At 43.8% G+C, this 72,089-nt stretch overlaps 1 protein-coding gene across 1 annotated transcript; it reads left to right on the forward strand.

Moving 5' to 3' along the window:
* The first annotated feature begins 20,447 nt into the window (after positions 1-20,447).
* On the forward strand, positions 20,448-28,255 carry LOC142659324 (phosphatidylethanolamine-binding protein 1-like). The gene is made up of 4 exons (XM_075835348.1): positions 20,448-20,621; positions 23,761-23,870; positions 26,312-26,412; positions 27,747-28,255. Exons 1-4 carry the CDS (start codon positions 20,487-20,489, stop codon positions 27,959-27,961), a joined length of 561 nt encoding a protein of 186 aa, XP_075691463.1. The 5' UTR covers positions 20,448-20,486; the 3' UTR covers positions 27,962-28,255.
* The last annotated feature ends 43,834 nt before the right edge of the window (positions 28,256-72,089 follow it).

Below are 72,089 nucleotides of genomic sequence, written 5' to 3' on the forward strand. Positions count from 1 at the left end.
GGGCGTGTTTTTACTTTTTACCAACTGGGCGTGTTATTATCTGGTAATAACTTGGGAATGCTTTTACCTATCCAAGCGATTCTGAGGTTGTTTTCTCATGACATATTGCACTTTATGTTAGTGAAAAAATTTGGTCGATAAATTCAGTATTTATTTCTGAAAAACACCAAAATTTTGAGAAAATTTGCAAAAATTAGAATTTTTCTAAATTTAAACGTATCTGCTTGTAAAACAGATAGTTATACCACACAAAATACTTACTAGTTAACATTTCCCATATGTCTACTATGTTTGCATCATTTTTTGAACGTCTTTTTATTTTTCTAGGACGTTACAAGGCTTAGAACTTTAGCAGCAATTTCTCATATTTTAAAGAAAATTTAAAAAGGCTATTTTTGAAACTGCACCCCTCAAAGTATTCGAATCAGCATTCATAAAGTGTTTTAACCCTTTAGGAGTTTCACAGGAATTAAAGCAAGTAGAGGTGAAATGTCCAAATTTTACTTTTTTTGACGAAATTCATTTGTAATAAAATTTATTTTTTTTGCCTAGATTCTGCAGTTTTTAGAAATATCCCACATGTGGCACTAGTCTGGTAATGAACTGAAACACCGGCCTCAGAAGCAAAGGAGCACCTAGTGGAGTTTGGGCCTCCTTTTTTTTTTTAGAAAATATTTTAGCCACCTTGTCAGGTTTGAAGAGGTCTTGTGGTGCCAAAACAGTGGAAACACCCCAAAAGTTATAATTTTGGAAACTACACCCCTTAAGGAATTTATCTAGTCGTGTAGTTAGCATTTAGACCAAACAGGTTTTTTGCTAAATATATTGGAATTAGTCTGTAAAAATATTTTTTTTATTTTTTTCTGAAAAAACTGAAATTTTTAATATTTACAAGGAATAAAGAAGAAAATGCACCCCAACATTTGTAAAGCAATGTCTCCCGATTACGGCAATACCCCATATGTGGTAATAAACTGCTGATTGAACCCACAGCAGGGCTCAGACAGGAAGGAGCGCCATTTGGATTTTGGAAACACCCCAAAAGTTACCCCATTTTGGAAACTACACCCCTCAAGGAATTTGTCTAGGGGTATAGTTAGCATTTAGACCCCACAGGTCTTTTGCAGAATTTAATAGAAAATTAATATCAAAATTCTTTCCACTAAAATGTTGAATTTTCTCATTTTTACAAGGGATAAAGGAGAAAAAACACCCCAACATTTGTAAAGCAATTTCTCCTGAGTACGGAAATACCCCATATGTGGTCATGCATCTTTTTAATTAGAAATCAATTAACCCTTTCAGGACTGATCCATTTTTTGCTTTCTTATTTTCGTTTTTTCTTCCCGCATTCCAAGAGCCATAACTTTTTATTTGTATTTTTCAGTCAGTAGAGTGTTTTCAGGGCTTATTTATTGTGGGAGGAGTTGTAGTTTCTATTAACACTATTTAAGTACCATAAAATGTACTGTGAAACGGAAAAAAAATTCTTTGCGGGCTGAAATTGGAAAAAACTTTGATTCCTCCATTTTTTGGGGGAATAAACGTTACTTTATTCTGCGGCTCAATACAATTGCGGTGATACCAAATTTATATCTTTTTTTTATATTTTACTACTTTTACAAGGAAAAATCTATTTGTTAAAATAAAAAATTGTTTTGTTTGACCACATTCTGAGAGCCGTAACTTTTTTTTTATTTTGGTCGATTGGGCGGTGTGAGGGCTTATTTTTGGCGGGATGAGATGTAGCTTTTATTGGTACCATATTGTAATAGTTCGTACTTTTACAGACGTAGCGATACCAATTTTGTTAATTTTTTTACATTACTTTAGAGGAAAAATAGGAAAAGGGGTGTTTTGAACTTTGAAAGAAAAAAAATTCTTACTACTAATAACATTAATTCTTTTACAAATTTTATTGGTCCCCTTAGGGGACTTGAACCAGCGATCATTGGATCGCTGGTACAATACACGGCAATACTAATGTATTGCAGTATATTGTGAATTTTAAAGGCTTCTATAACTGCACGATCGCTGTTCCTGTCCGTTAGTCCTGGGTGTCAGCTGTAATACACAGCTGAGACCCGCAGCGTATGGAGCAGGCTCAGCACGTGAGCCGGCTCCATACATCAACCCCCGCACCATGACGTGCTATTAAGTCATAGTGCGCAAAAGGGTTAATGCACAGCGGATGGTTCAGAGTGAAAATTGCAATTTTCCACTCATATGCCATTTTAGTGCATAATATGTTGTGCCCAGTTTGTGCCACTGAAGACAAATACCTCATAAAACGTTAAACGGGTTCTCCCGGGTACGGCGATGCCATATAGGTGGGCGCAAACTGATGTTTAGGCACGCTGCAGGGCTCAGAAGGGAGGGAGCGGCATTTTGCTTTTGGAGCGCAGATTTTTATTTTTTTTATCACTTTTTATTCTATTTTTTTGCAAGCCAGTATAAAAAACCAGCAATTCTGACAATGTTTTTTAGTTTATGTTTTTGCGCTATAAATGACAATTTTACTTTATTCTGCGGGTCGGTACGATTATGGCGATACCAGATGTATATAGTTTTTTTATGTTTTTCAGCGTTTGCACAATAACATTACTTTTTTTTATAAAATTATTTATTTTCTGTCACCATATTCTGAGAGCCATAACTTTTTTATTTTTCAGTCAAAAAAGCGGTGTAAGGGTTTGTTTTTTGCGGGACAGGTTGTAATTTTTATTGGTACTATTTTCGTGTACATGCGACTTTTTGATCACTTTTTATTCTCTATTTTGTGAGGGGTGGTGACCAAAAAATTGTGATTCTAGCATTTTTTTTTCCGATGTTCATCATGCGAGAAAAATAACATTATAGTTTTATAATTTGGGTCGTTATGAACGCAGTAATACCAAATATGTGTACTTTTTTTTAACGTTTTCATTTTTTTCCTATTATAAAAGACTTATTATAGGAAAAATAGCAGTTCTTGTTTTTTTTAACATAACTTTTATTTTTATACGTTTATTTTTACACTTTTATTAACTTTTTTTTAAATTTTTTTCTTTGTCCCACTAGTAGCCTTGAGGAATTGCCGCTCTGATTGCTGCTATAATACATTACACTACCCAGGTACTGTAATGTATTCTAACTGTCATTGTGACGTTGACAGCCACACTGACAGGAAGCCTAAGAGGAGCAGCCAGAGGCAGCTCCCAATAGGCTTCCGTACATGGCAACCCGGAGGCCATTGTCTAACCTCCGTTTGCCATGACAAGCATTGGCAGCCCCCACAATCACTTAGTGGGGGCTGCCGATATGCTTCAAACCCCTTAAATGCAGCGATCGCAATCGGTCGCCGTATTTAAGGGGTTAATTGCCTAAATCAGCGGCGATGGTCCACTGACCGGTAAGACTGGAGTTAGGACAGTGTGAGCCGGGAACCGGTTCGCAACTGTATGTCCTGGTGCGGGAAGTAAGGCCTCTCCAGGACGTACAGTTGCGGCAAAGCGCGGGAAGAGGTTAAGGGGAAAGAAAATCATACGATAATTCTAGAAATAAGAACAAAGGACAGAAAAATTGTAAATAAGGGGAAGAGATAAAAAAGGAATTCTATACATATATTAAAAATGTATATACCTCGGAAATACATATAGAACAAAAAACAATTAAAGGATATTTGGGGGAAATTATATTACCCTCTTTAGCAGTAGAACAAAAAGGAACACTGGAAAAGGAGATAACCCTAGAAAAAGTACTGGAAGTGGTTGGGAATTCCCCAAAATCTAAAGCAGCAGGACTGCATGGTTTACCATTTGAAATATATCAGAAATATAGACATATAACTGCCCCATTGTTGGTGGGATTTTTAATGAGATATTGGAGGGCCCAGGTTTGCCTACTTCTATGAAGGAGGCCTTAATAACATTGATTCCGAAAGACGATAAAGATGTTTTGGATCCTGGATTTTACCGCCCGATTTCATTATTGAATACGAATGTGAAAAAGGGCTGATATAATAGCGGGTTTCACCTACTTGTGTCACCCACCATTACTACCTCCTCTATATTCAGGGTCACTAGGGTTATGCTTAGTTCCCCTACCTTTTCCTTATACTAATGTTAATCTACTTGCTTTGCTGCTACTCAAGGGAACAAGACCGTACAATAAATACAATTGCATAGTAAATAAAGGGTAATATTTATTACTAACAATAATCACACTTACATATAAAATAAACCAAACACAGAACACAGTAACCGATCACCGTATAGTATCAGTATACCCCAATACATATAATAAGTTAATATATACTGAGTATACTCACACTATACGTAGTACAGTATAACCACGGTATCACAAACCTACGTTATACCTCCACCCACTTACCTGAACATACATATGAATACAGTTACGTTACAACACAATACACATGCTCACTGTTTCTGTCCCACTCCCACCTAGCAATAACTATCCCTGTACACTAAGGGTTAATCAGGTAACAGGGACAGCAAGGGTTAACTTAGGAACTCAGGAGGAAAAGGGATAATAAGGGGAATGGGTTACTGTATCAGGTACTGCAGGTCTAGCAAGTTACTGCAGGGGTTACTTAGGGATAACTATGGTTACTGCAGGGGTTACTTAGGGCCGCAAGGGGTAGTAGGGGAACTCAGGACTGCAAGGGTTAACAGGGTATGGGAATGTGCAGGTGAGGAGCTGGAGAGAAAGGGTTACTTAGGGTGTATAGGGGAGAAGCTAATTAGCGGTTCATGTGGTACAAAGTTGGTGTGGTCTCTCAGGAAGGGCCATGAGGCAAGAGCAGACCAGGAGGAAAGGGGCTTCCATTGGGAGCAGGAAATAAGAGAGAGAACTTTGGAACCGTTTATCCTTTTAAACCCCCCCGTGCACATCTGTGTGCCATCACATGCTCATGCACGTGCAAGGGGGTGGAGGGCATGGGCCTCATGGCTACCTCATGGAATACCATTACCTGTTGAGGGGGATGGAAGCAGTTGAAACTTCCTGCTTCCTCCACAGAATCTCAAGGGGGAAGGGAGGTAAGTTAACCAGTGGGGATGTCCTGTGGTACATGAGTGTATCACAAGATACAGCCCCAATTACCTCTCTGGCCCCCTGCAGAGTAAGGAGACAGGCTTCTTTTGCATCTTACTCTCTGCTAACCCTACGACCAAGTCTGTGATTCTACAGACCTGGCTCCTGGGACATCTTATACATATTATATATACACACACATATATATATATATATATATTTACATACATACACTACACCCCCCCCCCCTCCATCTCCATTGAAAGGGAACACTTCCCTTTACAGGATGTTAAGATCATAATCAATAAATGTACTCCAGTAGCATTAGTACTGTGGGCTAGGTACGTTTCAAAGAAAGAAAGGTCCCCCCATAAATTATCGAATAGGCAACTCCAAAATATATATCAACAACGCAAAAGAAAGAGTTTGTAGCCAAACGTATATATAAAAATGAAATATTTTATTGACCTATATTAACAAACAATTCACATTTTCTTCTTCACATCCCTTTATTCATGGTAGTATATACTTTGGGAGATTAGGTATTTTTCTCCCTTTTTATATTCACATTTTCAGCACTGTATTTACATACACACTTAGATCCTTCTTTTTGTGTCCTTGTTATGTTAGTGGGGCACTGCTTCGGTATACATATACAATTAACTACACACACGCTCCTACTCACATATTCGAAGTCCTCCTATGCGATGAGTGCGCATGCCTGTGTCAGCTGCTGGTGTGACGCTGTCTCCGCTCCGTCTCCTTTGGTGCACTGCGCATGTCCGGAACTCCCATTACGCGTCGGGAATCCGGATGTGCGCTCCAGCGCCTGGAGGCGGAAGTGGGGCAGTCCTCACTTCCGGTCGCGTCACAGCGCATGCGCCGAAAATCATTGCCACTTATCCGTAGATACATCACAATATAAAAGGGCAGCTAGACACGGTACAGGCATATGCACATCTCCCCCTGAGGAAGCAATTTAACAACGAAACGCGCGTTGGGGCTAATGTGTTGGAGCGAACACTGATCTTTACTATCTTCACTATGGGTAAGCTGCTGTCATCTGTCTCTGTTAACTAACTGCACTAGCACTTTATTAAGAATTTTCTCCTGATTACTTCAATGTTAAACTTATATTTGGTAATTTCTCTATCAAATTGACCTGTTTATACTTTAAAGGGGAATTTTTGTATTGAAAGTCATTATGGGATCAGATTTGTGGATAGCATTGCTATTACTCATTTTCTACTGGAAATATTAGTAATTGTTCCTAACCTTTTTACTAGGGTCTTGTCCTTTCATTAATTCCTTTTTAATTGTTTGTTAATATATGTCAATAAAATATTTATTTTTTATATATACGTTTGGCTACAAACTCTTTCTTTTGCGTTGTTGATATGTTAAGATCATAGAAAAAATTTTGTTGCTACGTTTGGTGTGGCCTTTTTCATCATTAATTAGGGAGGATCAGTGTGGCTTTATGCCAGGAGAGTTGACGGCCACTAATATCCGCCGATTGTTTGGGAATATAGAGTTGGGGATAAAGGGAGGGGAGGAGGCCGCTCCATACTGTCATTGGACACAGTAAAAGCGTTTGACAGGGTGGAGTGGCCCTTCTTATGGGAAGTAATGAGAAAATATGGCTTCAGAAGTAGATTTATTGGTTGGTTGAAAGCCGTACATGAGAGAATAGTAGCCAGGGTTTTGGTAAATGGGGTTCCAACTGAGGATTTTTCTTTGTCCCGAGGTATGAGGCAGGGATGTCCCATCTAACCACTTATTTTTGCACTGGTTGTGTAATGTCGGGGTAGGGAGACAGACAGGTGAGCCCTAATCTACCCGCCACTCAGTCCCTGCCTACTTGCACGGCCCGTCCTAGGCGACGGCGTACAATTTGGCGACGGTCCCTACGCTCAATAAGTGCACGACAGACGATGGTACACAGAAGCTAAGGGAAATGGGGCAGTTGCCCACGGCAACACCGTGAGCAACAAGAGCAGTGAACGAGCCGAGTCAAACCAGGAGTGTACGAGGTACCAAACGCAGAGCAGGAGTGTAGTCAGTAAAGCCAGGGTCAAATTGAAGCAGAGGTCAATAGTACAAGCAGGAACAGCAGAGCCAGGAAACAGGACAGAATAACAGGCAAAGGAAAAGCAGGAAATGAAGGCATAAATAAACCGAGGGCGGGAGCTAGCTCCGTCTGGCCAGGCTGTGATAGCTTCTCCCACTCCTCAGCCCACCAGCCTGATTGGTAGCAGATCGAGTCACTCTATCAGACCTAGGAGCAGATGCAGACTGATTAATCACGGGCGTTGACACAGAAGCTGTGTGTGGTAAATCCTTTACAGTACCCCCCCCCCTTATGAGGGGCCACTGGACCCTTCCTAGGTGGACCTGGCCTATTGGGGAACCGAAGATGGAACCTCCTGAGCAATACCTCAGCGTGAACATCCTGGGCGGGTACCCAAGTCCTCTCCTCAGGCCCGTATCTTCTCCAATGGACCAGGTACTGGAGGGAGCCTTGGACCATCCTGCTATCCACAATCTTGGCCACCTCGAATTCTACCCCTTCAGGGGTGAGAACAGGGACCGGAGGTTTCCTCGAGGTAGCCATGGACGGGGAGCAGCGTTTGAAGAGGGAGGTATGAAACAAGTCGTGTATTTGAAAAGACGGGGGTAACTCCAGCCGGAAGGAGACAGGGTTAAGGACCTCAATGACCTTGTACGGCCCTATATACCGGGGAGCAAATTTTTTTGACAGAACTTTCAGCCGCAAATTTTTTGAAGATAGCCACACCAGATCTCCGACCACAAACAAGGGGTTGGCAGAACGTCTTCTATCTGCCTGAGTCTTTTGTATGCTCTGGGACGCCCCTAGGTTCTTCTGAACCTGGGCCCAGACTGTGCACAGTTCTCGATGAACTACATCTACCTCGGGTTTGTTGGAACCACCAGGTGAAACGGAGGAGAACCGTGGATTAAACCCAAAATTACAGAAAAAGGGGGAGACCCCTGACGAGTTACTGACCCGATTATTAAGGGAAAATTCGGCGAGTGGAATGAAGGAGACCCAATCATATTGACAGTCGTAGATAAAACACCTTAAATATTGTTCTAGAGACTGATTTGTCCTCTCAGTTTGGCCATTAGTTTCAGGATGGAAGGGTGAGGAGAAGGACAGATCAATCTCCAACTTTTTACAGAAAGCTCTCCAAAACAATGAAACAAATTGTACCCCTCTGTCAGAAACAATATGGACATGAACCCCATGGAGATGCAGGATGTGTTTGACAAACAAGGTAGCTAACGTCTTGGCATTGGGTAGTTTCTTCAGGGGCACAAAGTGGCACATCTTACTGAAGCGGTCTACTACAACCCACACGACCGACTTGCCTTGAGATGGAGGCAGATCGGTGATAAAATCCATGGAGATATGGGTCCAAGGTCTCTGGGGAATGGGCAAAGAACATAGTAAGCCCGCTGGTCGAGACCTGGCAGTCTTGGACCTAGCACAAATTTCACAAGCGGCGACGTAGGCCTTAACGTCTTTAGGCAACCTAGGCCACCAATAGTTTCTAGCAATGAGGCGCTTGGTACCCAGGATGCCTGGGTGGCCAGATAGTGCAGAGTCATGATTTTCCCTGAGTACCCTCAGCCGCAATTTCGGAGACTGAGTCAGAATCAACAAAGGATATGATTATACCTGGGGGCAAAACACAAGCAGGATCTTCCTCCGAAGGAGGGCTGGCCATGAAGCTACGCGGCAGTGCATCAGCTTTAATATTTTTAGACCCAGCCCTATAGGTGACCACAAGGTTGAATCTAGTAAAAAACAACGCCCATCGAGCTTGTCTCGGGTTTAGCCTCCGGGCAGATTCTAGGAAAACCAGATTCTTGTGGTCAGTAAGGACAGTTACCTGGTGCCTAGCCCCCTCCAAGAAGTGGCGCCACTCTTCAAATGCCGATTTGATGGCCAAGAGTTCGCGGTTGCACACGTCATAGTTACTCTCAGTGGGCGAGAACTTCCTGGAGAAGTAGGCACAGGGACGGAGATGGGTGAGGGACCTGGTACCCTGGGACAAGACAGCACCAACTCCCACCTCGGAGGCGTCAACCTCCATGATGAATGGCTCCATTTGGTTAGGCTGAATCAGCACTGGGGCAGAGATAAAGCACTTCTTAAGGACCTCAAAAGCCTGGACCGCCTCCGGAGGCCAGTGGAGGAGATCAGCACCCTTGCGAGTAAGATCCGTAAGAGGCTTAGCGATGACAGAGAAGTTAGCAATAAATCTCCTGTAATAATTAGCAAACCCCAGGAAGCACTGTAACGCCTTCAGGGAGGCAGGTTGGGCCCATTCAGCCACAGCCTGAACCTTGGAGGGTCCATGCAGAATTCATTAGGAGTGAGGATTTGACCCAAAAATGGTATCTCCTGCACCCCAAACACACATTTTTCGGATTTAGCAAAGAGTTTGTTTTCCCGAAGGGCCTGGAGCACCTTCCTGACATGCTCAATGTGGGAGGACCAGTCCTTGGAAAACACAAGTATGTCATCAAGGTACACTACAAGAAATACCCCCCATGTAGTCTCTTAAAATCTCATTTATGAAATTCTGGAAGACCGCGGGAGCATTACACAACCCAAAGGGCATGACGAGGTATTCGAAATGACCTTCAGGCTTGTTAAACGCAGTCTTCCACTCATCCCCTTCTCTAATTCGGATGAGGTTATAAGCCCCCCGAAGATCAAACTTAGAGAACCATTGGGCCCCCTGAACCTGATTGAAGAGATCAGGAATCAAAGGAAGGGGATACTGGTTCCTTACAGTGACCTTATTCAAGTTTCGGTAATCGATGCACGGCCTAAGACCACCATCCATCTTCCCTACGAAGAAGAAGCCAGCACCTACCGGAGAACTAGAGGGGCGAATGTAACCCTTGGCCAGGCTTTCCTGGATATATTCTCTCATGGCCTCACGTTCGGGACAAGAGAGATTAAAAATCCTACCCTTAGGGAGCTTAGCTCCTGGTACCAAATCGATTGCGCACTCGTATTCTCTATGAGGAGGTAACACTTCGGTGTTCACCTCCTCAGGGAGAGAAATAAAATTAACAGAAAAACAGGACATCATGCATTCATTACCCCATTTGGTAAGATCCCCAGTATCCCAGTTAAACGTGGGATTATGCATCTGCAACCAGGGAAGGCCTAAAACCAAATCGGACGATAATCCCTGCATCACCGGTACAGAGCACTGCTCCAAATGAATGGAGCCAATAATGAGTTAAAAAACAGGAGTATGCTGTGTAAAATAAACATTAGCAAGTGGAGTGGAGTCGATACCCACTACCGGGACAGGTTTAGGCAAATCAATCAATGGCATAGCTAGAGACATAGCAAATTCCACAGACATAATATTAGCAGAAGACCCTGAATCCACGAAGGCACTGTCGGTGGCAGACCTACCCTCAAAAGAGACCTGAAAGGGAAGCAAGATCTTATTAGGTTTCATATTTACGGGAAATACCTGTGCGCCCAAGCAACCTCCCCGATGGTCACTTAGGCGCGGAAGTTCTTCCGGCTGGAGTATTCTTACGCCTAGGACAGTCGTTTACTTGATGCTTGTCATCCCCACAGTAGAAGCAGAGACCATTCTTCCTGTGGAGCTCTCTACGTTGTTGGGGAGACACAGAGGCCCCGAGTTGCATTGGTTCATCCGAGTTTTTCGTGGAAGAACGAAGCAACGGAACCTCAGGAGCCATCATAGGGGAGCCAGAGGAGAAGGCACAAAAATGTTCAAGTCGTCGTTCCCTGAGACGTCGGTCCAGACGTACCGCTAAAGTCATAACCTGATCTAGAGAATCAGAAGAGGGATAGCTAACTAACAGGTCTTTCTGGGCTTTCGACATACCCAATCTAAACTGGCACCTCAAGGCAGGGTCATTCCACCGAGAAGCTACACACCACTTCCTAAAGTCAGAACAGTACTCCTTAACGGGTCTCTTACCCTGACGTAAGGTCACCAGCTGACTCTCGGCAAAGGCAGTCTTGTCAGTCTCGTTATAGATGAGCCCGAGAGCAGAAAAAAAAAGGTCAACAGAGGAAAGTTCAGGGGCGTCAGGAGCCAAGGAGAAGGCCCATTCTTGGGGGGTGTCCTGGAGCCGGGACATAATTATACCCACTCGCTGGCTCTCAGCACCTGAGGAGTGGGGCCTTAGACGGAAATAGAGCCTACAACTGTCCTGAAAGGAGAAAAAAGTCTTCCGGTCCCCTGAGAACCGGTCAGGCAACTTGAGGTGGGGTTCAAGAGGTGAGGTGGGGGGGCAATACCTGGGTAGCATCACGCTGGTTGCACCTCTGAGCCAGGTGTTGGACCTGTAGGGAGAGACCCTGCATTTGCTGAGCCAGGGCCTCAAGGGGGTCCATAGTGTGTCAGGGACCAGGGTAGAAAAGGTATATGGGCCTGTGATTATGTAATGACGGGGTAGGGAGACAGACAGGCGAGCCCTAATCTACCCGCCACTCAGTCCCTGCCTACTTGCACGGCCCATCCTAGGCGACGGCGTACAACTGGGAGACGGTCCCTACGCTCAATAAGTGCACGACAGACAAACAGACGAGGGTACACAGAAGCTAAGGGAAATGGGGCAGTTGCCCACGGCAACACCGTGAGCAACAAGAGTAGTGAACGAGCCGAGTCAAACCAGGAGTGTACGAGGTACCAAACGCAGAGCAGGAGAGTAGTCAGTAAAGCCAGGGTCAAATTGAAGCAGAGGTCAATAGTAGAAGCAGGAACAGCAGAGCAAAGGAAGAGCAGGAAATGAAGGCATAAATAGACCGAGGGCGGGAGCTAGCTCCGTCTGGCCAGGCTGTGATAAGTTCTCCAACTCCTCAGCCCACCAGCCTGATTGGTAGCAGATCGAGTCACTCTATCAGACCTAGGAGCAGATGCAGACTGATTAATCACGGGCGTCGACACAGAAGCTGTGTCTGGCAAATCCTTTACAGATTGTTGAAATTTTGGCTTGTAAGAGGTGAGAGGTGTAGGGGTTCACTAAATTTCACTCCTTTATTTAATAATGAGAAGCTGGAGGAGGTAAATAAAATGGAGGATCAAGAATTTTGGCACAGGAAAGGTTTATACTATGTAAATACATTTTTTCACGAAGGGAATTTACAAGAGTTAAATATGATATGGGGAGAAGAGAAGGTACCAAGAGGTGCATTATTTAGATATTTAGATATTGGCAATTGCAACACGCAGTAAGAGGTTCACATGATAGTAAAGGGTTCCACATAGAGAAATGTCTAATTTTGGAATATGTATATAAGAGCAAAGGGGAAAAAGGGTTTATTTCTAAAGGTTACGAAACACTAAGAGCATACAATGACACTATAGATAGAAAGATTAATAGAAACAAATGGAAGAGAAATTTATGGAAAATAAAAAATGAAGAATGGTTAGAGATAGGAAGAAGATCTCTGAAAGTTTCTATTAACAATAATCACAGAATAACACAATTTTTCATATTAAATAGATTATACTTTACCCCTAAGTAAATTTAATAGGGATAGGAATTGTAATTATCCACGATGTGGTAGGGAAGAAGCAGGATTTTTGCACTTGATTTATTGGTGTCCAGGAGTTTACAGGTTTTGGATAGAGGTGATTTTTAATATAGAACTGGTACTGGAGATTGATATCCCAAAAGCTCTGGCCATTTTGTTACTGGGTATATGTAATAGGATCCCTAATATTCTGTCTGGTAAAGAGTTAGTGGTGAAATAATTGTTCTTGGCCCGCCTGATAATTGCAAGGAAATGTATGGCAATAGAAAGTCCTGAGATTAGTGATTGGAAAAATACTATACTGAAGACTATAAAATATGAAATAAGCAATAGCCTGGAGGTTAAGAACAGGTATTAGGCTGGTTTCACACGAGCATGTTCAGTCCGTAATGGACGGAATGTATTTCGGCCGCAAGTCCCGGACTGGACACACTGCAGGGAGCTGGACTCCTAGCATCATAGTTATGTACAACGCTAGGAGTCCCTGCCTCGCTGTGGGACAACTGTCCCGTACTGTAATCATGTTTTCAGTATGGGACAGCACGGAGAGGCAGGGACTCCTAGCGTCGTACATAACTATGATGCTAGGAGCCCGGCTCCCTGCAGTGTGTTCGGTCCGGGACTTGCGGTCGAAATATGTTCCGTCCATTACGGACCGAACATGCTCGTGTGAATCCAGCCTAAGTGTAAAAAGATGAGGGAACCATGGACTAGGAAACTCTCGTATAGGGGAAAAAAAAGTGGTGCTTAATGGAGAAGAGTAGGGTTTTTAACATAACTGTAAAATAATGGGGTTGCTCCTGGGGTGAGAGGGGGGGGGGTGGTAGGGTTTTATATGTTACATTTTTAAGAAATTATTCTATAAAATTATATGATGAATTTTTGTTTTCTCAATAAAAGAAAATGTATAAAATAAAACAAAAACCTAAACAGTATATTTTTTTGTACTTGCAAACTACGCAGGAAAGAAAAAGGAATTTCTACTGTATTAAACAAGACCTCATATTGCCTTTCAGCAGCCATAACTTTTTTATTTTTTAACCCCTATCCGCACGAGGACGTAACTGTACGTCGTTGCGGGAGGTTACTTCCCGCACGATGACGTACAGTTACTGAGTTTTTCCCAGTGCACAGTGTGCACCGGGAACCGCGAGGTCAGCTGTCGCCGACAGCTGACACTCCACTCTTGCCGACCAGCGGTCCTTTGCCGCTGATTTCGGCGAATTAACCCCTTAAATTCGACGATCGGTTGCAATCGCCGAATTTTGGGGGTTTTTAACATATTGGCAGACCCCGGTCCGAAATCGCGGAGTTTGCCAATAGTTAGTATGGCAAACGGAAGCCAAACAATGGCTTCCGTGTCTGCCATGGACGGAAGCCCATCAGGACCAACCTTCGGCTGGTCCTGATAGGCTTCCTGTCAGAGTGACAAGAAGTCACTGTGTCGTTCCCGTTGCACACTATCGGCGACAAGGTGTGCATCGGGAACTTGGAGATCAGCTGTCCCCGACAGATGACACTCCAGTGTTGCCGATCAGTGGCTCATCGCAGCTGATTTCGGCAATTAACCGTTACATGCGGGACTCGATTGCGATCTCCGCATGTAGGGGGTTTGTAGCACATCAGCAGCCCCCATGCAATCGTGGGGGCTGCTGATGCTTGTGATGGCATCCGGAGGCCAGGCAACGGACTCCGGGTCTGCCATGTATGGAAGCCTATGAGGATCAGCCTCTGCTGATCCTCGTAGACAACTGTCAGAGTGACTGTGACGTCACACTGACAGTTGGAATACGTTACACTACCTAGGTAGTGTAATGTATTCTAGCAGCGATCAGAGCTGCAGGTCAAAAAAATAAAGTGTAAACAGTAAAAGAAAAGTTAATAAACAAAAAAATAAAGTGTAAATAGTAAAAACAAAAGTTAATAAAAATGTTTTATAAAAGTGTAAAAATAGTTTTTGTTTTCCTATAATAAGTCATTTATTCTAGGTAAAAAATGAAAACGTTAAAAAAAAAAAGTACATATTTGCTATCAGCGTGTTCGTAACGACCCAAACTATGAAACTATAATGTTACATTTTCCGCACGGTGAACGCCGCAAAGAAAATAAACGGAAAACTATGTCAGCATCGCTATTTTTTGGTCATCACCCCTCCCAAGATATAGAATAAAAAGTGATCAAAAAGTCGCATTTACCCCAAAATAGTACCAATAAAAACTACAACCTGTACCGCAAAAAACAAGACCTCCCACAGCTTTTTTGACGAAAAAAATAAAAAATTTACGGCTCAGAATAGCGTGTCTCAGAAAATATATTATTTTATAGAAACATAATTTTATTGTGCAAATGCTGCAAAACGTTAAAAAAAACTATACACATATGGTATCGGCGTAATCGAACCGACCCGCAGAATAAAGTAAAACATAATTTATTGCGCACGGTGAACGGTGAATTTAAAGCGCCAAAATCTTTGTTTTTTGGTCACCTTAGCTCTAAAAAAGATCATGTGGGGTCAAAATGCTCACTATACCCCTAGAAAAATTCCTTGAGGGGTGTAGTTTCCAAAATAGGGTCACTTTTGGGGGGTTTCCACTGTTTTGGTCCCTCCGGGTCGTTGCAAACCCGGCACGGCACTGAAAACCAATCCAGCAAAATCTGCGCTCCAAAATCCAAAAGGCGCTCCTTCCCTCCTGAGCCCTGCTGTGGGTCCAAACATCAGTTTACGACCACATATGGGGCATTGCCGTAATCGGGAGAAATTGCTTTACAAATGTTGGGGTGCTTTTTCTCCTTTATTCCTTGAAAAAATTCTATGTTTCCACAGAAAAATAGGTGATTTTCATCTTCACAGACGAATTCCACTAAATTCTGCAAAAAAACGTGGGGTTTCGACTGTTTAGGTACCACAAGACCTCCTCAAACCTGACATGGTGCCTAAAATATATTCCTAAAAAAAGGAGGCCCCAAAATCCACTGGGTGCTCCTTTGCTTCTGAGACCTGTGCTTCAGTCCATTAGGACATTAGGGCCACATGTTGGATATTTCTAAAATCTGCAGAATCTGGGCAATAAATATTGAGTTGCATTTCTCTGGTAAAACCTTCTGTGTTACAGATTTTTTTTTATTACAAATGAATTTCGGCAAAAAAAATGAAATTTGTAAATTTCACCTCTACTTTGCCTTAATTCCTGTGCAACGCCTAAAGGGTTAAAATACTTTCTGAATGTGGTTTTGAATACCTTGAGCGGTGCAGTTTTCAAAATGGGATATCCACAGGATATGCCATAAATGTTCGATAGATGCGAGTCCCACCTATCAGTAGAATGGGGCCCGCTGAACCCCGTCTTACCTTCTGCCACTGGGCTCCGGCCACAAGTTGCTGAGGTGGCCGAGTTTCCCCGTCTTACCTTCTGCCGCTGGGCTCCGCCACTAGTTGCTGAGGTGGCCGAGTTTCCCCGTCTTACCTTCTGCCGCTGGGCTACGCCACTAGTTGCTGAGGTGGCCGAGTTTGAGGAATGAATGATTTCCCTGAGAAATTAATCTAAACCTTTCATTAGGTGGGGGTAAGTACTTCTCTAAGGAGCCTCTCACACGAGCGTGTTTGGTCCCTGATATACGGTCCGTACGTCTGCCGCATTTCCCGGACGGAACACACTACAGGGAGCCGGGCTCCTAGCATCATAGTTATCAATAGCGCTAGGTGTCCCTGCCTCTCCGTGGAATTACTGTCCCGTACTGAAAACATGATTACAGTACAGGACAGTAGATCCGCGGGGAGGCAATGACACCTAGCGTCATAGATAATTATGCTAGGAGCCCGGCTCCCTGCAGTGTGTTCGTTCCGGAAAATGCGGTCGACATACGGACCGTATATCACGGACCAAAAACGCTGGTGTGTGAGGCTCCTGAGGCCATATTTAACGTCCAAGTTGCACCCGTGCGGGACCCGTTTTTACGGATCCTTCATAGACTTGTGTCTATCGAGGGATTCGTGAAAACTGAAGAAAATAGGACATATTCTATTTTTCAATGGACCCTTGACACGGTCCGTTGAAGCAACGGCCCCACTGAAATACATGCGCCCGTGTGATGGCCGTTGTTTTAACGGCCATCACACAGATGTATACTATAGTGTTGTGTCGTCATCTGAATTCGGCCGAATTAGCATTAGGGGGAATATGCAGGAATTAATGCATAGCGAAATTTGTGGCTTCTCCGCAGGAGCAGAGAGTGGTGAGAGATGGCGCTATGAGAGCACAAGAAAGCTGGTATTGCCCTTTTCAGCCACATAAGGGTAAGACCGCGAAAAGAGTTCATCAATGGTTGAAGCCAGTGATTCCCATATTGAAATCTTCACACCTAATGTCGCAGAATATCTTCACACCTGATGTCGCAGAATATCTTCACACCTGTAGAGCAATTGTGCAAGTTGGGCCGTTAAATAATACTTCTATAAATTAGAAACAGACAATCCCCCAAGTTACGCTCTTATGATAAAAAGTAAGGGATGCTTTAGTACGGCGTGTGTTCAATGGCTCATATGAACTGGGAAATTTGCTTTTTGAAGAGACTCATTGGGGGGAGATCTATCAAGACTGCTGCAAAGAAAAATTGGAGTAGTTGCCTATGGCAACCAATCAGGTTGCTGCTTACATTTTCAAAAGGGACTATGAAAAATAAGAGGTGGAATCTGATTCAGTGGCATAACTACCACCGTAGCAGCAGTAGCGGCTGCTACGGGGCCCGCGGCATGAGGGGGCCCGTGTCGCCCGCCGGCACGTCCCCCACCATGGCCGCAGGCTCCGCTAGCAGCCGCTATGGCTGCTACAGCGGGACGCTACTGAACAGTACGGCAGAGCAGGAAGGAATCTCCCGCTCTGCCATTAAACAAAAGACATGTATCCCCTATGCACAGGATAGGGGATACATATGTGATCGACTGCAGCGATAGGGAGAACGGGGGACTGAAAGTCCCCTGAAGTTCTCCATCACAAACCTCGGACTTCCGGGGTCTGTGTCGGCAGCTCCGGAGAAATGAATGGAGCGCCGGTCCCGCTTGTGCGCATGCGTGACCAGCGCTCCTTTCATTTTTAGTGAGCTGCCGACACAGACGCCGGAAGTCAGAGGTTAGTCATGGAGAACTTGGGGGACTTTCAGTCCCCCGTTCTCCCTATCGCTGCAAGCGATCACACATGTATCCCCTATCCTGTGGATTGGGGATACATGTCTTTTATTAGAACACACTGTAGGTCGCATTTTTTTGGGAGGGGGGACGCTGTATGGCGTTCCCTACAGGGGGGGGACGCTGTATGGCGTTCCCTACAGGGGGGGACGCTGTATGGCGTTCCCTACAGGGGGGGACGCTGTATGGCGTTCCCTACGGGGACGACGACGCTGTATGGCATTCCCTACAGGGGGGATGGCGTTCCCTACAGGGGGGGACGCTGTATGGCGTTCCCTACAGGGGGGGACGCTGTATGGCGTTCCCTACAGGGGGGGGACGCTGTATGGCGTTCCCTACAGGGGGGGGACGCTGTATGGCGTTCCCTACAGGGGGGGACGCTGTATGGCGTTCCCTACGGGGGGGACGCTGTATGGCGTTCCCTACGGGGGGGACGCTGTATGGCGTTCCCTACAGGGGGGACGACGCTGTATGGCATTCCCTACAGGGGGGACGACGCTGTATGGCGTTCCCTACAGGGGGGGACGCTGTATGGCGTTCCCTACAGGGGGGACGACGCTGTATGGCGTTCCCTACAGGGGGGACGACGCTGTATGGCGTTCCCTACAGGGGGGACGACGCTGTATGGCGTTCCCTACAGGGGGGGACGCTGTATGGCGTTCCCTACAGGGGGGGGGCTGTATGGCGTTCCCTACAGGGGGGGCTGTATGGCGTTCCCTACAGGGGGGGACTGTATGGCACTATCTACAGGGGGGCTGTATGGCGCTATCTACAGGGGGGCTGTATGGCGTTATCTACAGGGGGACTGTATGGCGCTATCTACAGGGGGGGCTGTATGGCGTTATCTACATAGGGGACAGTATGGCGTTATCTCGAGGGGGTACTGTATGGCGTTATCTACAGGGGGCTGTATGGCGTTCCCTACAGGGGGTCTGTATGGCGTTCCCTACAGACCCCCCTGTAGATAACGCTAGACAGCCCCCTCTGTAGGGAACGCCATACAGCCCCCCTGTAGATAACGCCATACAGTACCCCCTCTAGATAACGCCATACTGTCCCCTATGTAGATAACGCCATACAGCCCCCCTGTAGATAGCGCCATACAGCCCCCCTGTAGATAGTGCCATACAGTCCCCCCTGTAGGGAACCCCATATAGTCGTCCCCCATGTAGGGAACGCCATACAGTCCCCCCCGTAGATAACGCCATACAGCCCCCCGTAGATAACGCCATACAGCCCCCCCGTAGATAACGCCATACAGCCCCCCCCCCGTAGATAACGCCATACAGCCCCCTCTGTAGATAACGTCATACAGCCCCCTCTGTAGATAACGCCATACAGCCCCCTCTGTAGATAACGCCATACAGCCCCCTCTGTAGATAGCGCCATACAGCCCCCTCTGTAGATAGCGCCATACAGCCCCCTCTGTAGATATCTACAAAGGGGGCTGCATGGCGTTATCTACAGGGGGCTGTATGGCGTTATCAAAAGGGGGGGTTTGTAAAAAAGGCACTATCTACAAGGGGGGGGGGGTTGTGTGACACCCAGGGTAGGGGGGGCCCCAGTCAAAAGTTTGCTATGGGGCCCAGTCTTTCCTAGTTACGCCCCTGATCTGATTGGTTGCTGTTGGCAACTACTTCACTCTTCCTTTGCACCAATTTTGCTATATCTTCCCAAATGTCCTTCCTGAAAAGTTAGTTTTTGTGTGAAACACGTGCAGATTTTCCATACATTTTACAATGACATTCCATATAAAACAGCTGTCGTTCCACATGTTTAGTATGCCGATATCGTTTTTCAGTAAGTGAAAATATGAGTTCAAGGTGTTGGATTTTCTTGAATATACACAAAATTGCAAAGTTATACCATTGTTTTCAATTGAGATTCCTTTTACCAGACTGGAGCTGACACTTTTGTCCCAATTGAAAAGGAAAGCATCTGCTGGAGTTTCGTTGCAGTGTCAGAATATGGAGGCAGCTGCCACAGATTTGTGAAAGTTGTGTAGAGGTAACCTTAGACAGAGCCCGCACATGGCTGGTCCAGGCTGCGGTACACGAGCGTCATTTCTGATGCACATAAACCAGAGTAATAGGATGATACGGCAGATGCAACATTGCAACCAGTCGGCCACAAACCTCTGAATTATTGTGGATGTTAATATTTTGGGGAGGGGATAAAGGCGCTGATAAATATTTCTAGCACTAATATTTAGTCAAATTGTGTTTTTGTTTTTTTTATTGTAATATGACTGATACATGAGCCTCGAATAATGAAATGATTGGATATTATAGGACTACAGCACAGGTCCTGGCGGGAAAAACGGATCAACTTCTCCATAAAGGAATATCTGAGGACAAAAAACAAGAGAGGGAGGATCCATGCAGCTGTGAATAGCGCACATTACTGTCTCGTCTCTCTGTATTACACACGCCTGCCCCAGCATCCGAGTGTTAGCACAAGCACTGGAGCGGCTTCTGCAGCGTCTAGCACTGCTGACCATACACCGCGCTGCAGCTGTCACTCTGTGTATGCAGCCCGTGCGCTGACTGGCCCATTCACACGGGTGATTCCCATCAGCCAATAACATGGAAGCACCAATCTCCACCCCTTGTTCTATTGGCTGGAACTGACGTTGGGGCGGAGCTTTCAAAGCCGTACTGTTTTTGATAGCTCAGTGGCGCAGTCTTGTGTGAGAGAGTGATGCCGGTGGACGTGTCTCAGTGGAGCGGGGCTCTGGCCCTGGACGAGGTAGCGGAAAAGCCCGCGCTCCCTCTCAGTGTGAACTACGGTCCTGTGGCGATAGAGGAACTGGGCCAAGTGCTGACCCCCACCCAGGTAGTGATTGTGTAGGTATAATTCACACTGATAGCTCGCTGCTGGGGGTGTAATGTACGCCTTCCATTACTGGTGGTATACTGTACACAAGGCATTACTTATGCAGTACTTACGATGGCCAATAGGAACCATGGGGGTTTAGAGACTAGGGGGCTTTGCCCTCAGTTACTCTGTCTGAAAGTGCCGTATTGTGGGCACCTTGTCACCCAGCACGGCGCACACTTGTTGAATGTGGAGCACGATAGTGAGCGATGCCAGGTTTTACCCTGTGGTGGTTACCGCCATCTTTTACTGCAGACGTCCTTGACCTGATCCTCTTCGACATATAATAACATATAACTAGGTGAGATTTCCATCTGACAGAAGATAAAGCTGCAGTGTTGACTGGATCCATCACATCCTTTATGTGCCACCCGCAAAAAAAACTTTTTTTTTTTTTACTGTTTACAATAATTCGGCTCTCAATGTTGTTCAGCTGTTAAAAAGCAGCAGATACCTGATCATCGCCTTTGTAAGGCTGTGTTCACACAGGTGTTCGGCATTCTGCTCTGTCAGGAGTAGAACAAAGGAAAAAATTGAAGCGCTGGTTCCGTTGCGCCATGGACATCACTGGCAGCTGATGGAACCTATTGACTAATGGCTTCTGTCTGGTTTTCATCATAGTGTGTAGTTTTACTGTAAGAAATAGCTTAGCATGCTGTGCTATTGTTTCCCGTGTTCTTGGCCGGATCGCCCCTAGTGGCGCCTCCAGTGTGGATGTGAAGGGAGTTTTCTTGGGAAAATCGTAGCTAGCCATATATTTCTCCTGCAGTGTACACAGCAGAGGTCATGTCATGATACATGGTGGCCATTCGTACAGCCAGAGCAGGGGCCACTGGTACTCTGGCACCACGCTTTATTTCATAGAAGGGGGTCCCGAGCAGGGGATCACGCATAAGTTACAGGGACTAAGGCCTTGTGCACACTTCCATCACCGTTTTCACGGCTGTTTTTGACGGATCCGTGTGCCCGTTTTAGCGGCCGTGTGATTTCCGTGTTTCCGAGCATGGTGCTGTCCAGGGTGCTGAAAGAGCATGGTTCTTCAGCACTAGTCACTGTACAGGGTGCTGAAAGAGTTAATGGGCTGCACTGATCGGCGGTAACTCTTTCAGCACCCTGGACAGTACATGCTCGGCACTCGGGAAAATACAATTTTAATTAAATAAAAATAAGTTCATACTTTCCTCCTGTCAGGCCTCCAGGGATGACGATTCATCCCATGTCACCGCTGCAGCCAATCACAGGCTGTAGTGGCGGTCACGCACGTCAGGATGACGTCAGAAGGCCGGCCTCCAGGAATGACGCTTCATCCCACGTGACCGCCTCTGCAGCCAATCACAGGTTGCAGCGGCATTTGCAGCCAATCACAGGCTGCTACGTCATACAGGAAGGTCGGACTGGAGGAAGAAGATGGACTCGTCACCAAGACAACGACCGGGTACGTATGAACTGCTTTTTATTTTATTTTTAATCAGCAGCCTCTTTTCTCTATCAGTGATTGATAGGGAGAAGAGACTGCTGATTAGTGTACTTCTGCCCGCCCGGCTGTTGCTAGGCAACGGCTCCGTCACACACGTACGGCACACTGATGCCTTCCGTGTGCCTTCAGTTTTTTTGGACGGCCCCATTGACTTGCATGGGCCTCACTGTCACGGAATCTCGGACCAAAGTAGGACATTCTCTACTTTGGATCGGAACGGAGCAACGGGACCGTCAACAAAACTGAAGTGCATGGCCCCATTGAAATGAATGGGTCAGGGTGCTAGCTGTCAGAAAAATGGCTAGCACCCTGAAGGAAAAGACTGAAGTGGGCATGAGGCCTTATGCCATCTTTTATGTTTATATGAACAAGGTTGCAGGTCCTAAGCCTAATGCTACCCATGGAGATGACTGCTGGCCAGACGTTGTTCCGCCTCCTGATTCTTCCACCGTTAACATCTTGCTTGAACAAATGTGAGTGTTGTGCTACATTCACACAAGCGTGACAGATTTACCTGTGTAAAAAGCGTGCCTAAATCTGGTCCGTGTGCGTAGCGTTATTGTATCTGCTTTGCGAGTGCCATGTGTTTTTCACTCTCGCAAAGCATGTTTTTTTTTGTTTTTTTTAAAGTGGAACAAATGCGCAACTCACGCACCCATTGACTTGAATGGGAGTGTAGGTGCATGAAAACGCACCAATGTAGGACATGCAGCAGTCAGACGCTGCGTGAAAACTCCTGTGTGTGTGTAAAAGGCCCCATTGGAATAAACAGGTCAGTGTGCAGTGTGGGATTTCCATGCACCACATACGGACGAGTTTTACGCTAGTCTGAATGAGTCCTTAATTTGTTTAAAAGAGTAAGTGGGAGGTTATCCGGTGGTGATAAATCTGTTTTAAAAAAACAAAACAAAACCCCAAGACTGCATTCTAATATATTTTAGGCTAGATTCACATATGTGGTAAAAAGTGCCAGACACCATGATGGAAACCCGAAGGAGCTTATTTAAATCAATAGGTTTTGTTGGGTGCCAATGGTGTCCCTCATGTGACGGAGCAGAACCATGGAAAAGCAGAAGGCTCCGACCACTGTATAGGGCCGTCCGGCAGTTCTGTTCCTATTCTCTTGAGGAGCCGCAGTACTGCCCTATACAATGACCGGAGCCTTCTGCTTCCGGCACCAACCACTGAATAACCTCTGGCTGCCTCCTTGCACAGGAACAGCTGATGGGTGCGGGGACAGGGTGTTGGACCCCCCACGATCGTATACTGATGACATCCATGTTTGGACCAATCATTGTAAAATCTAAATAACCATGCAGTTTATACTCTAGCAATAAGTTACCGTTTCACAAGTCTATAATGTGAACATGATCACTCGGGCACATATATTCTGCTCTTTCCACCCATGTCCTTTTGAGCATTATGGCCGCTGGTTAGGTCCATCACGTTTTCTATGTAACGGGTGCAGAATAGTCTTATAAAATGGTTTTATATTCAGGTGTTATAAAATTTTGGAACACCAACATATTGATTGTTAGTGTTCAAAAGCAAAAGCTCCGCTGGTTCCGTATGCCAGTGAGTCGCTTTCTATTTTAAATTTTTATTTATTTTTTTAAATAGGTCCAGAACCGTCCAACCAGCATTTCATGGGAGGGAATGGATAGCAACAAGCTGTATACTCTTGTACTTACAGACCCTGATGCACCAAGCCGGAAAAATCCAAAATTCAGGTTAGATCAATGTCACTACAGGAGGTTTAGCCACTCCCTGGCGAAGGCGGTAAGGCCTCGTATTTACGCATCCTGTAACAAAAATATTCAACTAAGTACAATGCACGTGAAGAGGCTTTTTATACAACCCAATTTACAAGCCGTAGAAAGCCCAGCATGGATTTAAAGAGGCTCTGTCACCAGATTTTGCAACCCCTATCTGCTATTGCAGCAGATAGGCGCTGCAATGTAGATTACAGTAACGTTTTTATTTTTAAAAAACGAGCATTTTTGGCCAAGTTATGACCATTTTTGTAGTTATGCAAATGAGGCTTGCAAAAGTCCAAGTGGGTGTGTTTAAAAGTAAAAGTCCAAGTGGGCGTGTATTATGTGCGTACATCGGGGCGTTTTTAATACTTTTACTAGCTGGGCGCTCTGATGAGAAGTAACATCCACTTCTCTTAAGAACGCCCAGCTTCTGACAGTGCAGATCTGTGACGTCCCTCACAGGTCCTGCATCGTGTCGGCCACATCGGCGCCAGAGGCTACAGTTGATTCTGCAGCAGCATCAGCGTTTGCAGGTAAGATCGACTTACCAGGCGTCACAAATAGGCTTCTACCTGGCTATACACGTTGTGCCTCATGACGTACACACTATCCCTCCATGTTTCACTCACTTGCACCCCATTATCCATTTATTTCTATTGAGGCACTTCATTTATTACTGCCCCCTATATTTCACTTATAGTATTACACTTGCACACACACTATTCATTTATTATTTCTTACTACACATCCCATGCACCACACACCACTCCCCTCAAGACTAGTGGGAGTGGCTATTATTATTTAAAGCACCTGCTCGCCCTTTCATCAGCATTTCTGGCCTGGCTGTGTCCATTTGTAAGTATGGCCTTTTTCGGTGTTTTTCAATAGCAGATAGGGGTTGCAAAATCTGGTGACAGAGCCTCTTTAAGGGCATGCTGCAGATCCATAGCTTCCTCCAGATTTGCTGCTAATCTCATGTGAAAGGTAAAATCTGCGGTATTTAAAGTGCCCCAGGGTTTGTGCGGCCCTCCCCATTACATTCTGCACTCAGCTGCACATGTATGGGGAGGTGAAAGGTTCTCTGTAAGGCCACGTTACGTCTTTAAACCGCAGCAAGTCATTTTTCAATAGAAGTCAATGGTTATGGACAGTCTTCTGTTATTACATTGTGTTTTTTGTGCGATTGACTGCATCTTCATAATGTCCGACCGCATTGTGATTAATGACTGCGTTGGCAATGTTGTTGCTGAACTGTTGTGTTTTTGCTAACTGTTGTGCAGTGTAATGAACTATACAGGAAGCACCGAACAAACTCCAACACCAGTGAAAACTATGTCCATAAATTGTTTCAAAAAAAATTCAACCAAACTGTCGTGTGAATAAGGGCTTACACTTAGTGTTGCAAAGCAGAAATCATTGGTATCAAAATATAATATCCATTGTCATCTACGTTTGCATTTTCCACCTGGATACTCTCTAAGCCATGTATGGACAGGAGTCACAAGTAGGACTTTGGACAACACTGGTCTCATGTTTGGTATAAACCAATACATAATTCCCATATAAAATTTCCAATAAATATAGCATTCCTGTATAATTTCTGCGGCTAACGCTTTGATTTCTGTCATTGGTTTGCAGTTTCATCTGGCGCAGATCTGCATCAAGAAGTGACGTCTGTCTTTTTGGGGTTTTTTTTTTCCCGCAAAGTGGATTTTAAAGGCAGTTTATACGGCGTTGATTTCACTTTGAAATCACTGGGACGCAGATTTTGGTTCGGAATACGCGCAAGTGATAAATCTTGTGTGAACATGGCCTTAGGTGTTTTCCTAAATTTGCCAATACCTGGTGTTTTGTTTTTTTTCATCCACTTTGAAAGGGGGTTTCCATTCCCTAAACTGCTGGGCCATCAATGGCTAATAGGTTGGGGTCAGACCCCTAGGACCCCCACCGATCAGCTGTTTTTTGAAGGGGATATGAGCTCTGCTTTCCCTTCATTTCTACTTGCTCATTGTGAATCTTCGACACACATTCAGCGGCGATTCACAGTATTGCAGCATTTTCCCCCATTCACTTCAATAGGAGAAGGCTGCAATACTGGGAATCGCTGCTACGTCTGTGTCGACAATTTACAGTGAGCAAGTAGAAATGAAGGGGAAGCAGAGTTTGTACGAGCGCTGCACCCCCTTCAAAACAGCTGATCTGTGTGGGTCCCGGGATTCAGACCCAGACTATCAGCTATTGATGGCCTATCCTGAGGATGGGTCATCAGTTTTTAGGGACTGAAACCCCTTTTAAATGTTTGAAAATCAGAAACCATAAATTGTGACAAATACCAGCATTATGAATGTTTTATCACGAACAACAAAATTCTAGAAAGAGATAACGATGGGTTGTACAATTTTTATGTATTTTAGGGAATGGCATCACTTCCTTGTTATAAATATGAAAGGAAATGACATTAACAGTGGGAGTGTCCTGTCCGATTACATTGGTGCAGGTCCACCCAAAGGAACTGGTGAGTGACCATACGGCCCTGGTGTCCTGTAGATAACTTGTGGACGTGGTTCAACTATGCCAAGATTTAAGAAACCATCCAGGCAAAACGTAACTTTTATGCCTAGTGTACGGCCTGAGGAGGCGGCGCTTAACAAGGAAATTTAAAGAACATCAAGGAGTTGTCATGCGGACCTCATCCCTCTTACCTTTAGACCCTGAACTAGCCTTAAAGGCTATGAAAACCTATTGAAGGCTTCTTTTTTTTTTTTTATGTAATGTTTTTTTTTTGTTCTCATACTGAATATTTTTCTAATAGTTTTATCAAAAATATTTCTTTTTTGCGTTGCAGCGTCCACTATACATAGAAGCTGCATAACCCTGCTGTGAGCCAAATCAGTCAGCCGGACTGACCGACTCCTGTGCGCCTCTTAGGCTGGGTTCACACACCGTTTTTTGCAGGAGCAAAATCTGCCTCAAAATTCCATTCGGAATTTTGAGGCAGATTTTCCTCTGCCTGCATGCTGTTTTTCGCCCGCGGCCATTGAGTGCCACGGGCATAAAACGCAGCGAATTACGTTTTTTCTGCCTCATTGATGTTAGAGGTGTAAACGCCCGAAGATAAGGGCATGTCCCTTTTTCCCACGTGCCAGTTTTTCTGCTCGCGGGGAAAAAAACCTCCTCCGCATCCCATTGAAATCAATGGGAGGCATTTTTGGACGTTTTTTGGCGCGGTTTCCGCATCGAAACGTGTAAAACTCTGTGCGAACTGGCCCTTACACACAATCTAACCCTAAGGCCGGCTTCCCACGGGTCGGATACTCTGCATAAAATGCAGGGTATCTGACCTGGAACCCGCAGCAGATTCCGTCTGAAAAACCGCACCACGTTATGGTGCAGTTTTTCAGGTGGAATTTCTGCTGTGGAAAGCAGCGGTAGGGGGAAAGCAAAATAATTCCTACCTACCCAGCTGTTGTCATGGTGACGTGTCCCTCCTTTGACATCCTGTTCGGCCTTCCTGGATGAAGCTGCAGCCCATGTGACTGCTGCAGCCTGTAATTGGCTGCAGCTCTCACATGGGATGAATGGACTCCTCTCAGGACTCTGGTAATTTACATATAGCGCACGCTGTATTATAACTACTTTCTTGACCTAATGCTAAAATGGACATTTTTGAGAGCGCCACATTTAGGATGTTGTTTCCCAGCTGTATAATTGGTGGTTGTGTCCTAAAATCTAGTGACCGGTTCCCTTTAATGTGTAGTCGATTAACTTTGGTAGTTGTCCCTTATCTCTGATGTAAATATGTTCTGGAAGCGTAAGTAATGTAAGTTGTTCTGCGATGTTATTTTGCAGGTCTTCATCGTTATGTCTGGTTGGTCTATGAACAGAAAGGAGAGTTAAAATGTGGTGAGCGGCTTCTGACCAACTGCTCCGGAGAGCACCGAGGGTTGTTCAAGATCCTTTCGTTCTGCAAGAATTATGGCCTAGGAAGCCCGATTGCAGGAAGTTGTTTCCAAGCAGAGTGGGATGATTATGTCCCCAAGCTGTATGAACAGCTGGGACCCTAAAATGAAGAATTTGCCCCCTCACTGCACTCTAGAAGTCAATGCACTTAAAATGAAAACTGCCACTACAAATATAGAAAGATTACTTTTTTGCTGCTCAAGAACCCTGCACATTATAGTCATTACCTCCCAGTATTAAATATCCATTGCCAATTGTAGCTGCGTTATAATTGTGTGGACAAGCACAATACTCTGGATAAATTGTGCACTAACATATACTACAATGTACGCTGGAGAAATTTTCTAATCTAGAATTTTGCATGAAAATTAAAGTAAAACGTAACTTATGTCTATAAATTGCTTCAGTGTCTTATTTGCTGCATGGTGCCCTAACAGCATTTTTCACTGGATCTGCGATGGAGGCCCCTAAGGGAGTATACGACGTAGATATAAGACCACGACGAGGAAATACCTCTGACTAGCGAGAATCTGACTATTGTGATAAACCTCCAAAAATACATGTACCAATTTCAAAAGTTCCTTGTAGACCTTCACTTCCTTTTGATGCAGGTTTTTGTAGGGAAAACACAAGTTTATTGCCTCTTCCTTAAGACATTAATATAGCAGCAGCACAATGATAGTCTGGTTAGAACCAGAGTGACTTTTTTTTAAGAAAAAACGTAACGAGATTTATGGCAGACTCACTGGCTGAGGGCATAATGCTGGGACTAGACCTAGGCTTTATTTGTAGTGAGCGATTTAATCGCTGGCCATAGGCATGAATTAGGTTAGGGATATCTCACGTAAAAAAAAATCGTTCTGATAAATCGCTGTCCGTAGGAATGCATTGTGTAGCTTGAAAATCTCTTTAAAATCGCTCCTGACAAGTGTGTAGCTCTGAAATCCCAGCAAGTAGCAAATAAAGATAAGTTTCGTGACTCGAGCGATTTTTGAAGAGCTTTTTAACCCCTTAAGGATGCAGCCTTGTTTTGGCCTTAAGGCTCAGAGCCCATTTTTCAAATCTGACATATTTCAGTTTATGTGGTAATAACGTCGGAATGCTTAAACCTATCCAAGCGATTCTGAGATTGTTTTCTCGTGACATATTGGGCTTCATGTTCGTGGTAAAATTTGGTCGATATATTCAGTGTTTATTGGTGACAAATTGCAAAATTTAGAGAGAATTGTGAAAAAATAGCAGTTTTCAGAATTTGAATGCATGTGCTTGTAAAACAGACGGTTATACCACCCAAAATAGTTACTAGTTCACATTTCATTTTGAGCATTCTTTTATTTTTCTTGGACGTTACAAGGCTTAGAACATAAACAGCAATTTCTCATATTTTTAAGAAAATTTCAAAAGCTTTTTTTTTTTAAGGTACCTGTTCAGTTCTGAAGTGGCTTTGAGGGGCCTATGTATTAGAAACCCCTGTAAAACACCCCATTTTAAAAACTAGACGCCTCAAAGTATTCAAAACCGCATTGAGAGTTTTTTAACCCTTCAGGCATTTCACAAGAATTAAAGCAAAGTAGAGGTGAAATTTGCAAATGTCATTTTTCTAGTAGAGAAACACTACTAAATCTGTATTGTCCAGATGCTGCAGTTTTTAGAAATGTCCCACATGTGGCCCTACTGCGCTCGGACTAAAACACAAGCCCTAGAAGCAAAGAAGCACCTAGTGCATTTTGAGTCCTCTTTTTTTATTAGAATATATTTTAGGCAGCATGCCAGGTTTGAAGAGGTGTTGAGGTGCCAAAACAGTAGGAATCCCCCAATAGTGACTGCACCTCTCAAGGAATTCATTTATGGTGGTTGTTACCATTTTGGCCGCACAGGTTTTTCACAGCACCTATTTGAATTGGGCTGTGAAATGAAAAAAATGTAATTTTTTTTCCTATAAGATATCATTTTTTTTTTTAAATCAAAATTTCTTATTTTCACGGAACAAAATACCCCATTTTGTTACCCAATGTCTCCTGAGTGCAGCAATACCCCATTTGTGGTGATAAACTGAAGTTTGGGCCCATGGGAGGGCTCAGAACGAAAGGACCACCATTTGGCCTACTGGGGATTTTCTGGTGCGAAGTCATGTATGCAGAAGCCCCTGAGGTACCAGTACAGATGAAACCCGCAAGAAGTGACCCCGTTTTAAAAACTACACCCTTAAGGCATTCATCTAGAGGTGTAGTGAGCATTTTTACCGGAGACATACACACCATAAACTGTAATGTTGGTTCTCACGGGTACGGCAATACCCTCAATGTGGCTGTTATCAGCTGCCTGGGCACACAGAAGGGAAAGATGAGGGGCATAAGCTGTGCAGAGTGCATCAGGGTAAGTAAAATTGGGGTAAATTATAAACCAAGGGATGTATAATAAATTTTAGAACACTTTCATACAGAGCTCTGGTTTTTCGGGACACGCGTCACATTGATATATTGTGTCCTTCCCCTATCCCCCCCCCCCTTATAGCAGACTTTGCACCTCTTGACTTTTTCCCTTGCCAGTTTGGGGAACTTCTCCTGGAAAGTGTTGCCCTGGTACGATGTGTGTGGCCTCGCTTCCAGAAGTACTGGGTGCCCCCCCTTCTTGGTCCCTAAAGATTAGGTTCTTGATAATCACCTCTTGAAATTCCAGGAAAGTTCCCCTCTGGCCTGTACATCGATGTAGCACGTACACATTGTACAATGCCATCTGTATGATGATGTGCACGGCCAGCTTTTTATACCACACCGCATGGCGCTGTAGGGCTTCAGGACTTGAGCTGACAAGTCCACCCCTCCCATGTACCTATTGTAGTCCAGGATGCAGGCTGGTTTGGGGGTCTCTGTACTGGTACCTCGTACAGGTACATGGGTACTGGTGTGGCATCTCTCTTGTCTTGTACTTGACACACAATATGTTGCTGCTGGATTGAGCCCTGCTCTCACCCCTTGTTTGCCCAAGCAGAGTCTTAGGGAGGCCTCTCAGATTTCTTCTAGCGGTGCCGCATGCCGCAGTACTCCTGGAAGCGAGGCAGTTGAAGAGTGGGATGCTGGTATAAAAATTATCCAGGTAGAGGTGGTAACCCTGGTCCAGCAGTGGGTGCACCAAACCCCACACAATTATTGCATTAACTCCCAGTAAGGGGGGGGGGGGGCATTATGGGGGTTGACTACTGGTGTCCTTCCCTTTTATATATCCTAAATTTGTAGGTATACCCTGATGCACTCTCGCACAGCTTATACATCTTCACGCCATACCTTGCCCTCTTACCCGGCAGGTACTCGTGGAATTGAACCCTCCCTTTAAAATCTACCAAGGACTCATCAATAGAAATACACTTCTCGGACCGAGTAGCTAAGTAGCGGCTCACAGCGACAGATCGCCTTGAAAAGAAGTGGAATCACGAGGGTTCCACTCCTTAAACTTCCTAGCACCGGGGAGCAACATGACTAAGAGGAGCGGAGCAAAGGTAGAGCTGAAAAAGCTCCCGGACTACTTCCCAGCGATGGACCGCATCCAAGATGGCGCCGGCTCGCCTCATGAGAGGGAGGACACGCGTCCTTGTGCCTCAACAACGGCTAACCCAGGTCAGTCAGCAGAAAGGGACATATCTCACCAGGGGAGCTCAGAGGATGTGGGCAACCCGGCCAAACGGGGGGTGACTCGTTCAGCACCCTCCCCGCCTAACAGCATGAACCCGGGGCAGGAGAAAGCACAGTCCCCTTCTCCATTAACGGCCTGCGTGGGCGGCCTTACAGCAACCAATGTTCCTGAAATGGCGGCCATCCCAGACGATGCACCCCTTACTACTGCTATCATGAAGGGGTTAATACAGTCGTTGCAAAGCTCAATATCGGAGACATTACATAAAATGATGTCACAGATTCAAACGTCGGTGGATGACCTGGGGTGCCGCACCGACCACATTGAACACAAAATGGGTGATTATGCTGCAGCCCATAATACGCTTATAGATGCTCACTCTGCCCTTAAAGACGAAGTGGTATGGCTGAAGTCCAAACTAATGGATCAGGAAGATAGATCCAGACGTAATAATTTGAAGGTACGGGGGGTCCCAGAGACCGTCTCCCCTGGGGACTTGCAGAATTATCTACAGGACATGTTTAAAGCTTTGTCTCCTACGATAGCTCCTCTAGACCTGACTCTAGATAGAACGCACAGGATCCCTAAATCCCGCTCAGCTCCTATTGATTCTCCAAGAGATGTATTAACAAGAGTACATTTTTATCAAACTAAAGACCGCATCCTTCAAGAGTCCAGAAGATTGGGAAAACTTCCTGAACCCTACACCCAAGTCTCGATTTTTCCGGATTTATCTGCTTCTACGCTGATGCTTCGCAAGCAATTCCAACCAATTACAGTCATTCTCAGGGAGCACAATTTCAAGTATAAATGGGGATTCCCGGTCAAGTTGATCGTCAATAAGAATGGTTCTACTCATGTGATATCGTCCCCTTCGGACGGAGTATCGCTGCTGCGACAATGGAATATCCCGACCACTAACTTGGCGGCCGTCCCTTCAAGAGCATCTCCACGCCGTATTCCCCCCGAGTGGGAAACAAATTAAGGACACCCTACGGATGGACTCTCAAAGGTGACTGATCATAAACGCGCGATATATGCTGCCTGGATGCCTTTTTCTCTCCCCCATGGAGGTTCTTTCGGCGCAGTGTAGGCGCCATGTGTTTCTCATTTATGTTTTAATGCTTTTGGTTTTTATGTTTAACGTTGCCAGGTTTTGTCCATCCAGATGTCTTGCTTGGATCACCCGCAGCCAGCGGGCGACAACCAGGTATTTAGCTCTCACTAACGCACCTTCAGATTTAACACTATGCCGGTTACAATATCCTCCTTGAATGTTAAAGGGCTTAACAGCCCTTTCAAGCGCCAAATGATGTGGAAAGAGGCGCTACACTTGAAATGTGAGGTTTTTTTTTGCACAAGAAACTCATTTCTCGCAACTCAACCCCCCTAAATGCACACACTCTAAATTTGCGCATGTTTATCAGGCTAATAGCTCCAAGAAAACCAAAGGAGTCCTTACGGCAATTAAGGAATCGGTGGTTTTTAAAGAGCACGAGGTGATCTTAGATCCCCAGGGCAGATTTTTGATCCTCATTTGTGATATTAATCATATTACGTATACTTTGGTTAATCTATATCTCCCGAACTCTCATCAACTCAGGGCCTTCCATAAAATCCTCCGGAAAGTTCGGAAAGTGGAAAAGGGCTTACTAATTATTGGCAGCGATTTTAATGAGGTAATGCACCCTATAATTGACTCCTCGAACGCACTTAGGCCACGCTCCCAATTACACCACACGATACATGGGGAGGAGCTGTATGACATTTGGCGATGTCAGCATGGAAATGAACGTGACTTTACGTATTTCTCAGCACCCCACAGGGTGTATTCTAGAATTGACATGTTCCTGGTATGTAAAAGAAGCCTGCGATATATGTCTACATCGTTGATAGGAGATATATCGTGGTCTGACCATGCCCCGATTACTGTGGTGGTTTCGGATACGTCCCCCTCCCCTCCCTTTTCTTCCTGGAAATTGAACGATCTGGTCCTAGATCACCCAATGACTGAGGATCTTATGAATAACCACCTCAATTTATACTTTGAGGTGAATTCTCCCTCCTCCGAGAATAGTTTCTCCCTATGGAACGCGCATAAGGCGTATATGAGGGGAATGGGGATTCAGGCCGCGTCTAGATTAAAAAAGCATCGGGAAAAAACGACTGCTGACATTCTCTCCCAATTACATAGTTTAGAATCCCTCAATAAAAAACAGGTAACTCCGGACACTTCCCTCCGCATCAAAGCTCTTAGAGGGCAACTCCAGAGTGTGCTTACGTCAAGATATTTGACATTGTCAAAGTCTATGCAGCTGGGGTTTTACATTCAAGGGAATAGACCGGGAGCCTTACTAGCCAAAATGATCAAAAAGCGCAATGCTAAACAAAGAACTGCGCACCTATTAGATCGACAGGGGGGTCACATCACTCACCCTCAGGAGATAAGTGAACAATTCAGGAACTATTATTATAGTCTGTATAATCTGAAAGAGGATCAATCGACGCACCAGCCTTCCACGGAGGATATAAATAACTTCTTGGGCGGCCTGAATCTCCCTTCCCTCTCAGAAACCAATGGTACGGCCCTGAAAGCGCCTTTTACAGAAATGGAGCTCTCCCGAGCCATTAAAAGTTTGCCGCAGCACAAGGCACCGGGCCCTGATGGGTTCACTAATTATTATTATAAAAAATTTACGAAGGTGTTGTCCCCACATCTGGTGGGGGTGTTCAACAAGGCGGCGGCAGTCAGCTCCTTCCCAGAGGAGATGCTGTCCGCTACTATAGTCACACTCCCAAAACCTGGGAAGTCCCCGGCAAACTTCCGTCCCATTTCACTTTTGAATGTGGACATTAAACTTTATGCCAAAGTAATATCTAATAGATTGATTAATCTGCTCCCTACCATTATACATGAAGACCAGGTGGGATTTGTTGCAGGTAGGCAGGCACCTGATGGCACAAGGCGATATGTTAATCTGATAGACTGGGCTGTAAAACGGCGAGTGCCTTCTGTGCTCCTTGCTCTGGACGCGGAGAAGGCATTCGACAGGGTTCACTGGGGATACTTGGAAGCGATCCTTTTCAAATTCGGATTTACAGTATGGATTAAATCTGCGATCCTAGCGTTATATTCTAACCCTTCCGCCCGAGTCTTGGCATCAGGCTTCTTTTCCACGCCATTTCCCATCACTAATGGTACTCGACAGGGATGCCCACTCTCCCCCCTGATATTTGCTTTAGTAATGGAGCCATTAGCGGCGGCAATCCGGCAAAACACTGATATTCAGGGAATTCAAGTTGGTCACACCCTGCATAAAATAGGGCTATATGCGGACGATGTGATTCTCTCCTTAACAAATCCGCTAGCTTCTCTGACAGAAGCTCAAAAGACGCTAGACAAATTTGGGGAGGTGTCATACTATAAGGTTAACTGCAACAAGTCCCACTTGCTGAACGTAGGTCTCCCTTTACAGGTCCAAGCCTCCATACGAAGTGCATTTCCCTTTCAATGGAATACCCTTAAAATTTCGTATCTCTGCATTTCTCTTACCAAGTCCACTAATCTCCTTTTTAAGCACAACTTTAGCCCACTATTGCAAACCATTCCTCAACAATTGGCATCATACTCCCATGTCAGCACGTCCTGGGCGGGCAGAATCGCGGTCATTAAAATGATGATCATTCCCATAATCTTGTATCAATTTCGTACGGTGATAATACCCCTTCCTAACTCGTATTTGAGAGAACTCCAGAGATTGCTGAATAATTTTATATGGGCGCACAAAAAACCACGAATCAGGATGCACACGATGTATAGACACTGGAGGAGGGGGGGATGGGGGTGCCGGATGTCCAGAGATACTACCGGGCGGTTATTCTTGATCAGCTAAAATTTTGGTGTACGTCTACGCCCTCAAAACAATGGGCCCAGATAGAGCAGACCATAATAGAGCAACCTCTTTTATCACTCCTGAGGGTAAACCCCAAGGTAAACATTAAGCCTTCTGGGGTAATGTCCCCGCCTATCTCAGCTTCACTTAAAGGGAATGTGTTGCCCGAAAAACATGTTTTTTTTTAAAAAATTAAACATTTAGTGTGTGGGTGATTAAACATTGTTCAAATTTTTTTTATTTTTTTGCACGAGTCCAGGAAATATTATAAATTATTTCTAATTTATAATACTACCCATTTTTGGTCACTAGATGGAGCTGTTCCCAAAATTGCAACGTTGGGTTAAAAGCCCTCGCTCTAGTGAGCTCTCAGCATTCCCCCCTCCTTTATCCCGGCTAGTGCCGGGATAAACGAGGGGTTTGAAAGGTTTAACCTCCTACACTGTGTGTCGCCATTTTTTGAGGTAACCCACAGTGTAGTAGGTTTACATACAGTAGTAAACACACACAAACACTAACATACATTGAAATCTCTTACCTGCTCCTGCCGCCGCGGCTCCCTCCGGCCCGTCCGCTCCCTTTGCTGCCGCTGTTCCATGTGCACAAGTCCGGAAGCCGCGACCGGAAGTAGTAATATTACTGTCCGGCCGCGACTTCCGGTCCACAGGAAAATGGCGCCGGACGGCGCCAATTTCGAATAGGACTGTGTGGGAGCGGCGCATGCGCAGTTCCCACACAGACGCCGTACACGGCAGTCAATGGGACGGGAGCCGTTCGCAGTCCCTATGGGACTGTGGCTGCCGTATTCCATGTCTGTGTGTGTCGTTAATCGACACACACAGAAATGGAACAAAAAATGGCAGCCCCCATAGGGAAGAAAAAGTGTAAAAATAAGAAACAGTAAAACACAAACACACAAATGAAAATAAACGTTTATATTAAGGCACTAACATCTTTAACATATAAAAAAATTATTTGTGATGACACTGTTCCTTTAAAGCTTGGAAACACTACTCAACATATCTCCCCTCATCGGCTCTTACACCTATAAAAAATTTACCTTTGAAATTCCGGACCTCGGAGCTCCCGGGGGTGTCTCTGGACAATTGGATATCATCTGGAGTCTCCCACATACACAAGCTGTTCACGGGTAGCACTCTGCGGGCGTTCTCTGACCTGGTGTCGGAGTACTCTATCCCGAATAGGGATTTTTATAAGTATCTATGTATCAGGCATCTCTTTACCTCTCTGAATGTTAATGTGCCCTTATTCCCTTCTGTGGCCCAAAATTATTATTTCGGTCCTGTAAATCAAAAGAAGGGTATTTCTATGTTTTATGAAGATTTGTGTGCCCGCCTTCTCTCCAGCAGGCCTCCTTACTGTGAAAAATGGGAGGGAGAATTACACTCATCCTTCACATTGAGGGAATGGGGTTCGGCCTTCACGTGGACTAGGAAAATATCTAAAGGGGTAAAACATTGGGAATCGTCTCAAAAACGACTACTACGATGGTATATGACTCCTTCACAGATTGCGAGATCGGATCCTACTTACTCGGAGGCATGCTGGAGAGGATGTGGATGCAGGGGTTCATACTTCCACATGTGGTGGCAATGCCCTGAGGTCCACTCATTTTGGGTTAAGGTATTTGCAATGATTTCCCAAGTGTCTTCCTGCATAGTAGAACCAAGTCCGGCTATGGCATTGTGTTTTCTCGACATGTCAGAGATCCCAGCGGTATCCAGGACAGTGTCTAGCCACATTATTATAGCGGCTCGTTTGTTGATTGCTAGATCATGGCAATGTAGTGACACTATTTCCAGTCCTGAACTTGTCAATCTAGTGAATGTGTCATTCACGATGGAACGCATGCATGCGTTACGAACACATCAGTAGCCAAAATTTTTAAGGCTATGGGAGCCATGGCAGATTTATCTGGCTTCCTCAATCCCGGGCTCCAATTCAGGAGCATCTATATGTCCCATAGTTTGACCCTGTCGAAAGCAGACACTTGGGACTTCATAGGAGACCTAGAAATCCGCGGAAGGGAAATGCCTGGCCACGGCCTGAGGCTCGTATACCAGAGCACGAGTAATGCCAGCCGGTATTGTGTATGGTTTTTCTACCTCATCCATAGGCATGTAACGAAGCCAAGACATGTTTAGTTCTGGATGGACGATGTTTGTTTGTTGTTCTTTTTGTTTCTCTGGTTTTGATTATTTTAATTGCTGTAATTTATTTTTCTTTTCTATGAATAATGCACTGATATGCACTGTAACTGCCCGGGCTTTACGTCTCTATGTAAGATTGTGACAAGAATTGTTCATTGTGAATACCGTGTGTTATGTATACATTTTGTCATTGATAACCTGATTAGAGATATATTGCCGTATGCATTGTCTTTGTATTACCTGAAAAAAAAAAAAATTAATAAAAATTCAATGTTGAAAAAGAAATACACTTCTCGGGGGTGTATGCTTGGGAAAACCGGGCACTGGAACGGTCTAATAGGGGTCTCCATTTATACAAACGGTCAAAACTGGGGTCATCTCGGTGTGGGCACGGCTCATTATCAGTATAATGTAAGAAGCGAAGTATTGCCTAATTTTATTTATTTTTTTAGGTTCCAGTTCAGTTCTGAAGTTGCTTTGAGGGACCTATATTTTAGAAACCCCTATCAAACACCCCATTTTAGAAACTAGACCCCTCAAAGTATCCACAACAGCATTTATAAAGTTTATGAACTCTTTACGTGTTTCACGGGAATTTAGAGCAAAGTAGAGGTGAAATTTACATTATTTTTTATTTTGTCAGAAAATCCTCTTTATACCATTTTTTTTTTTTTATAACACAAAAGGTTTTATCATAGAAACGCAACTCAATACTTATTGCACTGATTCTGTAGTTTTGAGAAATATCCCACATGTGGCCCTAGTGCGGTAATGGACTGAAGCACCGGCCTCCGAAGCAAAGGAGCACCTAGTGGATTTTGAGGCCTCCTTTTTATTAGGCACCATATCCGGTTTGAAGAGGTCTTGTGGTGCCAAAACAGTGGAATTCATTGCAGTTTTCTTGGGGTGCATGCAACGTTTTGATCAGTTTTTATTCTATTTTTAAGTGGTGTGGTGACTAAAAAACAACAAATTTGTTTTTTTATTATATATTTTTTACAGCGTTCACCGTGCGCTATAAATGACATTCACTTTATTCTGCGGGGCGATACGATTACGGCGATACCAGATGTTTATAGGTTTTTTTTATGTCTTATGGCGTTTGCACAATAAAATACTTTTTGTAAGAAATCATTTACTTTTTGTGTTGCCTTATTCTAAGAGCCATAACTTTTTTATTTTTCCATCAAGAAAGCCGTGCGAGGACTTATTTTTTGCGTAACGAACTGCAGTTTCGATCAGTACCATTTTTAGGTACATGCGACTTTTTGATCTCTTTTTATTCCATTTTTTGGGAGGTGAAGTGACCAAACAATTGTGATTCTGGTACGGTTTATTATTTTATTTTACAGCGTTCACTGCGCGGAATAAATAATGAAATTTTGTAGTTCAGGCCGTTACGGACGCGGTGATACCAATTATGTATAGTTTATTTGTTTGTTATATATTTTTATTAATAATAAAGGACTGATCAGGGAAAAGGGGGGATTTTGACTTTTATTTTCTTATTTTTACAAATTTTTTTTTTTTTTTACTTTATTACTTTGTCCAACTAGGGGACTTGAGGGCAGGAGGCCCTGATCGCTATTCTAATACACTGCACTACATGCGTAGTGCAGTGTATTAGAACTGTCAGCTACTCACTGACAGCAAGCACAGTGGGTCCTGACTTCGTCAGGACCCACTAGGCTTCCGTCGATGGCATAGCTGGGCGCCATTGTTTGGTGTCCCGTTGCCATAGCCACCATCGCCAGCCGCTATTGTGTAGCAGGCTGGCGATTGTAGCTTAACCCCTAAAAAGCCGTGATCGCTATTGAAGGGGTTAATCAGCGGGGACACAGCGATCGGTTCCCGCTGTAGGAGCTGCGGCAGCTGCAGTACGATATATCTCCGCGTCTGTGGATAATAGTGCTAAGGGGAACCGGCGTTTATGCGCTAACTGAATCAGATGAAGGACCCTCAACGTGTTGTCTTTGCCCTCCCTCCCAGCTACAAACCCCACCTGTTCCGGGTTAATCAATTCTGGTAACAGCAATTTCAGTCTGTTAGCCAGGATCTTAGCATAAACCTTGATGTCCACATTCAACAATGAGATAGGCCTATAACTGCCACAGAGAGTAGGATCTTTATCCGCTTTCGGAATTATAGAAATGTGTGCCTTTAAAGTCTGCCGGGGGAAGCCACTGCCTTTAGATATTGAGTTGAATGTCGACACCATATGAGGTAAAAGTAAGTCACGGAAAGTTTTATAATAAACCGCTGGAAGACCATCGGGGCCAGGGCTCTTGCCAACAGGCATACCCTTCAAGGCAGCTTCTACTTCCGGCTGAGAGAAGGGCCCAGACAACACTTCCTTCTGAGTGTCACCCAAAGAGGGCAGGTGCAAGTTCCGCAAAAATGTATCAATCGCCTCGCTTCTCCGGACTCATGCCCCCTAATGTTATACAGGGTCTCGTAGTATAGTTTAAACTGGTGAGCAATGGCTTCAGTGTCTGAGGAGTCACTCCCATTATCAGTCTTAATTGTTTTAATATAAGCTTGGTCCTGTCGTTTTTTAGCCATGAGAGCCATGATCTTTGAGCCCCTATTACCATGAATATACATAGCATGTTTAGCATTTAGGTAAGCTTTAGAGGCTCTAAGATTTAGAATCTGTTTGAGGTGTTCTCGCTGCGTAGTCAACTCTTTTTGGGTCTGGACAGCTAAGGACTGTTTATGTTGGCCCTCCAGTAGTACAATCTTTCTCATGGTATCATCTACCTCCTGTCTATGGGCCTTTTTTGCATGAGATCCTATTGATATGAACTCGCCTCTGATTACTGCTTTATGGGCCTCCCACGTGGTTGTCATGGAGATATCCTCATCTACGTTTTCTTCAAAATATCTATGAAGAGTGCTTGAAATTCTCTGCTTATAGGTCGAAGATTTTAATAACGTTTCATTTAACCGCCAAGTGTGTGACGTTTTGGGTAGCGATGCTACGTTAAAGCACATCACCACTGGAGCATGGTCCGACACGACAATCTGCCCTATTTCTAATTTGGATACCATAGAAAGCTGTGACGCCTTAACAAACAAGTAGTCTAGGCGCTGATAGGAGTGATGCGGTGCCGAGAAGTGTGTGTAGTCCTTACCCGTTGGGTGAAATGATCTCCAGACATCCCTTAACTGTAGATCTAAAAGTGTTTTATGTAGTAGTCGGAGGCTCCTAAAGGATTGCTGTGAGCTGCCCTTAGACGAGTCCAGGGACGGTTCTAGAGTGACATTCAAATCCCCACCTAAGATACACACCCCTGCCTGGAATAATTTCAATTGTTGTAAAGTGGGTACCAACCACCTGACTTGTTGGCTACTTGGCGCGTATATGCCAGCTATCGTTACTGGGGTATTAGCAATTAGACCTTTGACAAAAAGGAATCTACCTTCCGGGTCAGACAGTTGAGAGATAAATGTAAAAGGTACAGACTTCTTAATGGCTATGGACACGCCACACTTTTTCAACTCAGGATGTTGTGAGTTATACCATTTGTTAAAATGTGTTGTAGATAACTGGGGCATCTTCCCTTTTACAAAGTGCGTTTCTTGTAATATTGCAACCTCCGTGCCATGAGATCGCACACCTGAAGAAGTCTGGATCTTTTAGTAGGTGAATTCATTCCCTTCACATTCCATGTGGCTACTTGTATGTCAGACATTTGTAATATAAATCAATGCTAACCGGGTTCAGCGACAATGTAAATTCGTGAAATATCAGATGTTACAACAATATCTCAGTACAGTGGTCTACTAATGCAGTTAAATCACAATATATGAGAAACCAAGGGGGGGGGGGAGAACATAGATTATTCAGAATATACAGAACATTCAAATTCGCTGTTGGGAAACATAGTTAGTGCAGCATAACGCATCTTACTAAACATTCTGGGCAACCATCAGGAGCAACATAGAAACAAACTTCTCCCAAAAAGCCTCCCCGACCGCTTCAAGAAGTCTCCTCTGGATCCTCTACTGCCTGGGTAGAGAGTCTCTTTCGACTAAGATTCCCTCTTGCCACTTCCTGCGTAGGACTTCTGGGAAGATTCGGGAGTGTTGCAATTTGAAGCCAAGACAGAGGCCTTTGAGGATCCATTCCAAGGTTGCCATATAGGGGTGTCAAATCATCCGGGCATCTGACGGTTTGCATGGACCCGTTGAACACTAAAGCGATCCCAAAGAGAAATAACCAGCGGTACGGGATGCCCTTGGCTCTCAGGGCTTCAGTCAGCGGTTTAAGCTGGCGCCTCTTGTTCAGGTTAACCAGAGAAATGTCCTGATATATCGTGTATACAAAGCCCTTGTACGACAGCGTGTGAGACTCTCTAGCTTTCCGGAGAATTAGGTCTCTGTGTGTTGAATTTAAGAGTCGGCAAATCACATCTCTAGGGGGGTCCCCGTCTTTCGGTTTCGGTCTCAGGGCCCTGTGCGCTCTCTCAAACACTAGGGTTTCAGCTATGTCGTGTGGCAACAATGTTTGCAGCATACTTGATGTCGTGGCTAGTATATCAGACGGCAAAACTGTCTCCAGTATCCCTTTCAGCCGCAGATTATTTCTCCTACCTCTGTTATCCTGGTCTTCTACATATGATAGAATGCTGTTTAGATGGATCTGGCAGTTGGCCATTGCGCTAGTCGTTGCTGTACTGTGAGTCAACATTTTGGCTTGAGTTTCTTCCAGCACTTCGACTCTTTTATGCATTTGCCTCACTTCTTTCTTAAAATCTAAGAGTTCCTTCAGCACTGGTTTGAGAGCGTTCTCAATAATTTTTTGCATAGCCACCTTTGATATGTTTATGGAGCTCGCGCCCCTAGGGGCTTCATCCTCAGAGGTGTCCTCAGATGATTCTATCTGGGTGGGTAGTTGGGAAGGAGCTTGCCCATTTTTATGGCCATCTTTCTTTGATGTAGAGTCCCTTTTGTGGAGAAATTTATCAATTTCGGTCTGACCCTTTTTCTTTTGTTTGGTAGTATCCCAGCTCTCAGGTTTATGGCCTCTGACCATGTCAAAGAAGTGGTCAGCGTTCAGAGTATCTAGAGACAACGTCCTGTATTCTTTAATAAATCTCCCCCCTCTTAGTTCCCCCATTTAAGTTGGTACCATTTAGCAAATAGTCCCAGATAAGCAAAAAATTAGGCCACAGACCTCAGCTAGTATGGTATGAAGGTGAATGTAGTAGAGGCCGTGAGGATCCTCAGTAAAAATTTGAGCTATGCCCAGAAAGCACGCAATAAGCACACAGTCACTTTGTAATGGATAGCTTCTTCAAACAGACCAGCCCAACTTCCCTTCTTCCACCGTGTTCTCCCGCTATTTGGGCAATTAAATTGAGCACCTGGTCTTGGTTCTTCTACAGGCCCTGGATGCAGGACCGATTTAATAATTGTACTTGTGGCAATCACTGACAGAAAAGGTGTACTCACTGTCTTCAGTTGTGCGACCCGTATCTCTGCAGTCTGCTTCTCCGATTTAAGAGCAGCTGAAGCGGCTGTAGTGCTGATGTTCCCCTCCATAGTTGCACAGGAGATAAAATTGAGGTCGCAGTCTGGCGTCTCTCCCAGGCCGCCGCAGCAAGGACCCGCCTGCTTCGTTCCTTCCAGAGGTACCGGTGCGGTCAAGGCCCCAGGCCTGCGTCTCGTACTGACCGTTACAGCAAATTCTTGCACGCTCTGTGCTGCATTAAGGCTCTGCTGTGTTCCGGATCACCCCTCCGGTGAGTACTCAGGAGGGAGAACTATTGAAAAGGGTGCTGGCTAGCCGGAGAGATCTCCTCGTGTCGGCCCCCTCTGCCCGCGAGATCTAGGTCAACACGCTGCACACACCCGCCTCCACCGATCAAATTCCTCCTCCGTTAGCACCAGATGTCTGTGCGGTGCTATGTGGTAGATGCCGGGTGAGTTCTAGGTGGTTAAGCAGGCAGATGGAGTAGGATAATCTCAATCCTCTGGAGAGCTCTCCGTTCACACGTCCATCTTGTTCAGCGCGCTAGCCACGCCCCCCCACAAGTGGTTTTTTTAGGTGCTTTTTCCGCTGTTTTTCGATTTATATAATGAAAACTGGCTCAACAAGTGCCATGCACTTGTTTTTTACGGGGCTTTTTTTTACGCGCAGCTTTTTCAAACGGCTGTATAAAAAAAATGCCCGTCGGAACTAAACTCTGTTTTTCCTAAATCATTGGGCAGATTGGTGGCATTCAGCTGTTTTTCAGGTGTTTACAGACTGAAAAACAGCTGAAAATAAGCCGTGTGAACATACCCTCAGGAGGGAGGCTGTATTCAATATTCCACCCTTAGTTGCTAATTTGAGAAGTCCCTGGGTCTTAAAGTGACTCTGGCGCGTTCATGAACAGCGGTTTCCCCTGCCCGGCCTGGACTATTTTCACATAGTGCTGCAACGTTAAAATAGAAGTTCTCCAAAATGGTACATTCCCACATAGAGGGCAGCATAAAGCCGCTGACTGGTTCCCATTAAATATTATAAAAGGACTAACATAAACCTACCAGTTAAGGAATTTCAACAATACAATCTTTTTGTTTGGGTCAAAAGAATTCTTATGATATTTGATTCATTAAAACCATCAGTTCCTCAGAGTAGTAGTAGTTTTTGGTTAGTCCTTCCTAGTTTCCTGAAGTCTTTACAAAAATAATAGTGGAGATGGTGTCCGTCACTCTTATGTGGATTACCTCTACACCATGTTCACACAAAAGGAAATTTATCTTGGACCCCTACATAAGTTGGCAGTACTTAAAGCGCTTCAGCTAGGCTTAAACTTCAGTCTTCACTCCTTCCTAACCGCCCACTGTCTTTTGACGTCAGGCGGTGCAGGTCCCGAGCCTACAACGACGTCTTTTGGTGTCGCTGTAGGAGAGGCTGATGAGCGCTCGTGTGAGCCTCCTGAACACAGCTGGGGTCGGAAAACATTCGGACCCCAGCTGTTTAACCCTTTGATTACCGCGTTCTGTGACCACGGCATGATCAAAGGGAATTCCCCTCTTTGATAGCATCACCGGGATTCCGGTGATGCAATCAAACACCGGGGAATCCCTCTGCAGTCAGCCCTGGGGACCTACAAAGGACCCCAGGGCTGTCTGTTCCGTTTGCCTGCTGTTCGGGCACACTATGTGCTGCCCGATCAGCAGCCTGTGTCATAGTGACAGTGTAATGTATTAGCATACAGGAGTATGCTAATACATTACAAGTAAAAAATAAAAAAAAAAGTTACAAATAAAGTTATCCCTTGATGGGATTAAAAAAAAAGTAACAAGAAAAATTAAAAAAAAGTCCCAAAAAGAGTCATTATTTTGCATAAAATACATTTTATTGCCCCTACACTAAATAAAAACAAAAAACCTACACATATTAAATATCTAGACGACCGTAATAACCTGAAGAATTCATCTAATGGGTTATTTAGTGTGAAACGTGAATGGGATAAAAAATAAACAAGAAAAACTATGCAGAGAATCGCTTTTTCCTATATGCACGCCGTAAAAAAATATTTTTTTACCCCCAAACTGTGGGGAAAAAAAATAATATTTCTCTCGCATAAAACAAGGCCTCATACAGCCACGTCAATGAAAAAATTTAAAAGTTATGGCTGCTGAAAGGCAGAGAGGCAAAAACAGAAAAATTGAAGTACAATTATAAACATTTCATACGTTTTTAAACTTTTACTGACCGTAGTGTATAAAAAAATAAAATAGCAGTCCAACATCATTAGGGTCAGTTCACACAGAGTTTCTTTACGCCGAAACCGCACCAAAAAACGGCCGAAAATGCCTCCTATTGATTTCAATGGGAGGAGGAGGCGTTTTTTTCCCCGCGAGTGGGAAAAAATGGCTCGCGGGAAAAAGAAGCGACATGCCCTATCTTCGGCATTTACGTCTCTGACCTCCCATTGACATCAATGGGAGGTAGAGAAAGCGTATTTCGCTGCGTTTTTTTGCCCACGGCGCTCCATGGCCACGGGCGAAACACCGTGAAAATCGGCGTGCAGGCAGAGCAAAATCTGCCTCAAAATTCAGTGTGAACCCAGCCTTAACCTGATAAATCAATGTTTTTGGTAGAAGTGATATTTTTACATAGCAAATAATTTACTTGTAAGGCTTCGTGCACACTTTTATCACCGTTTTCATGGGCGTTTTTCACGGATCCGTGTGTCTGTGATTGGATCAGTCTGGTTCCCGTGTTTCCGAGCGCCGCGCATGGTACTCACTGCCCAGTGGTAGTCACTGTGCGGGGTGCTGAAAGAGTTAAGTGCTGGACAGAGAGAAGGGGCTGCACTGATCGGCAGTAACTCTTTCAGCACCCTGGACAGTGACTACCTCTGAACAGTGAGTACCATGCGCGGCACTCAAAATATAGATTTCTAATGTTTACTACAAAAAAAAACTGAAAAAAAAATAAGTTCATACTTACCCAGAACTCCCTGCTTCTTCCTCCAGTCCGGCCTCCTGGGATGACTTGCAGCGGTCACATGGACTGCCACGTCATCCAGGGAGGTCGGACTGGATGTCAAAAGACACCGGCCAGGGTACGTATGAACTGCTTTTTCTTTCTATCGATTCGGATGCTCTGCCCGAAAGGGCTGTCCCTTCTCTCTATCCAGCACTGATAGAGAGAAGAGGCTGCCGATCAGACCTGGATAAACAGAAGAGGTTGCTCTCTCCTGTACTTCTGCCCGCCCGGCCGTTGCTAGGCAACGGCTCCGTCACACGATGCCTTCCGTGTGCCTTCAGGTTTTTTTGACGGACCCATTGACTTGTATGAGCCCCACGGTCACGGAATCTCGGACCAAAGTAGGACATGCTTTACTTTTGTCGGAACGGAACAACAGGACTGTAAAAAAAAAAAACAAGTGTGCACGACCCCATTAAAATTAATGGGTCAGGGTGCTAGCCGTAAAAAAAAACAGCTAGCACCCTGAAGGAAAAAACAGAAGTGGGCTTGGGGCCTTAGTGTAGTAGAAAAAAAAAACTATTAGGACATGCATGCCGCTCATTCTGCGGAATTGAATCATTAATTGAAAAGGGCTCAAAATAATAGCAGTGAGGAGTGAAATTGGTGAAGTGATTCATTCTGTGGAATAACAGGTGTCAATTTTGGCCCTTATTTAAGGTAGGAGGGTGACATATGCTACACATGTTGGTTATAGTGCATTTCCTTCTGAAATACTGGGGAAAATGCCAGACAATGTTCTGATGTAAAACATACTTTGATTAAAAAGTTAATTGGAGGGGGAAAACATATAGAAGTGCAGAAAATTATAGGCTGCTCAGCTAAAATTATCTCAAATGCCTTGAAGTGGCAACCAAAAGCTGAAAGACACAGACGAAAGCGGGGAACTGCTGCTCAAATGGATTGAAGAATAGCCAAAATGGCAAAGGCTCAGCCAATGATCACCTCCAGAAAGATGAAAGAAGATCTGCAGTTACCAGTGAGTACTGCTACAATCAGAAGACTATTAAGTGAATCCAAATTGCCAACAAGAACGCCCCGCAAAGTCCCGTTGTTAAAAAAAATTGGTGAAGTGATTCATTCTGTGGAATAACAGGTGCCAATTTTGGCCCTTATTTAAGGTAGGAGGGTGACAAATTTTACACATGTTGGTTATAGTGCATTTCCTTCTGAAATACTGGGGAAAATGGGTCGTTTCAGACATTGTTCTGATGTAAAACATACTTTGATTAAAAAGTTGATTGGAGGGGGGAAAACACATATATAGAAGTGCAGAAAATTATAGGCTGCTCAGCTAAAATGATCTCAAATGCCTTGAAGTGGCAACCAAAACCTGGAAGAGGTGAACTACTGTTCCAATGGATCGAAGAATAGCCAAAATGGCAAAGGCTCAGCCAATGATCACCTCCAGAAAGACCAAAGAAGATGTGAAGTTACCAGTGAGTACTGCTACAATCAGAAGACGATTAAGTGAAGCCAAGTTACCAACAAGAACTCCCCGCAAAGTCCCGTTGTTAACAAAAGACATGTCCTGAATAGGTTAAAATTTGCCAAGGAAAACATTGACTGGCTCAAATAGAAATGTGGTAACGTTTTGTGGACTGATGAATGCAAAATTTATCTTTTTGGGTCTAGTGGCCGCAGTCAGACGGCCCCCGAGCACTGAATTCAGGCCACAGTACACTGAAGACAGGAAAGTATGGTGCTGCAATAATCATGATATGGGGATGTTTCTCATACCATGGTGTTGGGCCTATTTATCACATACAAGGGATCATGGATCTGTTTGAATATATCAAAATACTTGGAGATCATGTTGCCCTATGCCGAAGAATTGCCTTTGAAATGGGTGTTTCAATACGACACATTACCCATGACACCAGTAGGTGAACAACATCTTGGTTACAGACAAACAGGATTGAGGTAATGGAGTGGCCAGCCCAATCCCCTGACCTCAATCCCATAGAGAACTTGTGGGGTGACATCAAGAATGCAGTTTGAGGGAAAACCCAGAAATGCAGAAGAACTGTGGAATGGACTCCAATCTTCCTGGACTGGCATACCTGTTCAGAGGTGCCAGAAGTTGGTCGACTTCATGCAACACAGATGTCAAGCAGTTCTCAGAAACAATGGCTATGCCACTAAATATTAGATCAGTAAATTGAAATCTAAAAAAAAGCCTAATATTACTTTTTCTTTACTTTCTGTAAGGCCCCATGTACACGTCTGTGCCCATAATCACGGTCCATGATTACGGGCACGGCCGGCCCCAAATGCGGGATGCTCCCATATAAATTATGGGAGCACGATCCGTAAAAAGCAAATAATAGGACATACCTTATCTTTTGCGGAGCCTTTCTATGGCACTGACCCCTTCCCGTAATATATACAGGAATGTGTCCATGGGCAATAGAAGTGAACGGGTCTGTAATTATGGACAAATTCTATGGTCATATGCATGGGGTCTAAAGGATTAACACAAACTGGATAAATTCTGTTATTTTGATTTGGAATTTAACCCCTTTAGGACACAGCCTGTTTAGGCCTTGTGGACACAGATGATTTTTTCAAATCTGACGTGTCACTTTATGTGGTAATAACTCCGGAATGCTTTTACCTATCCAAGCGATTCTGAGACTGTTTTCTCGTGACATATTGTAAATTCAATATTTATTTGTGAAAAACGTCAAATTTTAGCAAAAATTAGCATTTTTCTAAATTTGAATGTATTTGCTTGTAAAACTGATAGTAATACCACACAAAATAGTTACTAGTTAACATTCCCCATATGTCTACTTTATATTTGCATCGTTTTTTTTCACGTCCTCTTATTTTTCTAGGACGTTACAAGGCTTAGAACTTTAGCAGCAATTTCTCATATTTTCAAGAAAATTTCAATAGGCCATTTTTTCAGGGACCATTTCAGTTCTGAAGTGGCTTTGAGGGCCTTATATATTAGAAAGTCCCCATAAATCAACCCCATTTTGAAAACTGCACCCCCTCAAGGTATTCAAAACCACATTCAGAAAGGATTTTAACCCTTTAGGCGTTTCACAGGAATTAAGGCAAAGTAGAAGTGAAATTTACAAATTTCATTTTTTTTGCCGAAATTCATTTGTAATAAAATAAAATCTGTAACACAGAAGGTTTTACCAGAGAAATGCAACTCAATATTTATTGCCCAGATTCTGCAGTTTTTAGAAATATCCAACATGTGGCCCTAGTGTCCTAATGGACTGAAACACAGGCCTTAGAAGCAAAGGAGCACCTAGTGGATTTTGGGGCCTCCTTTTTTTAGGAATATATTTTAGGCACCATGTCAGGTTTGAAGAGGTCTTGTGGTACCTAAACAGTCGAAACCCCCCAAAATTGACCCCATCTTTGAAACTACACGCCTCAAGGCATTTTTCTATGGGTATAGTTAGCATTTTCACCCCACAGTTTTTTTGCAGAATTTAGTGGAATTAGTCTGTGAAGATGAAAAACACCTTTTTTTTCTGTGGAAACAGATTTTTTTTTCATTTTTACAAGGAATAAAGGAGAAAAAACACCCCAACATTTGTAAAGCAATTTCTCCCGATTACGGCAATACCCCATATGTGGTCATAAACTGATGTTTGGACCCACAGCAGGGCTTAGGTGGGAAGGAGCGCCTTTTGGATTTTGGAGCGCAGATTTTGCTGGATTGGTTTTCAGTGCCATGTCGGGTTTGCAACGCCCCAGAGGTACCAAAACAGTAGAAACCCCCCAAAAGTGACCCCATTTTGGAAACTACACACCTCAATATATTTTTCTAGGGGTATAGTGAGCATTTTGACCCCACAGGATCTTTTTTAGAGCTAAGGTGACCAAAAAACAGCGATTTTGGCGCTTTAAATTCTTTATTTCTTACAGCGTTCACCGTGCGCAATAAATTACGTTTTACTTTATTCTGCGGGTCGGTATGATTACAGCGATACCATATGTGTATCGTTTTTTTAAAATTTTGCAGCGTTTGCACAATAAAATTACGTTTCTATAAAATAATTTATTTTCTGAGACACCATATTGTGAGCCGTAACTTTTTTATTCTTTCGTCAAAAAAGCTGTGGGAGGTCTTGTTTTTTGCGAGACAGGTTGTAGTTTTTATTGGTACTATTTTGGGGTATATGCGACTTTTTGATCACTTTTTATTTTATGTCTTGGGAGGGATGGTGACCAAAAAATAGCGATGCTGTCATAGTTTTACGTTTATTTTGTTTGCGGCGTTCACCGTGCGGAAAAATTAACATTGTAGTTTCATAGTTTGGGTTGTTACAAACACGGTGATACCAAATATGTGTATTTTTTTTAATGTTTTCATTTTTTCCCTATAATAAATGACTTAGGAAAACAAAAACTTTTCTTTTTACACTTTTATAAAACATTTTTATTAACTTTTTTTTTACTTTTTACATTTTCTTTTTTTGACCTGCAGCTCTGATCGCTGCTAGAATACATTACACTACCTAGGTAGTGTAACGTATTCCAACGGTCAGTGTGATGTCACAGTCACTCTGACAGTTAGTCTACGAGGACCAGCCAGAGGCTGGTCCTCATAGGCTTCCATACATGGCGGACCCGGAGGCCGTTGCCTGGCCTCCGGATTCCATCACAAGCATCAGCAGCCCCCACGTTTGCATGGGGGCTGCTGATGTGCTACAAACCCCCTACATGCGGAGATCGCAATCGAGCCCCGCATGTAACGAGTTAATTGCCTAAATCAGCGGCGATGAGCCGCTGATTGAAAACACTGGCGTGTCAGCTGGCGTGTCAGCTGATCTCCCAGTTCCCGATGCACACCTTGTCGCCGACAGTGTACATCGGGAACGACACAGTGACTTCCTGTCACTCTGACAGGAAGCCTATCAGGACCAGCCGAAGGTTGGTCCTGATGGGCTTCCGTCCATGGCAGCCATTGTTTGGCTTCCGTTTGCCATACTATCGGCAAACCCCGTGATTTCGGACTGGGGTCTGCCGATATGCTAGAAACTCCTAAAATTCGGCGATTTCAACCGATCGCCGAATTTAAGGGGTTAATTCGCCTAAATCATCGGCAAAGGACCGCTGGCCGGTAAGAGTGGAGTGTCAGTGTGCACCGGAAAAAACTCAGTAACTATACATCCTCATGCGGGAAGTAACCTCCCGCAACGACGTACAGTTACTTACTCGTGCGGATAGGGGTTAATGTGTAGTATTTCTAGTGCATTTGCATTTAGGCAAATAAAAGTTTTTATAATGATATTGCGCTTTATTTGCTTTTTTAAACTCTCTGCTATTATTTTTGAACACTACTGTACATCAAGTTTATGCAAAGACTCAATATTTACAGTGTTGACCCTTCTTTTTCAAGACTTCTGCAATTCGCCCTGGCATGCTGGATATCAGCCTCTGGGCCAAATCCTAAATGATGGCAACCCATTCTTACCTATTCGGTGCTTGGAGTTTATCACAATTTCTGTGTTTTTGTTAGTCCACATGCTTTTTGAGGGGTTTCCTTGGACCCAAAATTTCAATGTCTTGTTCACTGAGCCACTTAGTTTTCACTTTTGCCTTGTGACATGGTGCTCCATCATGTTGGAAATAGCATTGCTCATCACCAAATTTCTCCTGGATTGTTGGGAGTAGTTGCTCTTTGAGGATGTTTAGATACCATTCTTTATTTATGGAAGTGTTCTTAGGCAAAATTGTGAGTGAGCCCACTCCCTTGGATGAAAAGCAATCCCACACATGAATGATCTCAGGATGTTTTACTGTTGGTATGACACAGGACTCATAGTAGCGCTCACCTTTTCTCCTCCGGACAATTATTCTTCCAGATGTCTCAGTCTAAAGGGGGTTTCATTAGAGAAAATAACTTTACCCCAGTCCTCTGCTGTCCAATCCCTGTACTTCCTGCAGAATGTTAGTCTGTCCTTGATGTTTTTCTTGATAAGAACACTAGGCCAGTCTCCAAAAGCCTTCGCCTTACTGTGCGTGCAGATGCACTGACACCTGCCCACTGCCATTCCAAAGCAAGCTCTGCACTGGTGTTGAACGATCCCATAGCTGAATCCTCTTTAGGAGACGGTCCTGGCACTTGCTGGACTTTCTTGGGCACCTTGAAGCCTCTAATCAAAGCAATTGAACTTCTCTCCTTTGAAGTTTTTGATGATCCGATAAATGGTTGATTTACGGGCAATCTTACAAGCAGCAATGTCCTTGCCTGCAGAAACATGATGACTGTACGTGTTTTCTTGGAGGTAACCATGGTTAACAGAGATTTCAAGCACCATCCCCCTTTTAAAGCAACCAGTCTGCTCTTATCACTCTGTCATGCTGATTGAATTATATCAGCTTCCGTATCCTCATTAAAGGGGTTGTCCACTACCGGACAACTGAGGACCTATCCACCGGATAGTCCATCGGTATACGATTGGTGCGGGTCTGACACCCGGACCCACACAGATCAGCTGCTTCGGCTGCCTCCAGGCACCGGACGTCCATGCCGGAAGCAGATGGCTCCGGTCACAGAATAGGAGCAGTGCTGCAGCACGGCCGTTATGCAATGTACGGAGCCAACTGCTTCCAGCTCCGTACACTGCATACTGTGCAATGACATCCGGTGCCTGCAGGCAGCCGGAGCAGCTGATCGGTGCGGGGATAGTATACAGATTACCTATCTGGTGGATAGGTCATCAGTTGTCGGTTAGTGGACAACCACTTTAACACTTTCTCCCGAGCTAACGAGAAGATCACTAAAATGATGTTAGGTCATTTTGTGGCAGGGCTGAAATGCGGTGGAAATGGGGCTTTTGTGATTAAGTTAATTTTCATGGCAAGAAATGACTTTGCAATTAATTGCAATTCATTTGATCACTCCTCATTAGGCTGGATTCACACGAGCATGTTCGGTCCGTAAAGGATGGAACGTATTTCAGCCGCAAGTCCTGGACCGAACACACTGCAGGGAGCCGGGCTCCTAGCATCATAGTTATGTATGACGCTAGGAGTACCTGCCTCGCTGCGGGACAACTGTCCCGAACTGTAATCATGTTTTCAGTACGGGACAGTAGTTCCACGGAGAGGCAGGGACTCCTAGCGTCAGACATAACTATGATGCTAGGAGCCCGGCTCCCTGCAGTGTGATCGGTCCGGGACTTGCGGCCGAAATATGTTCTGTCCTTTACGAACCGAACATGCTTGTGTGAATCCAGCCTAACAGTTAATGCAAATTGCCACTATAAAAACTGAACAGCAAACTTTGTGAAACCCAAAAATTTACTTTAGGGGTTGGAAAGTTTTCTTCTGTGGACAAATATCATCCAGGAAAGATAAGGGGCTAAAACTAGAAATGTACAGGTATCAGCAAAAGGGAAGTTAGCTCACTAGATTGCTTTGTATGGAGATTTTGCAAGTTACTTCCAGGAGTGCATGGTAGTGGTACCAGCAACAAAATCTTTCCTAGTGTTATTTCAAGTTTCTAGTGTGATTACTTTCATGGGAATAGAAGAAAGCCAGGCCTGTTCTGCAAAACCTTCCTACACTGAAGTCTTAGAGAATAGGGAAATTGTCAGAACAGATCTAGCCCTTTGCCCTACAGGTATTACTCAATTATGTTAATCTCAACTAATCGCCCTTACATCATTTTGTACATAACCAAAAGCTGATAAATAGGATTTCCCCTGTTCACGTGTTAGGGAACTGTGAAGGATGGTTTATTTTCTTATATTCTCTGTATGAAATTACATTATGAATTATCAAGCAGGATGCCGAATTACTAAGATATGTATTATGTGAAAGTGATTATAATAATGTTTAAATGATTTAGTTTTGTGCAGCAGCCATCTTGTCTGTAGTTCCCATCTTGGCTCTTTTGTAGTGAATAAGAAAGTCATTGCTCCTTTAACGCAAGTAATGTTGATTTCGTATGTTTTATCTTTGACCTTGGCTCCCATACGAAGCTTGCAGAGAAGGCACAGGGAGTGAGATGGGAGGGTGGTAAATATGCGTGTGGGAGTGCCTCCCCCATCTTACAGGAACATTCTTGCCAAGAGAGATAAGGCCACCTGCAAACCTGATGTGTGAAGAATTATAATGATGTATCTGGAATGTATCGTATGTCTGTAATTGGCTGAATAAGAATTATTGTCACATTGCCTCTGATTGGTTAACCTCAAGTCTACACCCCATTTGAATGATATTATTATAGTGGAGTTTGGTAATAAACCTCCAGAGGAGTATTTTGAGCATATCAACAGCGTCCTCTCTCGATATATATCGGTATGAAATATCCTGATTAGGATGCTGGATAAAGTTCCTGGCGTGACATTCATCTAAAATTCAGTCTAATATATTTTGAGCCATTGACTTGTTTTTTTGAGCTGTCAGTTGGATAAGGGGCAGGGCTTAGCAAGGAGGGAGATACTTAACATTATTTTGCCTCCTATTGCAACAGAGAAGTGGGGTAAGGCCTCAGACAATTGTCTCACAAGTAGATAGAATTGTGAGGATTGAACATTAAAACCACCTGCTTGATATTTTGCCGCCAAAACTGCTCTGACCCGTCGAGGAATGGTCCCAACAAGAACACTTAGCAGTAGAGTCGTGTAAGGTGCGAGGTGGGCCTCATGGATTGGACATTTTTTCCACCACATCCAACAAATGCTCGATCAACTTACAATCTGGGAAATTTGGAGCCCAATATCTTCAACTCTGTCCCATTCCCCTAACCATTCATGAACAATTTTTGCAGTGTGGCAGGTGCTTATCCTGCTGAAAGAGGCCACTGTAAATAGGGGATGCCATTGCCATGAAAAGGTGTACTTGGCCTGCAACAATGTTTACGTAGGTGGCTCCTGTCAAAGTATTATCCACATGAAGGGCAGGCCCAAAGTTTTCTCAGTAGAACATTGCCCAGGGCATCACTTTGCTTCAGCCGCCTTGCATTCTTCTTGTTGCCATCTTTTTCCCAGGTAAGCAATGCACATGTACCCAGCAATCCACATGCTGTAAAAGAACACATGATTCATCAGACCAGGCCACCTTCTTCCATTGCTACATTTATAATACTCACATGTCCAATGTAGGCACTTTCGGTGGCGGACGGCGGTCAGCATGGGGATTCTGACAAGTCTATGGAAAACACAGCAAGCTATGATGCACTGTGTGTTCTGACATTTTTCTGTTATATCCAGCATTACTTTTCTAGCAATTTGTGCTATAGTAGCTCTTGTGTGGGACTAGATCAAATGGGCTAGACTTCACTCCCCACACGCATCAATAAGCCTTGGGTGCCTATAAACCAGTCTGTTGTTCTTCCTTATACCAGTTTTGGAATTTACTAACCACTACATACTGGGAACACTCCGCAAGACCTGCCGTTTGAGATGCTCAGACTCCTAGCCATCACAATTTGGCCCTTGTCCATGTCGTGCAGTTCCTTACGCTTTGCCCATTTTTTCATCTTTCACTTGCTTCCTCATATATGCCAGCCCTTGACAGGTGCCCTTGTAATGAGACAATCTATGTCATTCACTTAATCGGTCAGTGGTTTTAATGTTATGGCTGAAGAGCGTACTGTATATAATATATGAATATCCTATAAACTTTTTTTTTAAATTGAAATATGAGAAAACCGAATCAAACAAAAGGAGGAATTTTTTATGTGTATTTTTCATGTTTAATGTTCCTTTAAGCCTGATAGCTGTAGCTATTCAGTCTGTAGCTGTATCCGGCAATAATGTAGGCGTTTGAAACAGTATATTCCATGTCCGCACCCTCTAATTCCCTCCTATAGCAAAGTTATCCACTTAGAGATGCGGGGTACTGGTAAATGTTTCTGTGGTGAAACTACAAACGAAAAAGAAAAAAGAACAGACTAGCAGTTAGGCCGCTAGAATGCAGCTGCAGTACAGGTTGTCTGAATGAGGCCTTATGAATTATGTCCATATTTACCTCAATAATCAACATCAGTTGGAGATGAAGATCTTCCTTTGTATATAGCCAGTTCTCCTGTTCCTGGGAGCCGACCCTCACATGGTCCAGTCATGGGTTCAAATAAATCTATTTGCTGTTAAGGCCTCATGCCCACTTCAGTCTTTTTCTTCAGGGTGCTAGCCGTTTTTCTGACGGCTAGCACCCTGACCCATTCATTTCAATAGGGCCATGCACACTTCAGTTTTTTTGATGGTCCCGTTGCTCCGTTCCGATCCAAAGTAGAGCATGTCCTACTTTGGTCCGAGATTCCGTGACCGTGAGGCCCATGCAAGTCAATGGAGCAGTCAAAAAAACTGAAGGCACACGGAAGGCATCCGTGTGCCGTCCGTGTGTGACGGAGCCGTTGCCTAGCAACGGCCGGGCGGGCAGAAGTACATTACAGATATATTACACTAATCGGCAGCCACTTGTCTCTATCAATCACTGATAGAGAAAAGAGGCTGCTGATTAAAAATAAAATAAAAAACAGTTCATACGTACCTGGTCGTTGTCTTGGTGACGAGTCCCTCTTCTTCCTCCAGTCCGACCTTCCTGTATGATGCGGCAGCCTGTGATTGGCTGCAGAGGCCGCTGCAGCCTGTGATTGGCTGCAGAGGCGGTCACTTGGGATGAAGCGTCATCCTGACGTGCATGACTGCCACTACAGCCTGTGATTGGCTGCAGCGGTGACATGGGATGAAACATCATCCCTGGAGGCCGGACAGGAGGAAAGTAAATATGAACTTATTTTTTATTTCATTAAAATTGTATTTTCCGAGCGCCGGGCATGGTACTGTCCAGGGTGCTGAAAGAGTTACCGCCGATCAGTGCAGCCCATTAACTCTTTCAGCACCCTGTACAGTGACTAGCGCTGATCAACCATGGTCTTTCAGCACCCTGGACAGTACCATGCTTGACGCACGGAAACACAGAGTGCACACGGCCGCTAAAACGGGCACACGGATCCGTCAAAAACGGCCGTGAAAACGGTGTTGGAAGTGTGCACGAGGCCTAAGAGTACATCAACTTCTTGAGATCAGGCACTGTAGTTTCCCAGAAGTGTTCAGAACGTACATGGCCTGGTTTTTGGATTAAGTAGAGAAATCTGGCCATCTATGGCAGATTTAACCCGAAGTCAAGTTATAGAACGAAGTAACTGTACTAGATATACTCAGTGTGTGATACTGCGCTTCATGGGAGGCTACTCATACGGACTAAAATCCTAGCCTATTGGGATCCATATTCAATCAGTATAGAATAAGTTCCAAATACTGTGCTAATGTAATTCGATAGAACAATTTGTATCTAATATTTAAGAATACACTGATGATAGGTGAGAGATGAAACACAAAACTTAACCTCATAAGTCATTTGGATGGAAATACATCGGAATATTTCAGTGGGTAGAGACATTTTGTCATATATGCACTTCCAAATGCAACTGAAGGCACCTCATTGTGCTAGCCTCCTAAATGTCAGTGATCAGAAAAAGCTCTGATCGCCGTTTAACCTGTTATACGCTGCAGTCATTGCTGAGTGCATCATTTAGTCAAGTTTACCCTTTGAAGTCACATATGAAATGCCCCCTGATCATCGTTTCCTGCATGATTAGAAATCCCTGTGTCTTAATGAGGATCAGTGACAACGTCTATGGCATAAGTTACAATGTGTAAAATTGTCCTAGATATTTAATATATTAAAACTTACTTTGTGCTATAGTAATCTTTTTAGGCTGTTGAAATAATGATAATGTAATAATAAATAGACACATTTAGTATAATCTCAACTATTAAAACCCATAGAATAAATGTACCAATTTAGTGTTTTTATATGTATTAAAAAACAAACAAAATTAAACTTAGAATGACAAGGGATAAAAGCGGAAAAGAAAAACAATCTGGTACTAAAGTCCCAAATTAGCCTATGTTGGTCCTTATCCACTTGCTTCCGCAGCCGTTTTTTTATATTTGGTTTTCCTTCTCTGCCTTACAAAAACGGTTTATTTTTTGACGACATAGCCATATGTGGACTTGTTTTTTTGTGGGACGAGTTGTAGTTTTTAATGGCACTTAATGTACTATATAATACAAAATCCGGGGAAAAAAGGCAGCACGCCAGAAGTGTAAGAAATATACTTATTTAATCATCCAAGTACAGGCAACGTTTCACCATTCCATTGAAGGCATCATCAAGCAATGCTTGATAATGCCTTCAATGGGAAGATGAAACGTTGCTTGTACTTGATTAAATATGTATATTTTTTTACACTTCTGGAGGGCTGCCTTTTTTTCCTGGATTTTGTATTGAAGATTTTAGGGATTCGATCAAAATCCCTGAGGATTGCACCCGCCATTTATTTAGTTCTCGCTACAGTGCAGCTCCTATACATTTTTTTATTTTCTTTATTTTTTTACTTTCCCAGTACATTATATGGTACATAAAAAAAAAAAAACAAAGTTCTTTTGTGGGGTGGAATTGAAAAACAATACATTTCTCTACCATTTTTAGAGCATTTAACTTGCGGAAAAACCATGCTCACTCTTTTTTTCTGCAGGTCAATACGATTATGGGGATACCAAGTTTATATAGTTTTTCTTATGATGCACTACTTTTGCAAAGAAAAAAATTATTTGTTTAAAAAAAATAAAAATAAAAAGTTTTCCATATACTTGTTTTTTGTGAGGTGAGCTGTAGTTTTATTGGTAAATATGTGTGTGATTTTTTGATCACTATTTATAGCATTTTATTTAGGAGGTAAAGTGACCAAAACCAGCAAATCTTTTTTTTTTTTTTCGGTGTTCATTATGCAGGATAAACAATGTTAAATTGTAATAGATCAAACTTTTACAGGCGTGGTATTTACATTACCTTGAAAGAAAATGGGAAAAGTTTTATTTTTCACAACTTAATATTTTTTATTATATAGTACACAAAAAAATTTTCAACAGTTTTTACATTTTTGTCCTTTGAAGGTCTTGAATAAGCGATCATTTCATCGCATGTACAATACACTGCAAAACCGATGTATTGCAATATATAGAGTAGGTCACTGGCTCCTATTAAGGCTTAATAGATGCAGAAAAACGTCAGACCTGGGGGACTACATTAGACCCCCAGGCTGCCATGACAACCATCAACACCCTGCCATTGCATCGTGCGGTAGTGGGTGATGAGGTAAAAGAGGGGCTCCCCCCCTTTTTTTTTATTCTGTGGTCGCTATTGACTGTTGACATTTAAGTTATTCGGCGGCTGGAATCGGATTTATCTCTGATCCCGGCCCTTACAAGGAAGTTTCGGCTGTATGTTACAACCAAAACCAGCTGAGAATGGAGCGGTCTCACTCCTGACATTTGACGTAACTGTACATCATAGTCAAGATGGGCTTCCCGCAAATTACCATACAGTTATGGCACAGCAGGAAGTAGTGACAGAGTAAAGATAGCTGTTGTCCCTTAGGGTATGTTCACACGCAAACTCAAACGTCTGAAAATACGGAGCCGTTTTCAAGGGAAAACAGCTCCTGATTTTCAGCCGCTTTTTAAGCCACTCGTGTTTTTCGCTGCGTTTTTGGAGCTTTTTCCAATAGAGTCTATGAAAAACGGCTCCAAAAACGTCCCAAGAAGTGACCAGCAATTCTTTTTCGCGGCCGTTTTTCAAAACAGCTGCGCAAAAAAGTGGCCCGTCACAACAGAATGCCGTTTTTCCCATTGAAATCAATGGGCAGATGTTTGGAGGCGTTCTGCTTCAGATTTTTCGGGCGTTTACGGCCAGAAAAACGGCCGTGCGAACATACCCTAACAGCAGGCCATCTTTACTCCACACCCAAAAGGACCATCTAGGCTCCCCCGCATTCGCGATAGGTGTGATTAGCCGGTCAATTCTGACCGGCCAATTGCAGCATTTCTGGGCCAAACTCCAATAGCTGTGCCAGAAGGCACAGTGAATGGTAGTTGCTCTCATATACTACACCAATCTCTATCACCACCTTGTACCAAGGGGATCATAGTGGTGGTACTACCTCCCAGCGATTGATTGGTCTGTACAAATTTAGCGGGCTGACATTTGACGTAACTGTACACCATAGTCGAAATGTGCTTCCCGCAAATTACCATACATGGCTTGTACTGGCCTGTGTTGCTGGTTGTAGTGGCAATCTGCAGCTGCAAAGTTGCACTTCTCTCCCTGCCACAGTCTGTGTTAGGGTATGTTCACACGTCAGCGTCCAATACGCCTGAAATTACGGAGTGGTTTTCAGTCCTTTGACAGCGGCGCGTAAAAAAAAAACCCTGTGTGCACAGAACATCGTAACCCCATTGATTTTAATGGGCAGATGTTTGCCGGCGGTTTGGAGCCGTATTTTCGGACGTAATTCGAGGCGTATAACGCCCGAATTACGTCCGTAAGTAGGTTGTGTGAACATACCCTAACAGTAACTTTTGTTCCTGTTGCTTTCCTTCCTGTGTGCTTGCCTGCCCCTTAGTGATCAGTGATATATCACTGAAAATACCCATTTTTGGGCTGAAGTTGTGTTTTTTTTTGTCTCTTCATTTTTACACCCACACTGTTTTCCTGTGTGCGTCCTGAGGTTGCTGAAGGCGGATTAGTGATTCACATCACTGATCAGCTCTATCTACAGGGGGCTTGTATGAGGGCACTATGTATGGGGTTGCACTATGTATGGGGTACCATCGTATGGGGGCACCATCTCCAGGGGGCACTATGTATGGGGGCACCTTCTCTGGGAGGGCACTATCTACAGGGAGCTCTATGGTTGGGCACTATCTTCAGAGGGCACGGTGTGTGGGACACAGTGTATGGTGCTTTTATAATCAGGGACACTGTGTACGGCGCTATTATATTTAGGGGCATAGTGCGTGGCACCAGAATTTTATCTTCATTTATAGGTGCGGAAATGTTTGAAAAGTGAGAAGCTGAAGACTGAGCAGCAAACTGCAGAAATGGGCCGTGGCCAGGAGAAGCCATCATGAGGTCTGGACCGGATGGAGAAGATAAGAGAAAAAGAATGAGTCCAACCTGAGAAGACGTCACCTGTGAGTCTCTCAATGTAAATGTTTATTCTGCCTCTAATCAGTACTGTAGTCACTGTATGATCTACAGTGAGATGATGGGTGGCATGATTTTTTTTTTTTGTTAAAACGGCAACTCCCAGCATAATTTTACCATTGTTCAAGCCATGCTGGGAGCTGTAATTTTACGCTGTACAAACCTATACGGCAGGAGTTACACTGAATTTGCAAATGATCTCTGAGCTGTATGTGTGCTGGTGCTGTATTTATGTACTGGTGCTATATATTTATGTACTGAGCTATGTTCTAGTACTGTATATATTTACTGAGCTATGTTCTGGTGCTGTATATACTAGTATGCACTAAACTTGGTTCTGGGGATGTATTTATGCACGGAGCTTGGTTCTGGTGCTGCAATCATATAGAATATATACTACTTATAACAACATTACAGGGCAGATGGAATTGTTGCAATTCATGGTCTATTTAATGGGATCCGGTCAGGTAGTTTTTAACCCCTTGAACCGCCACCATGTGGTAATACATGACCTGACAATATTTCCAAACATTCCCCTGTCTATTTTTTTACAGATACAGCAAAATCTATAAAGTCAACTTTTAAAAACGGCTCACGCTGTATGCTAAATACTCTTAAAAGGGGTCATGGGGCTGTGCCACTATCCTGAAGAGTCACACAGTCCTGACTCCAAATCCATCTTTCCATGCTTGATTGACATCTTCCTGGCTGTTCTACATCACCATCAGTCTCCTCCAGCTTTCTCGGATGCGCCATTGCCTTGTACTCCATGGGCAGGTACCGTACAGCGAGGTGTACTCAGCAATGGCGCATCTGCAAGAGGTGGAGGAGGCTGGTAGTGATGTAGAACAATCAGGAAGAATGTCAATCAAGATTTGGGGGGGGGGGGATTTACATTTTTGCTTCAGGCAGCAAAAAAGCTAGACTCTGCCTGGCTACGTGGACCCACGTAGATGCAGCGGAGATTATGACATTTTAGGATCTTGTTCTACATATGAGGCTAGTGAAGAAGCCAGAGATTAGGCAATAATAGAGTACAGCTATTTTGTACAACAACCCGATTTACTGCATGGTCATGAAGCGATTTAAAAATTCTTGCATTATACTGATAATGTACAGTGCCGGCAATGTGATGACCTCACATTTAACAGTCTATTTAGAATCAGGCCAGTTCTTGATCATTTTTGCACCAAGTTTGCCCAAGCTTACACCCCTGAAAAGTACATTTCCATAGAGGAGTCCCTGATCCATTTTAATGAAAGTAAAAAAATCTGCCCAAACCTGCCCAGTAAGACAGCAAGGTATGGAATTCAAATGTACAAGCTGTGCGGGAGTAAACCTGTGGGTGTACCCTGAGATAGAGTTTACAAAATATAAGGACTCCAGGATTGAACCCCTGAAGACCTCCCCCTTCCTGGGTTTTAGTGGGAAAATAGTGTGGGGTTTGGTGAACCCACACCACTGCTGGACCAGGGATACCACCTCAAGGTGCATAACTTTTATATGAACAACCCACTCTTTAAGTGCCTCTCTACCAGAAGTACTGCAGCATAAGGCACCCAGTTATAAGTGGTGTACCACAGGGTTCAGTGCTGGGACCACTATTATTCAACTTATTTATTAATGATATAGAGGATGGGATTAATAGCACTATTTCTATTTTTGCAGATAACACCAAGCTATGCAATATAGTTCAGACTATGGAAGATGTTTGTGAATTGCAGGCAGATTTAAACAAACTAAGTGTTTGGGTGTCCACTTGGCAAATGAAGTTTAATGTAGATAAATGTAAAGTTATGCACCTGGGTACGAAAAACCTGCAAGCATCATATGTCCTAGGGGGAGCTACACTGGGGGAGTCAATTGTTGAGAAGGATCTGGGTGTACTTGTAAATCATAAACTAAATTTCAGCATGCAGTGTCAATCAGCTGCTTCAAAGGCCAGCAAAATATTGTCGTGTATCAAAAGAGGCATGGACTCGCGGGACAGGGATGTAATATTACCACTTTACAAAGCATTAGTGAGGCCTCATCTAGAATATGCAGTCCAGTTCTGGGCTCCAGTTCATAGAAAGGATGCCCTGGAGTTGGAAAAAATACAAAGAAGAGCAACGAAGCGAATAAGGGGCATGGAGAATCTAAGTTATGAGGAAAGATTAAAAGAACTAAACCTATTTAGCCTTGAGAAAAGACGACTAAGGGGGGACATGATTAACTTATATAAATATATGAATGGCCCATACAAAAAATATGGTGAAATCCTGTTCCATGTAAAACCCCCTCAAAAAACAAGCGGGCACTCCCTCCGTCTGGAGAAAAAAAGGTTCAACCTGCAGAGGCGACAAGCCTTCTTTACTGTGAGAACTGTGAATCTATGGAATAGCCTACCGCAGGAGCTGGTCGCAGCAGGGACAGTAGATGGCTTTAAAAGAGGCTTAGATAATTTCCTAGAACAAAAAAATATTAACTGCTATGTGTAGAAATTTTTTACTTTCCTTTTCCCATCCCACTTCCCCTTTCCCATACCTTGGTTGAACTTGATGGACATGTGTCTTTTTTCAACCGTACAAACTATATGGGGGGATGATACTGTGGGGAGGCTCTATGGGAGCATGATACGATGTGGGCTGCACTGGATGTGTATGGGCAGGGATTGGGCGGGGTTAGAGGCATGGCTTAATCGAAAAGATTTGCATCTGTTGTCTCTCTCTTTGCAATACTTGATTTGAGAGATCAACCCCTCCCATATACCAATACCTCTGAACTTTCAAGTACTGAAGCCATACAGTGCCAAGCAGAAAACAAGGGTGTAGTGCAAAAAGCTGGTCGTGCATATCATATAAATGGCACCGTATAAAGATCAGGGGGGGCATCCAGGAACCATTATTGAGCGGTCCCGCCCTTCATAAATTCTGAAGGCGGTAATATATCCTGACCCACTTTCACACAATTTATAAAGCTTAATGCCATATCTGGCCCTTTTGGAGGCTAGATATTGGCGAAAGCTAAGCCTTTCATGAAAGTTAAGGAGGGATTCGTCCACACTTACGTTCTGCTCTGGGGTTTAAAGTTGCAGAAATAAATAGTTTAGGCAATTTATCAGTGGTCTTAATTTGAACAACCGATCATGGCGTGCATTAGTACTTGGGGGGGGGGGGGTGGGTGCTATGAGTTGCCATTGAAGTGGAGGAACCTCATTATCGTTTCGTAACGAGACCTGGGCATTACACAAGAATACACTAGGGTGGCTTGGACGGGTCTTGTTGACCAGTACAATCCTATGGTGATCTTTTTTTCCAATACCCATATTTAGAGTGAGCCCCAATTATTTTTTTTTAATTCTGACAAATTGGTGGGTGTCCAATCTCTGGCATGGGTGGATGAAGTTTTCTGCCTTATATACTGAGTGGCATATGAGTGGCATATGAATTGTTTTGGTGGATGATTAAATTTAGGAGGTAGTCAGTAATAAATAAACTGAAGCAAAATTTGAATTGTCCACAATTAGGCCTCATGCCCACAGCTGTAGCCGTGTGCACGGCCCGTGATTACAGTACTGCCGGCCGCGGAGTGTCATCTGCGGGCTGTCCGCCATTCGAGCACATTGATTTGAACAAGCTTACACATAGGGATGTGCTGCCGACAACGATAATATTTTATCCCTTTAGGACACAGCCTGTTTTGGCCTTGTGGACACAGATGATTTTTTTCAAATCTGACAGGTCACTTTATGTGGTAATAACTCCGGAATGCTTTTACCTATCCAAGCAATTCGGAGATTGTTTTCTCGTGATATTTTACTTTTTGTTTGTGAAAAACGTTGGCCGATAAATTCAATATTTATTTGTAAAAATTTGCATTCTTCTAAATTTAAATGTATTTTCTTGTAAAACAGATAGTTAAACCACACAAAATAGTTACTAGTTAACATCCCCCATATATCTACTGTATGTTTGCATCGGTTTTCTCACATCCTTTTATTTTTCTAGGACGTTACAAGGCTTAGAACTTTAGCAGCAATTTCTGATATTTTCAAGAAAGTTTCAAAAGGCTATTTTTTCAGGGACCAGTTTAGTTCTGAAGTGGCTTTGAGGGCCTTCTATATTATAAAGTCCCCATAAATCACCCCATTTTGAAAACTGCACCCCTCAAAGTATTCAAAACCACATTCAGAAAGTATTTTAACACTTTAGGCGTTTCACAGGAATTAAGGCAAAGTAGGTGAAATTTACAAATTTAATTTTTTTTGCCAAAATTCATTTGTAATAAAAAAAATCTGTAACACAGAAGGTTTTACCAGAGAAACACAACTCAATATTGATTGCCCAGATTCTGCAGTTTCTACAACGTGGCCCTAGTGTCCTAATGGACTGAAGCACCGGACTCAGAAGCAAAGGAGCACCTAGTGGATTTTGGGGCCTCCTTTTTTTAGGAATATATTTTAGGCACCATGTCAGGTTTGAAGAGGTCTTGTGGTACCTAAACAGTTGAAACCCCCCAAAAGTGACCCCATTTTGGAAACTACACCTCTCAAGGCATTTTTCTAGGGGTGTAGTTAGCATTTTGACCCCACAGTTTTTTGGCAGAATTTAGGAGAATTAGTCTGTGAAGATGAAAATCACCTTTTTTTCCTGTGGAAACATAGATTTTTTTCATTTTTACAAGGAATAAAGGAGAAAAAGCACCCCAACATTTGTAAAGCAATTGTTCCCGATTATGGCAATACCCCATATGTGGTATTAAACTGCTGTTTGGTCCCACTGCAGGGCTCAGAAGGGAAGGAGCGCCTTGGATTTTGGAGCGCAGATTTTGCTGGATTGGTTCTCAATGCCATGTCGAGTTTGCAACGCCCCGGAGGGACCAAAACAGTGGAAACCCCCCAAAAGTGACCCTATTTTGGAAACTACACCCCTCAAGGAATTTTTCTAGGGGTATAGTGAGCATTTTGACCCCACAGGTTTTTTGTAGAATTTAGTGGAATTAGGCCATGAAAATGAATATCAAGATTTTTGTCCACTAAAATGTTGAATTTTTTTAATTTTCACAATGGATAAAAGAGGGAAAGCACCCTCAACATTTGTAAAGCAATTTCCCCCGATTACGGCAATACCCCATATGCGGTCATAAATGTTTTTTTATTAGAAATTAATTAACCCTTTCAGTACTGATCCTTTTTTGCTTTTTCCATTTTCGATTTTCACTCCCCGCCTTCCAAGATCTATATATTTTTTTATTTCTCCATCAATAGAGCGGTGTGAGGGCTTATTTTTTTGCGGGAAGAGTTGTAGTCTCTATTAACACCATTTAAAGTACCATAAAATGTACTGGGAAACTGAAAAAAAATAATTTGCGGTCTGAAATTGGAAAAAACTGTGATTCCTCCATTGTTTTTGGGGTTTGTTTGTAAGTCTTTCACCATGCGGCAAAAACGACAACTTTAGTTTTATTCTGCGTCTCAATACGATTACGGTGATACCAAATTTAAGTTTTTTTATATTTTACTACTTTTCCAAAGAAGAGACCATTTGTTAAAATGTAATTGTTTTGTATCATCACATTCTGACATCCAGAACTTTTTTATTTTTTGGACGATTAAGCTATGTGGGGGCTTATTTTTGGCGAGACGAGCTGTAGCTTTTATTGGTACCATTTTATGGTACATACATCTTCCTGATCACTTTTTATTACATCTTTTTTTTTTTAGAGCTAAGGTGACCAAAAAACAGATTTTGGCGTTTTAAATTCTTTATTTCTTACAACATTCACCGTGCGCAATAAATTACGCTTTACTTTATTCTGCGGGTCGGTACGATTACAGCGATACCATATGTATATAGTTTTTTTTTACGTTTTGCAGCGTTTGCACAATAAAATTACGTTTCTATAAAATAATTTATTTTCTGAGACCCCATATTCTGAGCCGTAACTTTTTTATTTTTTAGTCAAAAAAGCTGTGGGAGGTCTTGTTTTTTGCGGGACGGGTTGTAGTTTTTATTGGTACTATTTTGGGGTAAATGCGACTTTTTGATCACTTTTTATTTTATATCTTGGGAGGGGTGGAGACCAAAAAAATAGCGATGCGGACATAGTTTTCCGTTTATTTTGTTTGCGGCGTTCACCGTGCGGAAAAAAATAACAGTTTCATAGCTTGGGTCGTTAAAAACACGGGGATACCAAATATGTGTACTTTTTTTTTAACGTTTTAATTTTTTTCCTATAATAAATTACTTATTATAGGAAAACAAAAACTTTTATTTTTACACTTTTTTAAAACATATTTACTAACTTTTTTGAACTTTTTACACTTTTTTTTTTTACCTGCAGCTCTGATCGCTGCTAGAATACACTACACTACCTAGGTAGTGTAATGTATTCCAACTGTCAGTGTGACGTCACAGTCACTCTGACAGTAAGGGTATGTGCACACACACTAATTACGTCCGTAATTGACGGACGTATTTCGGCCGCAAGTAGTGGACCGAACACAGTGCAGGGAGCCGGGCTCCTAGCATCATACTTATGTACGATGCTAGGAGTCCCTGCCTCTCCGTGGAACTACTGTCCCGTACTGAAAACATGATTACAGTACGGGACAGTTGTCCTGCAGAGAGGCAGGGACTCCTAGCATCGTATATAACTATGATGCTAGGAGCCCGGCTCCCTGCACTGTGTTCGGTCCGGTACTTGCAGCCGAAATACGTCCGTCAATTACGGACGTAATTAGTGTGTGTGCACATACCCTAAGTCTACGAGGACCAGCCAGAGGCTGGTCCTCATAGGCTTCCATACATGGCATACCCGGAGGCCGTTGCCTGGCCTCCAGATGCCAGCAGAAGCATCAGCAACCCCTACAATTGCATGGGGGCTGCTGATGTGCTACAAACCCCCTAAATGTGGCGATCGCAATCGAGCACCGCATTTAACCGGTTAATTGCCTAAATCAGCGGCGATGAGCCGCTAATCGGCAACACTGGAGTGTCAGCTGTCGGGACAGCTGACCTTCCAGTTCCCGATACACACCTTGTCGCTGACAGTGTGCATCGGGAACGACACAGTAACTTCCTGTCACACTGACAGGAAACCTATCAGGACCAGCCGAAGGTTGGCCCTGATGGGCTTCCGCCCATGGCAGACACGGAGGCCATTGTTTGGCTTCCATTTGCCATGCTAACTATCGGCAAACCCCGCGATTTCGGACCGGGGTCTGCCGATATGCTAGAAACACCTAAAATTTGGCGATTGCAACCGATCGCCGAATTTAAGTGGTTAATTCGCCGAAATCAGCGGCACAGGACCGCTGGCCGGCAAATGTTGAGTGTCAGCTGTCGGCGACAGCTGACGTCCCGGTTCCCGGTGCACACTGTCGCCGACAGTGTGCACCGGAATCAACTCAGTAACTATATGTCCTCGTGCGGGAAGTAATCTCCCGCAACGACATATAGTTTCTTACTCGTGCAGGTAGGGGTTAAAACGATACGATCAGCAGATGAATCCATAAATTTGTGTTAAGGCCCTTTTACACAGGGGAATTATTGGGGACGAGCGTTAACACACATTCATGGATTATTAACTGCTCTATTTATTTACCCCAGAGGCAGATTTTTCGTTATTTTTATTTTTTAGTTATCTCTCTGCTCATAATAAAAATTAAAAAAACATGGAATTAATTAAACTAATCTAGAAAATGAAAGACTCATAATTCTTGTAAAAAAGGCAAATAAATAGCGATACCAAATTAATTTATTTTCTTACGTTACTTTTTTGACCTAGGGGACTTGAACCAGTGATCGTTAGATACTAATGTATTGCAGTATATGGTCATTTTTACAGGCTTCTGTTCAGCCCTGCCAGAGACACGGCTTATTTATTAGGCCCCTGCCATGGCAACCATCGGTACCCCGCGATCGTGTTGCCGGGGGGGGGGGGGGGGCCAATGAGCTGTTGGAGGGGGCCGCCCCCGCTATTCAATGCTTCAGATGCTGCGGGCGTGGTTGACCACAGAATTTGAAAGGTTAAACTGCCAGGAACAGCGCAATTGCTGTTCCTGACCGTTAGTCCTGGGTGTCAGCTGTAATACGCAGCTGACACCCGCAGCATATGGAGTGGGCTCAGCGCGAGCCCACTTCATACATCACCACCCCACACCAGGACATGCCATTACGTCCAGGTGCCCAAAGGGGTTAATTAGAACATGGTTAGAGTGGATATTGGAGGAACCTTTTTTCAGTAAATCTGCCCCTAAATGTGTGACTGTTAAAAAAGAATGGCGTTTCATACACCAGTCTAAGGGTATGTTCACACGGCTTAGCAAAGTACGTCTGAAAATACGGAGACGTTTTTGTAGCAACTCACATTTTTTGCGGCGTATTTTACGGACGTTATTGGAGCTGTTTTTCAATGGAGTCCATGAAAAACGGCTCCAAAAACGTCCCAAGAAGTGACATGCACTTTTTCGCGATTGTCTTTTTACGCGCCGTATTTTGACAGCGACGCGTAAAATAACACCTCGTGGGAACAGAACACCGTAAAACCCATTGAAAGCAATGGGCAGATGTTTGTAGGCGTAATGGAGCAGTTTTTTCAGCCGTAATTCGAGGCATAAAACACCCGAATTACGTCTGAAAACACTGCATGTGAACATACCCTTAATATGAAGCCCGCAGGAGTAAGATGCAGCTAATTAAAGGTCCATGCCCCTTAATAAATGTGTTGCAGTCTCTGCAGTCCGTGTGCAAGACAGGGAAATCTATGCCAGTTACGAGTAGGCGTAGATTACCACTTTAATTTAATACACGTTTTGGCGTACATTATAGTAAATGTGTTGGACCACGAGTGGTTCCACCCCATTCCGCTATGCCCCGCTAGTTCTTTGTTAAAGTGTTGTGAGCAGTGTAAATGCATTAAAAAATGGTGCGCAATTGCTTGTTGTTACAATGTATGGTATCACGAGGCCTAGATCCAAAGAGCTCTCTTTAGAGGCCTTCAGAAAGGGTATAGAGTCCTAGAAGTCTAGAAAGGATTTAAAAAGATCACCAAATGTACATCAATCATTCCATGCATAAGATTTCAAACAACTGCCAAGTTACCCAGGCCGTCCCAGCAAGTTTAGCTGAAGCACAGGATTTATGATGCTAAAGGACGTCTATAAGAGCCCCAGAATTTCAGTTGTAGAAGTTTTAACAGGAAGAAGGGGCATAAATAACATTGTCTAGATGTGCTATGCTAACTTTAGGAGGTGAAAACGTATGCACATTAGGCCCTGTTCACACAGAGTTTTGTGCAGGCGGAAAAATCTGTTATTTTGGTGCAGGTTCATACAGTTTCCGCGTCAAAAACTGCGCCGAAAACCACAATGTGAACAGGGCCTTAAAGTTCTGTTTTTTGCCTTAATTATGGCTTGTGTCACAGTAAAACAAGATATTTTACACCTTCAAAGTGTTAGACATGTTATGTAAATCAAATAGTTCAAACCCCCAAAAATCCATTTTAATTCAAGCTTGTGATGCAACAAAACAGGAAAAACATTAAGGGTTGTTAGCACTTTGACATACAGTGCCTTGAAAAAGTATTGAGTCTGCTATTACAAAGAGGCAGCACAAATGAGATGTACATGGAATGTGTGCAAGAAGGAAACATTTGCGGTCCAGAAACAACATGACTGAAGGTTGCCCATTTGCACCTAGGCAAATGCCAAGACTTCTGGAACAATGTGCTCTGGGCAGAGACGATAAATATATTATCTGGCCAAATACAGCATTTAAGTAGAAGAACCGTATAAGAACTGCTGCAGCATGACCATCACAGCTCACCATAATAGAACGCACAATGAGTTCTTCATTGTACCAGTGGGTGCTTAACCCCTTAACGCTATGTGAGGTAATAGTCCGTCACAGGCATTGTCCTGTTAACGCAAACTGACGGACTATTACGTCAGAGCATTAACAGGGTACTGTGTCTGCAGACACAGTTTTAAAGCAGTGATAGCTTAACGCTATCACTGCTTCAAGGCCAGGACTGGAGTTAGCTTCCGATCCGGCCGATTAACCCCTTAGATGCAGCGCTCAAAAGCGAGCGCTGCATCTATGGTGTTTACAAGCACATCGGAACCCCGCAATGAAATCATGGGGTTTAGATGACCGCTCCAGCAGACCGGAGGCCTAACAATCTCAATACCTATGAAAGATTGTAAGGACAAATAGTATATCCAAAGAATAAACAACACATAGCACAAATAATGTACCTATGACAGTATAAAACAAACTTTATTTATATTGCACATAACAGCAAATTGGCCATCACAAGATAAAAACAGTATTACACACGTTAAAAAGGAAAGTGTGGAGAAACAACGTGAATAATCCATGTAAGATGCTAGCACAATGTAAACATCATGTGATGTGGTACAGTACAGAAATCGACATCAAAAGATGATATATCATAAGACAAATTATAGAGCAAGAAGAGGAAGCCGTAGATGTATTATACACCTAGCCACAAAATTGTGCACACCTATACAGAATGCAGGGCTAGGGCTGAACAAATAAACCCAATACTGGCCCTACTTCATGGGCTAAGAGAGCTGTACAAAACCGTGGATTGCATGGTGGATCATGCACGAAATAACTCCTCACGGACCGCCCCCGACGTGCGTTTCGCCGTCAGCTTTCTCAATGGGTACAATGGCCTAACAATGGCCTCCTGTCTGCCAAGAACGGAGCCTGCTAAGTCCCGTCCAGAGGCGGGGCCTAAAAGGCGTCAGGCCGCAGTAACAAGATGGTGTAGGCTCAGAAGCTGAGCCTGCGACATCAGCCGCCGGTGTCAGCTGTATGTTACAGCTGACACCATGCTGTACCGGCAGGGAAAAGAGCTAGCTCCGATCCCTGCCATTAACCCCTTAGATACCGCAATCAAAACCGATTGCGGCATCTAAGTGGCTTGTAGCGATCGGCATCGACACGATGGGATTGTGAGGATGCCGATCGTTGCTATGGCAACCGGAGGCCTAACA

Source organism: Rhinoderma darwinii, chromosome 1, assembly GCF_050947455.1.
Source record: "Rhinoderma darwinii isolate aRhiDar2 chromosome 1, aRhiDar2.hap1, whole genome shotgun sequence".
Lineage (NCBI taxonomy): Eukaryota > Metazoa > Chordata > Amphibia > Anura > Rhinodermatidae > Rhinoderma > Rhinoderma darwinii.

Bases quoted from the DNA above. Each gene is read 5' to 3' on its own strand.
- LOC142659324 (XM_075835348.1), top strand. From the start codon at position 20,487: ATGCCGGTGGACGTGTCTCAGTGGAGCGGGGCTCTGGCCCTGGACGAG. The intron at 20,622-23,760 runs GTAGTGATTGTG...TTTTTTAAATAG, and splicing joins AAGTGCTGACCCCCACCCAG to GTCCAGAACCGTCCAACCAG. The intron at 23,871-26,311 runs GTTAGATCAATG...TATGTATTTTAG, and splicing joins CGGAAAAATCCAAAATTCAG to GGAATGGCATCACTTCCTTG.